Raw genomic sequence first — 72,089 nt, 5'->3', positions numbered from 1 at the left:
GATCCAGCCTGGGGTGGAGCAGAGCTGTCGCTGCCCTAATGCAAGCGAGGAGAGATGCTGCTCAGCAGATCCCCTTGTGCTCAGTAGAGGAGCAGATCTGTGCTCTCCCCTGCTCCCTCTTGCACCGTGCCACCCTTGCTCTGCTGGGTGCAGGGAGGACACAGATCAGCTTTCAGTTGATGGTGCCGCAGAATAACTACGCAAACGTCCTTGCAGGCAGCAGCTGGTCCAATTGGAGTGTGCCTAGAAGGAGGCTTGAGTAACTGCTGTATGAGTGCCTCGGGGGTTGGCTGCTGTTTCAGTTAATCAACTTTATGAAAACCTTTGGGGTCAAAAGAGTAATAAAATAACAGAGGACAAGCCCATGCTGCCTCTTTGCACTTTCCACCTTTTAGTCATCTTATCTTTCCTTCCCACAAAATCAGCTTGCTTCAGCCTGACCTTGTAATGCGACAGCTCTGTTCAGCTTGGCAAAATTAAGATGATTTGTCCCTCTTCATGTTACTTACTGCATTTGCTTTCGCTGTGCTCCTCCAATCTGTTTGCTTCAAGCTCAGGGCTCCCTAATTATATTCCAATGGAGACAAACCTCATGATTAAAACTCGAGCACAAGCCTATCCAGGCTTCAGCAGCTCAGGCGTCAGAGACCCTGAAATTGCAAACTCAATCTTTCTGATGGATTTCATTTGGGGGTCTTTTTGTCACCTTTGTGTTGGGTGCAACAGCAACCCCCGCCCCATCCACCCTCCTCCCCTCACTCCTCCTGGCAATTTCCTCATTGCTTAACAATATTCAGCGAGGCTACATCAAAGCGAATATTGAGACTTGTATTATTGTTGCCAGGGGTGACATTAGATGAGAATTATATGAAACAATAAGGGCGCTGGAGTATAATCCATTTGACATTTGGAACATGTTCCCAGTGCTCTGTGCTCCTTGCAACATTCACACAACAGAGCTGTCTTCATTTTCATCAAAATATTTGTGTGTGTGTGCGTGCGCGCAAGCGCAACTGGATTTAGCTCTATTTCTCTCTCTGGTCAACCTCTTTAACACCAAAAAAAACAAACCAAACCAAAGCAACAGTCATTTCTGAGGCTCTTGCACTAAGTATCACTTCTGCTTTCTTCTGCAGAAGACAGGGAGGGAAGTAAATTGCTATCAGTATCAAGCTGGTCCAGAAAATGCACCAGTGCTCTTTGCTCTTGTGCAAGGCCATCAAGCTCTACTCCTTCCATTGCCAAAGCCGCACTCCCCGGGCCAAGGTTTGAATTTTTGGGACAGCAAACGTCTCTGGGAAGTAGAGTCGAAGAATCCCACATGAGGAAAGTTTAGTGCTGTTGGATCTAGCCTAAAACATCAGGATGGGGATCTTCCATCAGCATGTAGAGGGATTTAGGGCCCATACTCCCTGGGATCCATTGGGAACTTTTGGTTTTGAAAACGCCCAGTCTCTTTTCCTCTCTTCAGAGCAGGAGACAAAGCCAGATACGATTGCACCAGGCTCAACAAGAAGATAGTTAAGAGTGTTAGTAGCAGATCAGTTCCTGCTCTCCTTCCGCTGGCAAAACGCCATTAAGGATCTCTGTTTGGATCCCAGTGCATGAACAGAGCATGCACTTACATAGTTTACTCCCTGCTAACATGGTCTCATACTGCTCAGGCACGGAGCCCACCTGCTGAACGGCTAGTAGAGTCAGCCTGGGCACAGCGTGGCACAAACACAGCGATGTGACTTTTAGTCCGTCTGGAGCACAGCCAGCTCTTGCTTCTGCCACCTAGGTCGTGCTACGTAAACACACAGGAAAACATGGCCCCAAAGTAAAATCCAAATTCCACTGAATTTCCAAAGAGCTCAGAAAGTTTTCAACTTTGTGGCCTGAACACAGGCCACAGATTGTGCTTCTCGCTTGCTTCCCCATTATGGTGAGAATTTGCAAAGAAGCTACAGCAGGTCACACGTCTTGTTCCCAGTAGGTGGTCATGACTCGGACACCTAGTCTAGCCCCCTCCTAAAGTCTGCCTTAATTGCATCATTACTGATTTCAACGAGTCCCAAACTGCAACCAGTGAGCAAGCTCAAATATTCATGTAAACACACAAATAGACACACCAAGACATGCACAAAAGCTCCTGCTCCACAACCTAAATATCCTTGTTCTAAGTAATTATCTCCACAACTGATTTCAAAAGGATCATCTCATTTGCTAGCCAGATTCCCAGTGTACGATATCTTTCGACTCAAAGTGTACTCCATGCCATATGTTCATTCCCTGCCTGATACGCTGTCTCATAGTTGAACTGTTATTCCTTACGATCATGAACAATTTAGCTGTGAAATTACCCTGGGGAGCAGTGGATCACTTTTCATCTGAAGAATGTGCAATATTGCATCTTGAAGAGACACAATACAAAATACACAGCAAGGGCTGGATTTTGCAGAGGTTTTAAGCTCTTGCGGTTACTGCTAATTTCAATTAGGACTGCTGGCTTTCACTGCTTGGGATATTTGAGACAGATAAAATTTGGGGAAAAGCAATACTTTGGGGTCGGAGCAGGGAAATATTCATTCCAAGATTACACCAGAAAATTCTTCAGCATAACCACATTAAAAATGTGTTTATCCCATATCCTACCTGTGCTTTACGTTATTTCCACTTTAGAAGCATCATCATCTTGCCAGCCGAGCTGCATGTTGTGAATTATTTGCTATGAAAACAGCACTTCTGGCCTGGAAATTGAGCCCAAGTTCCTTTAAAGTTTCCCAAAGGTTCATGAACTTGCTTGAGTGTCTGTGCTAATTTACGGGGCTGATGTGAGCACAGGTGAGACTCATTGGCCTCTGCTTGCGATTCTGGGCTCGTTCTCTCTCAAACCTCAAAGCGAAGCGCATGGAATATGAACCTTCCTGAACTCAAAATGAATCAAATGTTGTACAACAAACTCTTGCGAAATGAGACAGCGAGATATTCCCCCCCACGCCATCCCTGTATCAGGCCGATTTCTGCTCCAGAAGAGAGCAATGGAAACAATTTTGCTAGCAGTCAGGTTCCCACCACTGAAGGGCTGAAAACCACAGACTCAGTTATTCAGGCTGAGTTTGACCTTCTTGCAAATGTTGGTTTTGCATGTGGCTTTATTAGCAGGGTGAGGGAAATTAGGCTCCTTGCTTTCCTTCCTGAGGAATGTTGGCTACCGTGATCCCTCTGACCAGGTCTGGCCAGGATCCATAGAGGCACTAACTTCTGGGTTGTTTTTGACCAAAAAGGTAAAGCCATATCTGATCTCACTTATGAATGAGCTCCTATACAGAAAAATGAAAGCTGCTCGGATGGTGGAAGTCCTAGAAATCTGGAGGAAAGTTTTTGTGCCCTGAAAGAATTTTTAAGATTTCAGTTTTTCTCCTGTTCTTCACAGACATGAAATTCTAAAAAAAAAAGCTTTTGTAGAATGATCATGAACAAACCTCTCCCCCCATTCTGCCTACGTCAAAAAGAGTAACCTGTTTTGATTACTTTACAAAGTTTCACTTCAATACTAGCAACTTGAGGCATTTTCAATTTTTTAAAGTGTAATTAGCAATACCATATTTATACAAGGAACACAATAGCAAAATAAAAGTCATTTGGAACTAAAGGATTGACATTTCTGTTTTGGAAACCATGCTTGACAATTTAAAAACATTAAATCTTTTTCCCCAACATGGCAACGTGTTGATACAGCTCCTTTCCCATGAATAGTCCTGAAATGACAAATCAGCACGTCTCCATGGCAGAAAGGAGAATGTCCTCTTCTATCCATGACCACTGACTCCACTGGCTTCCCTGACATCCCTTTGAGACAGCTTGGTCCTTTTTATCGCAAATGATGCTAGGAAGGGTTAAGTTTTCCTCCTGAGTAACAGGAATGGAGCCTAAGGATGCACCATATGGGCAGGAACTAACAGGGATTCATTAGGCTTTTTTCCAATGAAAGGATGCTAAAGTGGACGAGCTCAGGCTTCAACATCTGACCTCGGGCTTCAACATCCGACCTCTTGGTCCTTGGACAAGCGACCTGCCCCTGTGCTGCCCTCTGTCCAGCTGCAGCCCACGGCTAGAGCATACGGAGGCGGGAGAACTCCCATCCTTTCCGCTAGCCCCTTGCCATAGGGAAGTCAGGTGTGAAACCCTGCTCTCCTGGAGTTTCAGAGGAACCAGGTTTTCCCCAACAGTGTCAGATCCGGGGCAAACATGCTCATTTCCTCTTTTTTTTAATGTTGTGCCACCTCTACAGGAGCCTTCATCCTTTTTTTTTAAATTAGGTAGCAAGGGGAGATAAGAGACGGGCCGCTGACAGAAAAGCCATTTGGACTAATTGCCTTTTCCCTGCTATTTATGGCATCACTTTTCCTGTTGAAAAGCCCATGTTGAGCTTTTCATTTTGCATTTATGTAGGTGACTCCAGAAGATGTGGGGCACGGCAAAGGTTAGCTTTCTATGGTGAACCCACTTCAGGATGAATTTAGCCTGGGGTCTAGCAGGAACAGCTCTTCTCCTCCTTGCAAGCCCTCACACAAGGCCCTGGGTCTGAAACCTTGGTACTGTCCTTTTAACTAAGTATGAAGATAATTAAATTTTGCAGTGTGGTTACACCTCAGTAAATATTGTCTATAAAAATCAATTGGCATTTACTGTACTTAATGTATAATAACGATTCTTATAAATCTAAATTATCCTTATAAATCTAAATTAAATGCCTAGGTTTAAATGTATTTAAGACATTTAATTAATAAAGTGTTACCAAATAACCATTACTAATCTGTTTACTTCAAGCCTGATTTCCATTTCCAAAGGATTTATTTCTCAGCAGTGTGTGTGGGAGGGTAAGAGTGAAAGTATGTGAAAGGGTTTTTAAAAGCTTCTGCAGGTATCAGAAATATTTAGAGCTTGTCCAGGAAATTTCCCCCCCTTTTTTTTTCTCACCGTTGAGAAATCTGATTTCTTGGAACCAGAGCATTTCAGAGAAAAAGGTCTATTTTGACCCATCTATAATTTTTTTAAGTGCTCAAAGTTTTGAAGTCTGAAACGTCCTGTTTTGACATTTTCCTAATGAAATGCTCTGGCTTTCTGTTCAAGCTGACTTTACAATTCAAAATTTAACTTAACTGATAAAGACAGAAAACAATTAAGGATGAAAAGGTCAAAATCAGAAATAACTGATCTAAATAAAACCTTTGCATTAGACATAAATGATATATATGGATTACCAGCTTGTGAAAAGCAGTGAGATTTTGACCTTTTTTTCCTGGAACTTCTTTGGAACTGACCCTTCACTGAGGTCTAAAGGGTGAGGTGGCTCGCCCAAGGTCCATCAAGGAGACTGTGATAGGCAAGGACTTGAGGTCACCTCCTCCAAATACAACTGTGATAAACTCTTTTATGCTGAAAAACACAGATTCAGGTCAATCAGAAATATGTTGTGAGCTGCTGCTCAGCTCATTCACTTAAGGCTGCTGATTCCCCTCCTCCACTTCAAATTCCCATACTGAAACATTTTGATGTTTTATTTTGAAATGGGATTTTATTACTAAATTTCTTTCTAGACAATTGAGCAACAAAGACTTCAAAATCTCCCCCAAATGAAGCAAATGTTCTTTTCAAGCTGGAATGATTTCTTTTTCCGTTTCCTTTTGCTAAACAAAAATGCAGAAAACAGATTTCACCTCAAGTCAACCCAAGAATATTTCACAGTAGCCACCAAGCGCGACTGTCCTGCCAGCTCTGCTTCAAAGCCCTCAGCTGGACTTTGACCTGTAGTTTATTCTTTCCTCTCACCATAATTAATGTCTGTAGACTTAGCTCACATAAAGCCAGAGGGCCAAATTCAGAATAAGTACAGCATGGAGAAATTCTGTTGAACCAAATACCTGATTTACTCCAGTGATTAATTTGACTAGAAAAAAATATGATTTTGAGTGATAAAAATTTATTCTTTACACCGCTGGAAACTAGCTGAGCCTTTCTCTCCATATAATAGCAACTCCTGCCATGATTTAGTCCTAGCTCTCCTAGCCCAAGTCAGTATTGACTTAAAATCATTGGTCTTAAACTTATTTAGCGCCCTGTAAGCTACAAATGAATGATCCCAGGCCAGTCGTGTAAGGAGAGGGAGCTTTAGCGGAGCGAACCGCTGTTACCCTTCTTGGAAGGTTGAACAGATAATTCCAAGCAAATTAAATTCACTCCTTTGCACAGGGCGTAAAGCAAGGTTTATGTACTAATTAAGCCAGAGTTGAAGGTTATAGTCAGCCGCTCAATTGCAATTGTTCTAGCGCATTTTAATTAGTTAAACACTTGTAGACGTTCGCGTCCCAATCCCAGCGTAGGCAGGGTGATCCGCTACAAGCCCACTCTTGGTATCCTGCCATGCGAAGCAAGCAGCTGCTGCAGTCGGTCTTGGTGAAAGAGGCTCAGACGATCGCAGGCGATCGTCTCCCATCTCGGCCTTGAACCCAGCTCTCCGCGAGCCTTGGTAGGGTGAGCTTCAGCCTCCCGTTCGACACTGACAGTCTCAAATCAGGCAAGTGCAACGGCCCCGCGTCTTGGGTTTCCCTTTGCTGAGCCACCTTCTGCAGAGGACCTTAGTATGCACAGGTCCTGAAGGTGCATTTTTAGCCACCTTTAAATTCAGTAAGGAAGAGTAATGCAAAGGAAAGCAACTTGTAGGAAGATGGGGTATTTTATAGGCTGGCTATCTTCTTGAGAAAATATTTTGAAGCGGAGCCTGGCATCTCTCCCTTAACAACTGCTCATCTTTTGGAGTGACATTTGACTTCATTTGTCTAACTAGCTTGACGGTCTCTCAGTGTTTTTTTTTCTGATTGAGATAATTTATTTGTTTTCATGCTAAGTTTTATTGCTTATTGATTCTCCAAGTCATTCTGAACCTATGTCAGTTTTTATCTGCCTAAAGTAATAGAAATCATTTTGCGAAAGATGCACTGTGTAAAATCTTATTGCCAGCTAGGCTAAAATCTACAGATACTGTTAATTACCGTGATTACAATCCCCTGGACGACAAATTCAGATGCAGGACTAGTCTCGCGGTTGCACCAGACAACCCCCACTGTAAAGAATTCATATACTCCAGACACCAGATTCAATGACTACATAAATCACACGCAGAGGACAAGGAGTGAGTAGCATCCAAGCTGTCATTTCTAGAAAGCCCACTGCTTAGCTTCCCCAGTAATTCTCTCATGCACTCTTGAGGCACGGCAGAGTCATTCATGCCATGATCCTGCTCCGATTACTCAAATGTACTTCTTTAATGATTTTCAATGATTTCAATTGGATTTGAATCAGGGAAAGGAAATGAAGTAATGACAAATCTAACTGCAGAAAGTAGAATGAATAGGCCCTTAATGGGCTGCTTACACTAGCTATATGTCTTTTCATGTTTTTCTAGCATGAAATGTGACTACTGCCAAGGAAGACATCATTCCTATGAATAATTAATTCCAGTAAGCCTGCTCTAGGAGTCCTGCACTTCTGCGCAAGGCAAGCCACATGGTTTCTTTTGGAGGTGCTGGAGTCCACATGCTATGGCCTGTCCCTCGTTGCAGATGAGACACACGTTCATCACATGAACAAAATGAAACCATCCTGAGCAAGCTGAGCCCGGGCTCAATCTCTGAGCCCGGGCTCAGCTTGCTCCCACCTGCTTCCACCATCTCTTTGAAGAAGTTACTGCCTTCATTATCTGCATGTTGATCTGCTATGGGAGCTCTCCCTAACCTCTCACTCCAGACGAACCAAAATAGCAAAGATCTACTGTTTAATGCTAATCCGGCCCATTTTGGCTTAATGGAGTGAGGGAAGAGCTGTGTCAGCAGAGTGGACAAACAGTACCCTCCTCCAAGGGTGCTGATGGGAACAACATCCCTGTAACGGGGAACAGGCCAGAGATGGAAACAGGCAAAAGAGGATGTACGAGCAGAGTCTTAGCCCTGCAGCCATCGATCCATGAACATCTGTCCTTCTGACCATCCCTGTGCAGATAACCGTGATAACAGGAGAGAGAAGTTGCAAGGAAGTATCGAAGGCTCAATGTTTAGGCACTGCTCCGGCTCCTCCCTCCTTCTCTCCTCTCCCCTCAGCAAAATGCCGGGTATTTTTCTTCTCGCCCAGCCAGAAAGGCAGGTCTTGCGCTGAGCTCAAAAACCTGCCTGGCGCAAGAGTTTCCCGCCTGTGCTGGAAAGTGCTGAAGCTGCACTGGCGTGAATTACATGGTGCGCGTGGGGGAGACGGAGGAAGGAGGAGGGGAGCAAAGGGAGGAGGGGAAGTGTTTCTCAATTTAGAAAGTAATAATGTAGCTTAATTGTACCAGCAGCTGGCAGTGCGAGGCTGAGTGAGGTGAGGCCTAATTATTGCACTTGGCAGCTGTCTACTCTGCTGAGCATGTTGATGGGAGAAGTGAAGAATCCTTCCAGCAGGCAGGTTGGAAGAGGGAAGGGTGAGAGATGCGATCCTCACACCCACTGCGCGTTGGCTGAGAACGGAGAGCGGAGCACATGTTGCTTGAGAGCATCAGGTGGGACTTCACTCTGCCTCCAAGTGGAGGGGTGGGGAAAGAGACAGCTCTCCTAGGTACTTCTCAGGGGAGCTGGGGAGGGAGGAAAGAAAGAACGGAGGAGAAGAAAGCAGTATTTGTGAATGGAGGCCAGTTCAATCTCTGTAAGAAAGGTGAGGAACTGGTGGAGCTTATGAGACCTGCCAGACTCATCCTAATTTGAGGATTGTGGTCTTACTGCAGCCCTTATTTAGGCAGTTGACTTCTCCCAGCAGTAACATGTCACCTTTCCAGATTCAGAGGTGCCCAGGTTACCTTCCGGCTGCTGAGAGCCTCGATGCAATACGAGCTTGGGGACTTGCGCTTCACAAAGACTTGCTTAATGCATCCAGTTTTGCCTCCCTTTTTGCTTTTATCCTCTTCCAACACAAGGGCAGCGGAGGGAGGTGATTGGGATAGTTTGTAGCTCTGTATGAAGAGCTGACCTTGATTTCCATTAGCACTAAAATCCCTTTACACAATTTGTGTTATGCAAAAGGTCCTCAAACCAAGGCAAAAATAATTTACATCTGCTTTAAGACTCCTTCACACTGCCAGAGGGATGTAAAAGAGTTTCCACATAACTGCAAAGAAAGCCCTTCAGTCTCCCATTTCTCATCTCAGCATCATGCAATGATGCTGAAATTGTTGATTAGCTGACATCCAACACTTAAATGTTACAAGCCTTTATTATTTATTTCTTGGGTAGAGAATTACCACTATGTGTTATTTTTATTTTACAGATCCAGCTTCTGAAACCACTTAAAAAGCTTTCGATCAAAGATGTACAGTGGTGCTGACAGAACACAAGAGTTTTCGCTGGGGAAAGCCATCATTAATTATCAGACTGTAAGTAGCACTGATAGCGCAAGCATTTGATTTTGATTTAATGTCTAAATAAGCTTGCTTACAATGGCAAAGTGCTTCTTGTTTAATTGAAAAGCACTAAGTTTTCTATCTCTCCTTCTTGTTTTTCAGCCTGGCCATGATCCAGGTGTAGAAATAGAAAGAAACATGAACAGAATGGAAAAAGTCAGCGTGAAAAAGCATCAGAGCCACAGGAGCCTGCTGAACCTTCTGCCAACACTACTGCTGAGCTGTCTGCAGTTGTCTGGGCCATCTTGTGTCTTCAAGGCTGTTCTTGCCCTTCAGGATTCCTGTCATCCTCGCCCTGTGCAGTCCATCCGTCCGTCCCACCCATCTCTTCTTCCTCTGTTTCTGCACCTCCCCTTACAACTCGCTTTCTGAAATCATGCCACCAGGAATTTCTCCCATCCTCCCCCAAAAGAGGATTTTCACCCCGAAACATATCTTCACTCAAAGACACTGAGTTGCTGTTTAAGAAAACCGAGATACTGCCTTGCCTGGAGGAGAGGAGAGATTTTGGAGAGCCTCATCTCTCTGGCAGGTCCCGTGTCTTCACGGGTGCCCCATGGTTTTGCAGCCTGACTAACAGACAGCAAGAGCCGATATTTTTAGTGCTGCCAGACATACCTGCCATGGTCAGTTTTTGACAAAAGTGATGATGATGAGGCGACGTGGCAGAATGTAACAACCCCATCACTTCCCAGCAACTGGCTTTAACGTGCATGCAGCCAAGGAGAGGCACGGAAAGGGAAGGAACGATAGCGGGCTACGAAGACCATTAGTGCTGCCCTTTGCGCTGCCTGATGTGTTGTCATGGCAGATCCTCGCAGATGCTGCCCCAAAAGTGGCAGAAGCTGCTGAACAGATTGTGCTGATGAGGTCTGGGATTTACGTGGATGTTGGAGCCAAAGCTGCCTTCTCAGTTTGGGAGCAAGCACGATCCTGTCAATCGTTTCACTCTTAGGGAGACAAAACCTGGATAAACACACACTGGTGGGAAAAAACGGAAAGTGTGACTCATTTTGCTTTGAGTTGTGTGTGATGAATGCCACAGAAGCAAAGAGCAGGACTGTTGGAGAAAATTTCTGAGAGAGAAAAGCATCTCCTCCCCTTCTTTCTTCCTCCAGCCCAAGTGGTTAAAACTAGTCCAAAGGAGTCCTTCTGCCTGAGGATGGCAGGCCCCACCATTCGTGTCCAAGCAGTGAGCTCTAGCCACCCGGCTGGACGGTTTTGTAGAGTTAAGCTTGTTCTAGTGGATTATTCGGCTCATTCCCTTCACGGACAAACCTCCCGTCAGGCCAAGCCATGCATTGGCTCTCACTTTGCCTCTTTAGGCAGATGATAGAAATTTGTCTGCCATTTTAGAGCCAGGCCAGATGATGCCGGGCAGCTCCGAGCGGCAGATGCATCCGCGTCCAGGCTCAGACACTGCAAAAGACAAACTCGAAATGAAGGTGACAGCTTCACGGGAAGCAGCAAACTGGCATGACAGCTCTCCACTGCCCAACCTGCACGCTCCTAAGCGATTTTCCACTTCAGGTGCCTTCTGCAACTGTTAATGAACTAACACTTCTGAAAGCTCTCCGAAGCAAGTGCACTGTGCAGAGGGGGAAGGTGAGGCCGAGGCTTGCTTGAACTCATGGAGAAATCTCCATCTGAGCGGGGTTAGCGCTCCCGGGCAGCAGAGCCTTGCACCTCCATCGGCTCGGAGGCGAATGTGCGTGTCGGTGCGCGTTGGCATATGTGTGTGCTTGTAAAAGTCTCCATGAGTCACTGCTCAAAGAGCTGCCAATAGCTAGTGCAGCACTATTTGAAGCAGTGGAGATCAGAAGGAATTTATTTTTTCTCCCTCCTTTAAAACAAATTGGTGGGTAAGAAAGGTAAACTGAGGCACAGCATTCACCACACTGTAGATCTAAGCGCCTGGAGCGAGTGTCAGACCATGAAGGCTGAGCTCGAGTGGCACACACCCGGCAGCTGCATCCAGCTGCAGACTAACGTCGTTGCTAAATGGCTTTAAACCTAATGACAGGTGACACGCAAAGATCGGGCTGCTCAGCATTGCAGAAAGCGTAGCGATAACGGGAGTTTCTGAGAAATAAACCTGAGGAGGAACCAATACCACCCAGCTCAAATCTGACTTTGCATGGGAAGGAATGCAAAAGGAGAGTGAATCTGCAGACTTGCCGGCACGTCAAAGTTGGACTGGATATTTAGGAAGAAATAATAGTACTGGTTGCCTAGGCAGAGGCTGCACCGACTGAAAAAAACCAACAAGATTTGGACAATGACAACTTTATCATTACAAGATTAAATTACAAATTTATCTATCAACTGTAATTTTCCTGTTCGTGTGTGGATGTGAAAATCTGAAATTCAATGAATTTGCAACCTTCTGCAGGCCTGGGAATGCAATTTGCTCAATAAAAGGGGATTAGCTTGCCTTCCTAACAAACCCTGAGTTTTGACAGTGACTCCTCAATCCCTTGCCTCTAAAGCCATCTGGATGGCAAGGTGGAAATATTCAGGCCATGAATTAAAAGTGCAGCGAAAAGCACCTGCAGGGGTAGACACTGAATTGGGGAGAGCGACAAATACTCATCCAGGGTGCCCTGAACAGACACCATCCTGGCAAATTCTTGCACCTAAGAGACAGAGAAAGGAAACAACTGGGTCTTTTAAGACATAGGGGAGATGCTGGAGCAGTCAAGGATGGAAGAACCTTTCTGACAGTTTAGAGGGGATTTCAAAGCAAGAAGTCATACAGAGAATCTCAGGCAAATCTGGAACTTGAAAGGCAGAGTTGTGGGCTCCCGGCTGTGCACCTCCACGGGAAGTGTTTGCTTTGCCAATGAGCTGAGCATCCCGGCAACGTTTAGCAGGCGAACAGCTGCTAACATTGCTCTGCAAAGCAGCTTTGGAAGCCTGAGCTGATGCTGACTCTTGCAGTCCTGATTGCTCATCTCTCTCTCACTGGGTATTTATTTATTTTGGGGGGTTGTAACCATCTGATGTTGACCATCTCCCTTCTCCTGGCGATGGACAACAGGTGTCCATCACCGTGGAGCACCTCGCTCCTGCGAGAACAGGGATGTAACCGAGCTGGACTGCAGTAACTGCTTCCCGGGTCAGATTGACCAGATGGGAAATGGAGCAGAGCAAGTCAAGCGACAGCAGCAAATGCAAACCTAAGGAGAGGGCTCCCACGGGCCGTTCCGACACAGGGGACCCGAAACATTGCTCCACACAAGGAAATCAGTAAGGAGCAGGCAGCACGGAGCAAAGGCAGCCCGGAGACAGACAGCGAATGCTAACCACACCAGGACTGGTGGCCGGCATTAGATTTCCCTCACACCGTTTCGCTTATTCACTGTAAACCTGCTATATTAAAAGAAGTCCTCATGAAGAAGGAGGGTGATTTCAAGCTGGATCAGACCTTCCTGCTCAGATGTTGGGACATGGGAGACTGCATTGGTGCTGGATGCGGATGAGATGGTAATAAGTGTGATGCGGAAAACTGCAGGTTTTTCCCTCATCTTGTGAGGCAAAATGAGGGCTGCAAATCTCCCCTCCCGTTCCCGGAGCCGTTCTCCCACCGCAAGGGCAGGATTTGTCCTTCAGCATAGCAGAAAGCAACGACCTGTTTGAATAACTGGTTTCAAGGCTCTTCGGTAATGCAGCAAGATTTAAAATAAGAAAGAAAAGTTTCCGTTTAACCCAATTTTTGTTTTTAACCTTTTCTTTGGAAAAGTGGAGAAAAAAGTAATTGTAGACCCAAGGGAAAGTTTTACTTCCAATTTGAGCTTTTTTAAAAGTGATCATTAGAAAAGGGGTCGTGTCTAAGCAGAACTGCTTCCGAATGGAAAACCTAAAAGTTTCGGTTTTGAACTTTCCAGCGCAGCCTGCAAATACAAACTGCTTAACAGAAGAGGGATAAGTTTGCTAAATCAGGAATTCAGTGTTTTCTAAAGGAAAAAAAGGTTTTACTCCATCAAATCATCGCAGAGCTACCTGTTGCTTGTGCCCACGGTACAGGGCTCTACCTCCATCACACGTCATGAGATGCGTTTGATCTACTTACGGGTGATGGAGATGAAGCTTGTCTTTTCTAGCTGCACCCTACAAGCTGCCACCAGCCCCCTTTCCCCGTGGGATGGGAGGTGATTTTATGCCGAGCTCTAAAGGGTACAACTTAGGCTGGGAGAGGAAACAAGGCAGCTTTTCTGGGGCATCTGCCTCGTCCTTAATTTAATGTAAAACACAGTGTCATTATTTTCATTTAATAAAGCGGAACAAACTTAAGATGCTTAAACGTTGATTAAAGGCTTTGATCTCTGAAAGTGCGATTAGTGTCCTTCTGTCGAGGAAAGTCACTTTGAGAAATGTATATGCTGATTCCGCATAATCCCCCCATTAATTCTGCGCTGGATATTGTGTTTACTGGAAGCACACGACAAGCCTTTTCTTCTTTTCCTTCCCCCCCCCCCAAACTCTTCCTGATCCAGCGTTTTCCTGCAGCTTGTCCCAGCCCTGCTGTTCCCTGTGCCCTCTTGTACAGAGATGGGGAGGGAAGGAGCAAGGGGAGGTGGTGACGCAATCTAAAGCTGTGGCCGTGCAAGCCAGAGAACCCAAATCGGCATCGTACAAGAGCCCCGGGGCTGGGATAGCTCCTCCGTGGACCCTCGAGTCTTTGAGCTCTCATATGGCTCTGCATGGGAAAGGAAGCCCTAGCAGAAAGCACCTAGGCTGAGGTTTGGGGTTCGTTCCTGGCTGTGATAAAGAGCCAGTTGACTGTGCCTCAGTTTCCTCACCCGTAAAACAAATGTGGTGCTGCTGCTCTGCAGCTTATTCTGAGATCTATGGATCAACTGTGCAATGCAAGGGACAACAGGGTCATCCCAGATGTGTTTAGCAGGGATGTGAACGTGTGCACCACTTTCCTCTGAACATGCAACACGAAGTACACGGTGGAAGGAAAAACAAAACCAGGGAACGGTTACACCAACATATTCTTAGCTCACAGCAGGACTTGCCCTGTCCATAAGTTATCTCCGCGACCTGCTCTTGCTCCAAGACAGCTGTGAGTTTGCTGGAAGCCCCAGTTCGTTCTGGTGCCAGCGTGTCTCTGTGCAGGTGTTTGGTGGGTTTGAGACCTGCCCAGGAGAGCAGTCACCATCCCAGGCGCCGGCCAAGTTCCCGAGCCGCTGCCTCACTGACGGATACACTGAAATGCACTGCGAAATTGCTGGAAGCAAAAAGCACAGCCACAGAAGATGCCAAACAGCCTCAGTAGGGGCAGTTCCCCTCAGATGTCTTTTTGGAGGAGAAGGGTGAAGCTTTGATCGAACTACACATAATCTCCATATTAAGCCAGGCGGCAGATAACTAGAAACCCCAAACAAACCGAGACAGAGCCCAGATGGGAGCAAGGCCTGACCCAGCGCATCCTTTGGATCCTGGGGTTTGCAGGCATCCTCGGTGAGTTAAAGTGTTTGCATCTGGGATCCAAAGAGCTTCATTTGGTTTTCCTAAGTGAAAACTGAGTTGGATAAACACGCACCAAAAACTGTCCTTGCACATCTGACAAAGGATAAAAATTAAATGAATGGAGATTTATATCACTACAGCAAGCTCTCAGTAGCACAGAGAATACCTGGATTTATTGGTTCACACCATATAAATGAAAATATATTCTACTACTAATTGCAGGAGAACGTTTTAAGAGTCCTTTAACAGAAGCTAAAGCCTCCACATAAGCTCTGGTGAGCCTGGAATCACAGGGCTGATACTCTCTTTCTGTTTTTATGACAGTTCTGAAAAAAATGTGGAAAATTTAAGGGTGGATAAATGGAGAGAGGGTTTTCAGAAATTCTTCACAAATAGAAAAATCAAAAGGCTTCTGCCCCGAGTTAAAATGTTTTACTGATGTGTAACAGTAAATAAATAAATACTTAAATAGGTCCTTCTCATCCACGCACAGCTTTGATATGTCGTAAGGTACTAGAAGGGAACTTCAAACCAACAGATTAATTCACATTTCAGAAGTGGCCTCTGCTGTACGGAAGAACCTTGCCTTGAAAGAGCTCATCCAGGAGTGGGGGAAGCTTTCATCTGCACTGCGCAGAATTCAGGCCAAACCCACACCAACAAAAACGCAAGCGTCTCCATGTCACCAAATCTGCACTCACCCCCCCCCCCCAAAAAAGTTTCAGCTGAAAAATACCCCTAAAGCGAGGGGAAATGAGAGAGATGTGGGGAAGCTGCACAGTGACCTCCAGACTCCTTCGCCGGACTAAAGGGTGCAAAGAGGAACGGTATCGAGGTACCTGATCAACGTGGACCGGCGGCTCTACCTTTCCTTGTGCCTTTTGCTGCTCTTAAAAGACTAATGAGAAAATGTTCCCATGATTGCCTCGCTTACACACTTCCCCTCTCTCCATACCGAGCAGCTAATGGCACAAAGATTTAATAGCGTGGTATCGCTTTAATGTGAGGAGCATAAATAAAGCTCTTATAACTCTGTAGTTACGTCTGCCTTGCCCCTATTAACCATTCAACTGCATACAAGGCTCTGCACAGCCACAGGATGATTTCGAAGGCTTTTTCCGTGCTATAAAGCAAAAACTTGGTTCAGAAGGAAAAAAAAAGAGAGAGAAAGAGAGGGAAATAAGGCTAAAAGGTCTCCGAAGTCCTAGGAGAAACGCTGCTGAGACCATGCACATCCCACCAAGCAACAGGGAGGTTTGAAGCAGTCTGGCTCCAGCTCTGCAGATCTCCTGCAGATCATCCCGAAGCAATCCATGATGCTACAGTTAAAACGACCTGGCACCTGGCATTTTCTTCTAGGAAATAAGGAATCAGAGGTCCCAGCTCTTCCCACTGTCCTTGGAAGCACCAGGCACACGGGACCGGTCTCTCAGAAGCAAAGATCCCGCTGGACTGTGAGCTGCAAAGCTGGCAACGGCCAGGCTGCAGGAGTGAATCGAGCTCAATAACAATTTTTGGGTCTTTACCACAGCAAAATAATCTTGGTCACTCAAAGCAAAGCAAAGCGGCGTGTATGCGATCCGTTTAACTCCGGGAGCATTCAAGAGTAAAACTACTCCTGGTCCCCGCTGCCCTGAACATACCATGTAGATCAGATAGCGTGCTCATCCGTTATCAACGCTCTAAGAAGTCTTCCTGAGTTGCTTTGGTGGTAAAACTAAGCAAAGGAATGGTATTTTGTTTGCCCAACGGCCTCAAAATTTTGCCTGCTGGCAGCATTCTGTGTCAGGGAGGGGGGAAAAAACAAAAAACCCACCCTGAAATGCTGGACTTTTTGTTTGCGGTTTGGTTTGTCCAAGCGCTGAGCTTTAAAGTTGACTTTTTGCTGACGCAAGACGTTATTAACTGCCGTGCAAAAATAATCACTTAAAACGAAAAGCGACGGAAAAAGGAGAGAGTGAGACGTTGCACCTAGCAATAGCAGCCTTTCAACTTCATCTGAACTTAGCTCCAGGCCGCCTCAAAGACAAAACACTAGGGAGATCAGCCTAAATTTGGAAAACGTTCTCACGTCAACCAGCGCTCGGGGAACACGATCTGTCCGAGCTGCCCCCGGCCAGCTCTCCGGGTTTATTTTACAGGGGGTTACGGCTTGATGCTGATGCACGCTCCCGAAAGGCAAAGGGCAACACAACCTTCGCTCTTTTGGGATAACTGCACTGCCTAATGCACAGGCGTGATGGAAAGCTCTCCTTCGCGTCTCCCTGCAGCAGGGGAAAGGACCTCCCCTCGGCGCCGGCAGGCTCACGCGGGGTTTCTGCAATGCAACAGCTGTTCACATCCACTGCTGCCTCGGGAAACTGCAGAGCGTAGTTAAGAAAGAAAAGCTGTCGATAATTTGCATGCCGCACGAGCTCGCAGCCCTGGGCATGACTGTAGCGTTCACGATGCACCGTTCCTTCAGCTCTACGAGCCGAAACGCGCAGCCCTTCTGAAACGGCTTTTGAGCTCTGCCACCTCCGCGTGCTGCCCCTGCTCGCCAGGCGGCATCGGCCGCTTGCCCTGCTTCTCCCGCATCCCCATACGCGGCGAGACAAAATTTAAGCACACGCCCTTTGTGCCCTGGGAGACTGCTCTTGGGTGGGACATTGATTGCTCTGCTTGGTCAAAGCATCGGTTTTCCATAAAGCCTAATATGTAGAATTTTAGACCAGTTTTTGAGTCTTACAGTGTGGTTAAACTAGTGCAATTTAACCCCATGGGCTTCTCGAGAGGAAAACGGTGACCGGAATAAGTGATGAAAACAGAGCTGGATTGAGGGAGGATACAGATGGGGATGTTTATGGTTTGAAATCTTAAAACCTTGCATCGGAAAGGGCAAACAAAGCTAATGAGTCTAATACCCGCTCTGAAGCTGCAGCAAATAACGAATTACACCAAAGGTCGTGATGATTAGTAAACAATTAGAGCCAATGTTCCAGCTTAACTAGCTCCACTGTAGCTAGATGTGGCTAATTTCCAGCGTCAGGAAAAGGGGGGATGCGGGGGGAAAAAAAAAAAGGGATTCTAAGCACACAGCCAACGAAATTAAACTAAGAATTAATTTCCTCCATTATAACTGATTGTTGTAAATTAAAACTAGAGGAAAATAATTGGTAGCATGTAGCTTTTAGTGTTTGATACAGATTAGGGGAATTAGATTTTTTTATTAGGAACACTAAACTCATCTGCCATGCTCTTGTGTCTTTAGCAATATGCATTTTCCTGATTACAGCATATAGCCTGTTGTCACAGTGGGCTTTGCAGCCACCGGCATTTGCTTCATTAAGACCTAAATCCTCAGCCACTCTGCAATCTAGGCAGCTGGGCCAGGTTTGGAACGAGTTCTCCGGTGAGCAGGACAAGAGATGTTTTTTTTCTGGTCCCCAGACATCCTTATTTCAGCAGTGCCCTCCCTTCGGGCTGGGAGCAGCAGGATACCTGCTCCAGCGCTGGAGACGTTCAGCATCTCCAAGGATTGCCCAGCATCCAGGAACGCCCTTGCCTCTGTGCAGGGGAGGGAGAGCTCTTCGAACCTTGTTTTCTGCCGTGGGGACTACGGGCAAGTTGGGAAAACTGCGTAGGCCTGCTCCGACCGCCTCGGCTTGGTAACGCGCAGCAGCCACAGAAAGACCTTTGCAGATCTGGGTGTCAACGTATCGTGTTGCTCCAGCTCCCTTTTGCAATACCCGCTTGGGTCTGATTCTTCTTTGCTAGTTTAGTATAACTCAGCGGTGTAAGCGATGCTGGGCTGTAACTCCGCTCAGGCTGCTTCCTCGTGCGCCCTGGTCCTTTACTGTTCTGGATCAGTACAGGCTGTAAATAAATCTGGTCCCGTAAAGCTAGTTGCTACGGCTTGGAAAATCAGTACCGTTAAAACAGTGCTTGGCAGGACAGCACTTCTCCGGAGCTGGCCTGGCGCTGGGGATTCGCACAGCACCTGGCACAGCAGAGTCCCAGCCCGTGGCTCCCCGTGCCAGGCTTTTATCACCAGTCCTTCAGGCTTTACGGGTATTCAAAACTTCAGAGAACCAAGCTGTAACTCCGACACGGAAAGCGGTCAGAGCCTTAAGGGTTAAATTTTCTCCTCCTTCTCCAGTACGTGAAGATATTTTTCTCGCAAGGTAAAAAGCAGCACAAAGACCAGGCTTTGCGTCGTAGCAGATTTTAGAGTGGCAGGAAATTAAGTTATATGCTAGCTGTTATGTTTTTTGGCGAGGTTATTTTTATGCATTTATTTAATTAATTCCTTTCGATTATACAAGGGTAATAAGATTTTGCTTGTCTGCGGAGCTCCCTTCCGCAAGGATCTCAAAACGTTTTACAGGAACGGCGATAGATCGGCTGCTCCCGTGCAAAGGCAGGACGAAGTGGCAGCCACTTAACACCAAACAAGAGCGCGCAATACTTTTCTCGGACTGCAAGCAAAAGCCACTGTCACTAATTAAAACCGCAGGAAAGATTCGGAGAGACAGAACGAGATTAGTCTAGCGGGGAACGGGCCGCGGCATTGAGCTTTACACCTTGATTTTTTTCGCAACGGGTGCCTCCGGGCGCTGAGCGAGCACACGAGTTCAAGGCGTCCGTCTCCCGTGGCCGGCGAGAGGGAGCACTTTGAGCAAGGCAAAAAATTCCTTGTGATCGTGCCAGGACCGCCACCGGCTGAGCGCCGACTTAGAGGGAGGAGTGCCACCTACTGCATCGTCAACACTTGGCTTGCTTTGAACGTTTCTCCGCCAACTAAAATAGAAACTTCTTGTTTTGTAGTTGGAAATATAAAGAAAAGGGGGGGGGAGAAAAAGGGGGGGGGGAGGGAAGGGAGAAGCAACCTAAAAAAAGGAATTTGCTGAATGGCGTTCTGTGCCAGCACCATGTTTATAAATAGCCAAAGTGACACTGCTCTTTGCAAGATGAATTTCTGAATATTTCTGATCAGCAAAGAGTTCTAGCTGCAAAAAAAACCCAACAATAAATGGAGGAAAAATACATATAAATAAAAGACATTAAAAACCCTTTCTGTGTGGGATGGGCATCACATCTTGAAGCCTACATCAAAGGAACTCAATTAGCAGACACATTTTCTAATTACATGTTCTAATTTACAACAAATCTGGGTTTCTAATGAAGCCTTGATTATTGGTCCAGATGGTAAGGATCAGACCTGATACTCTGCAGCACGCAGAAGCACATTGCAAGCGCCTAGAAGACCATTCGATGCTCATGAGCCAGCTTTGGCCGAGCCACCTTCACTTCTTCCAGTTTCTTAGGAATTTCTGAAACCAAACCCTTCGCCCAAATCTACCTGAGCAACCGGTGAAAGCAGGTGCAGACAACTGTCGCTGTGGTATGAAACAGCAACTAAACCATCTCGCTGGCCGGTCAATCCACGGACGAATCGTATTTTCCCTTCGTAAGCTTGATTTGGATGTGCGAAGGGGAGCCTGGCGCTTTTCTGCAACATAACCCAGAGGCGTTCTCGCAGGCATTGTTTTTAATTACAGGAAAAGTTCCCTGTAAACCTCCCCGGGGTATTACTTGCAGTTTTCAGTATTAATCACTCCAAATGAAATGAACACAGCGCTGCGGGGTTGCTTTCCTCGCAGGCTGCCGGGAGGCAGCTGAGAAGGAGGGCAGGGAAGCGACGAGCCATTGCCGGGAGACTGATGACGGCGCAGGGCTTGCAGCAGCTCCTGCGCTGGGGCGCCGGCGTAAAACCCCAGCAGCACCTAGATCTCGCTTGACTCTCCCAAAGCAAGGATGGGGAGCGAGCAGAGATGCAGAGGCTGACCCAAAACTGTGGTTTTTTGTTTTTTAATGCCGATCTCATGGTGGTCACAGATCTGGGTTTAAATGCGGGGCAGCAGCTGCCACATGCTCCTAGGAGATCACGGTTGTACAAACCCCCTCCCTGCTGTGCCCGGCATGAGCAGGCAACTCTCAGTTTTCTGGTTGAGCTGGTAAAAGAAGGGATGAGCAACTCTTGGCTGAAAGCTGTCATTTCTCTCCAACTTAGCAATTGAAACCATCAGATATTTACTTTGCAGTGTCATCTGCACGCCCCCAGCAAGATCGGGATGTCACTGTTCTCTTCTGAGAGATTGTCTCTGTCCAGAAGAACTTCTGGCCCAAACAGACATGACAAAGCATGGGAGAAAGAGGGGACTGAAGCCTGGAGAAAGTACAGCAAATTTAGGCTATACCTGGCTGCATGTGACAGAGGCAAAAAAAGCCATTTCCCTTCCATCCTGGTTCAAAAAAAAATTTTTTTTTCCTTCTAGGGCTTTTTTTTCTTTTTCTTCTTCTTTAAGACATTATTACGGCACTAACTGAGCCTTGCTTCTTTCTTCAGGGTTGGATAGCTGTATGCTATCTTGGATCTAACTCCTGAATCCCATTAGCTTTTAAAGCCGCTAAATCAAAAATTCATCTTTCAGCTCAAACTCCCTGGAGTATCATCCTTGGGTTTGCGGACCCACTGAAGGTCTCTGTCCTAGGAGCTGGCCCCATGCTCCATCTGCCCTTGGACTCAGAGCCAGGGCTGATCCCCTCAGGCTTCCCAAGGGTTTTTGCAGAATACTAATATTTTACTTGTTTTTTTAATGCTCTAAGGACCTAGGGCAAAACCTTGGAACACGTAACATTGACAGAAGAGCTGCACTTTTCTTACAGACACGTCCAGGAGCTCTGTACTGAGACAAGAACGAAAAGCCCCTATTCCAATATCCTAACAGCTCCAAGAGCCTTTTTGGCTTTTGTCATTGTCTCTTAATGACATGGTGCCAAAACGTACATGTACTTGGGACAAACTTGAACAGAATTAAGCTTGAAGTAAGAAAATACCAGAGTATATCTTTTGCTATTGTATCACCTTCTGTCTTATTGCTGCAGTCCCATGTATAAATAGACATGTTCTTTTAGAATAAGTTGTCTCATACCTCTGCCTGACTTGAAAACAACTCCGAGGAAAATTTCTCTCCAGCATGAGACTAAAAATAATACTCGAACTAAAGTAATAACAATAAAACAACGTCAGGGTAGGATTCATTTTAAAGTTAAACATCTGGTCGAACATGGTCAGCAGGTCCCTATCCACTTTCATTCCCCTCTAAGACAGGACACGTTTCTAAGGCAGGTGGATGAGGCTCTGCTTGTTTCTTTTTACAGTCTATAAAAGGCTTAGGCCAGATACTTAACTTTTGGAAGGCTGGAGTTAAGCAGGATGAAGTACCTGTGCATAAAGCTCCAGAAAAATAAAGGTCAGGTAAAAAGAACCTCCAAATGTTGTTAAGCATCATGATTTCGAAGCAAATCCCAGGCCTTCCTAAAACCTGGGCTTAACTTCTGCAGGCTGGATGACATTTTTATGCCTTTGCCAGCAAGGTATTTCCCTGGACATAACAATTGTTCCCTCTTCTCCCATAATCGGAAATCTAACCTCCGTGTGCAGTGAGTCAGGGCCATGGCTTGCACTGCCAGTTGGACTGAGACTTCTGCCTCTTTGGAAAATGAAGGAATTATTCAATGACCACTAACTGAAAACCCTGCAAACCCTCCGTGGATTGAAGAAGATTAATGAAGGAGGAAGAGATCGGGCATTCACTTCATGTTCCCTACCCTGCGCTATGCAGTGCCTGAGGTCTCTAAGTAGCAGCACTGCCCATTCTTTAGTCATCATGTGGCAGTTTTTAGAGGAGATTTTTCATGATGGGCTTTTTTTTTCTCTTTTTTTTTCTTTTTCTCTCTTTTTTTTTTTTACAGATAACGTTTACTAATTGCAGGTAAAAGACTCCCAAGAAAAGTAATATTAGCACAGGGCAGAAGGAGCCAGTTGGGTGGACGCCTAATGTACTCCCGTCACTCCCACAGTGACCGGGGGTCTCTTTGGTACCCCTCTCCTTGCCAGAACGTTTCAGAGAGCAGAAAGCAGGGCTCGGGATTTGCATCAAGGTCTATCATCATTTCTTCTTAATAGCACAAGCTTAATAGCACACAGTGTGATAGTCCATGGAAACTGCATGCAGCAAGGCATGGAGGGACCACGAGAGGGCAGGTAGGCATGGCTGAAATATGACTGGACCCCTCGAGGGAATCCAGTGCTGCAAACGTCATTCTGCTCTTTTCCCAGCTTCTCCAGATGGGATCTGGAGACTGGCCTGAGCCCAAACCGAGTGATTAAGTATCCCTGACAAAAGAAACTCCATGTACAATACCGAACTTTATTTATTATCCTGACTGGTTTTTATGTGAAAATGGAGTCACTGCTGGGAAATACAGCTCAGTGCAGTACCCAGGCTACCTCAAACGGCGAGATTAGCATTCACAAATAGAAGGAAAAACAGCACCTTGCAATAATTTTCCAGCAGTTCTACAGCTGGTGAAAGGTGGAGAGCAAAAGCTGAGGCCAGCAAAATGTAGGACAGGAGAAGTTAAGTATAGAGGACAGGAGGAGAAGGTCAGGTTGGACTTCAACACGCCGGGTCCTGTCTCTGGCTTTTCCACAGGCCTGCTGGGCAGCTGGGGTGGCTAATTTCCCTGCTGCGCATGTGTTTCCTTTTTCACCCTTTTCCAGGCTACCGAAAACACATGGGTTTTGTTCTCCTTTTGCTCTGTGCTTGGACAGCAGCTGCCACGGTTAGGGACTGACCAAGCCAGGGAACTCCAGACAGGGCCTCCAGGATGGGACGCTCTCTGAAGAACAGCATGGCTACGTGGGGGACAGTGCGGCAGGTCCCCACTAGCGTGCCTTAACCCTGCACCATCAGCTTAGTTCACTTCTCCCCGGCCCGTTTTGGCTCTGGTCTTTCAGAGGAGAGGGCCAACACAAGTGCTAATTAATGCCAACTGTTGCGCAGCTTTTCATCTTCCAGGAGTTGGGCCGAGAATATAAACTAATTTTCCTTAGGTCTTTCTCCAGCTGCTGACAGGGCTTGGATTTAAACCTAGGGCATTAGATTTGAAAAGCTCCATATCTCATTAATAATCTGTCGAGCCATTAAGTGCACTCAATAGAGATTTTACCACCATTCTTTCTTACCATCGCAGAAGAGAATTACACGACCTTCCTCCCAGCCTTGGGGGTAATGGTACAAGCAGCCTTCCTTGCACTCAGCTAAGGAAACAGCCACGTATCCCACGCCAAGGTCATCATTTAAAAAACAATTATAGGAGAGCAGATGAGAAACCTTTTTTATCTTTGGCCTTGATTGCATTTCAAAACTGATACCTTTTTCCTCCCATCGTTTCATTTACATATCAAAATAATTGCCTTCTAAATTCAACAGATTGCTCGAGTTCCAGAGGTAATCTGCCTTTCAAAAGCCAGTCAGATGCACTGGAGGAGACCCGAGCCCAGTGAGCTCGATAAAGCACAGAAACACTTTGGTAAAGCCCGCGCTGAAGAAAGTGTCTCTAAAGAAGCTGGTGGTAAAATGTGGATATCATTACTACAGTGACATGAAACCTCACAACATTCCTTTTTTTTTTAATCCCCCAGATCAATATTAAAAAATAGAAACCATCAAACTGACTTTTCCCTTTATTCTGAAACAAACAGTGTATGGCGTTTCGATGCGTTTCATTCTGGTTTGTCAAAGTGAAGTGAAAAGTTTGACTTCAGCTTTGCCTGAGGTTGAGGCTCACCTGCCCAGGCTGCTCCACAACCTCATGGTTCACGCAGTCAGTGCTTTGCATCTGCCTCCGGCAGGTCATCACAGCAATCCCATGATACTGGTGTTTCCAGAGTGTCACGCAGCCTGCAAGCCAGAGGGCTGGGAAGGGTGTTTGAATCCCTCACAAAGAATCATTTGGGAGTTACAATACTTAAAAAGAAAAAGCAGAGAGAAGAGTTTGGATTCATTTTGTGCAAAAAAAAGAAAAGAAAGAAAAGAAAATGCATAATGATAGAGAGGCAGACTATGGAAGATGGATAAAATATGTGAGATACTAGAGATATGGATGTTTTGCTGGATAGGTTACTGAAAGCAATGCTTAAATTTCTGTATTATTTGGTTAGTTTTCCATAAACAAAGTGATTCACGAAAGATGGAGCAACCAACACAACAGCCTGAAACCCCAGAAGGATTAACCTTTTAATTTCCAGTGCAACAGGAGGGAGAGAAACTTCTGTCTGGAGTTTCGGAGTCTTTAATAAATTTTATATTAAAAAAAAAAAAAAAAACAGAAATCATGTGCTACGTCTCATTTGCCCCAATGATAGCCTGTCTCCTTGAGATCTAATGGGAAACTTAATGACCCCAGAATTTTACTCCTGCACAAAGCGCTCCTGAAGGACCTGATAAGTGTTCAGAAATGATGAAGCTCAATCTTGGCCAAACCTCTTGACATGGACTTCATTAAAGTCAGTTAGGAAAGCAGGGATGAGAAGGATTTGCAAACTCCACTGAGTTTTAAGCTCTAAGCACAAGAAGAATTTATTAAGGAGGGAAGGATTTATTAAGCAAGGAAGGGGAGGTGTAGGAGTCCTCAAGTTTTTCCATAACACAGCTCTTTCTTACATATGGTTCCCCTGCTTAGTTTTATCCCAAATCCCTTCATTGACTTGAAGGGGAATCTGGACAACTAGCTCAGACACAAGTGTCTAACTGGAGACATATACATCCAGTCACGGCTCCTGTCTGAGCACAGGCTTCCTTCTGGCCATACCCTGCGGCTGTAAGGTAAGTTTTGAGCTGAGGATAGGCTCAGGCTTGGGCCTAACACAGAACAGCATTACATGTAATCTCTGTGTCTTTGATGCCTAAAAGGAAGAAAATATAATAATTGTTCATGTTTTCTAAGGCTACTGAGGCAATACCTCTTGTCTGCTAGACAAAATATTTAAATTTTACTGAATATCTAAAGAAAAGCTTGTGAGAAATCAGCTGTTCTCCAGCCCTCTGAATGCTGTAGGCTTCTGAAGATCAATAGCTAAGACAAAAATATGTCTTGCTTTTTTAGTACATTGCTCCTGTCCCTGCCCTCTGCAAAATTACAAGAGTCAGTGATCTTCCAAAATGATATCTCCATCAGCATAAATTGAAATGAAATATTTATTTATTTTTCCCTTCCAAAAAACAATCCAGAAAAAGAGAGAGCTATGACCCATATGACAGCTTCTCTGATAGCAGCAGTTCAACTTATAAAACAAATACGCATGCATTTCCTTCTTCCTTTCTCCACTTGTGCCACCAAGGGGCTGGCAAGGAGAGATATGACCCAAATGGCAGATTCCCTTAATAGCACAAGCTCATCTAATCAAGTAAAAAAAAGAGAAATAAATCTATTTACTAATTTCTAAAGTGATTTCCCATCCTTCTCCATGACCTGTGCGAGACAAACTGAGGCTGAGGCATACATTCACTAGATGGGTCTTCACTCCAAAGTTACCATACGTCACAAACCATTAAAACCATTTACAGTCTTGCAGGGTGATGGAGATACGGTCATTTGCATTGTCTCTCCCTAAGCTGGGGCCCATCATACCCTTACATCTCACCCCCAAGATGCAAGTTCTCAGTGGGTAAAAAATGGTCCCTCAGATGAACATCAACGCTCCCTTGATGGAGTTGAGTATTTAGTTACTTCTGCTGTGGACCTGTGGGATTTTTCTCCACTAAATGTAAGGCTGACCTGGAGCTCAGCCTCAACCAGCTACAGACACGTGCAGTCTCCTACCCGTCTTTGTGTCATAGTTCTCACTAAAATCATCCGCTACATGACACTCCTGCAAAGTGATGAAAATGATGCTGTTCAAGAAAGTGGGGCACAGACTACTTTTCTCAAAGCCTGCAAACCCAGTGACAACCCATGCAATCTACAGATGGATTGGGGGATGAAAGTCAAGCAGAGTCTGGATCAGATTCACAGGCAGGAGCTCAACAGGGGTGGGTTGAGTACCTGCCAGATTAGCTGAGGTGTTAGAAGTTGGGTGTTTTGTGGTTCTTGGATGGGGGCAATACAAGGTGGATCCTTAGTTTTACAGCAGAACTGTCCTAAATGATACATAGACTACTTTTATGCTTGTAGTGCAGGAATCATCTGAGATGGACAAATATCTTGTGCAATTGATATGTGGGGATGATTTTTTCTTCTTCTGATCATGGGCCATTAACAGCCTCATCTTCAGTGTTCTCAGAGGGGTTCCTTCCTTACAAATGTTCACCGACCAGGCAGCCAGTAGACACCTGGAATTCAAAATTCAGATTCCCAAATGTGAACAGAATCACTCACCCAAAGCATGCAGCATTGTCTTGCTTACAGTTTGTGGTGGATAACTCTTGCAATAGTTCTTCAGCTGAGAGTGTTTTCAGAAAGGGCTTTGTATTTAAGCTTGGAGACAGGCAGAAATCAGACTGGGGAAGTTACAAAGTGGAAATTTCTGTAATGAAGCACAGATTGCCAGAGGCCAGGCAAATGATCACTGTCTTCCTGTTTCTAATAAAGCTGCCTGCCTGGTTTTAGAAGCAAACTCTAAACAGTAAAACCATTATATTTGTTTCTGTCATTTCTCATTGGTTTCAAGCAGAAAGCACATGAAGACAATTCCCATGTATGCCAATTCTTGCAAATACAAAACAAGTTCTTTGCTCTGTTATTGAATTGCAACGGGTCCCTGTTCATTTTGACTGCTGTACCTGAATTGAAGACAGGATTAAAAGCAAGAATTCCCCTTCTTTGTGCTAGAGCTTCAGAACCCAAACACTCATGCAAGTCAGTAAGATCTGGCCATCCTGAACTGTAACAGCCTTCCAAAGAAGAAGGGAAGTAGAATAAGACATTCAAAGCAATAAGCCCATCAGTGGACTAGGCAGAAACAGTCACAGAAGAATGCTAAGAACAAACATATGATGTAGAAGTTAGAGATCTGTCTTTGCTCTTTACCAGCCAAAGTTGAAGACTGACAAATCCCGATTTCAGTGAGAGATGGGCTTCCACATAGGTCAAGCATTATGCCAGGCTAATAGGTCCTGCTGAGAGGCAAAGCACTAGAGGCCTTAAACTAAGAAACACCTCTTATTAATACAGCTCACGGCACTGAGCTAGCCCAGCTCTGCTGCTTTCACAATTAAGATGAGCAGGGCCATTTGCACATAGCAGTTCAAGTTAGGCATTTTTGTACTCTTGCTTGATGTGGGAATATCCTAAAAGCTCCTTGCTGTAGTTCCCAAAATCCAGCTGGAGTGAAATCAGAGATTTCCCACCTTAATACCTTCCTATGAACCTATAAACCAGTCCCAAGCTATATCTTCAACATGCAACCTACCCCCCAAAAAGATGATAGTGTAAGATGTCACACATTAACTGAGTGATAAAAAGAAAAATTTGCCTTATGCCGTTCTCGCAGGTGGTTCTGAATGCTGTTCATGGGACCAAAATAAAATGTTCCATAATCTACATCACGATTAGGTTTGCAGGGAAATGTGTCAACTGCACAGCTGCAATGGGTTGCAGCTATGACCTGCTTTTTTTCCCTTTTCCTTAATTACTCACTTTTAAGAAGTGTCAATAAAAGCTGAATGCAGTTTATTGCATAAATCTTCTATCTTGCGTTAAATCAAAAGCTAACTATCTCCTATTAGAAAAAAAAGTCTTCTGATGAAACTTTTGGAATATATAAGATCTTGCTTGCTTTGATTCCAAGTGACTAATAATACATATATTCCAACATTGGACATTTTTTCATGAAGCCGCAGATGTTGGAGTCCCATGTTGAAAAATAGGAAAACAATACCCCCATGCAAAAGAGGACTGCTTTTTTTTCTTGGTAAGCAGAGAATCATCAATAAAAGAAAGAGTGTTAAGTTGCAGAGCTGAATATAAATAGCTCCAGATAAGATTGAGGCAATAGCTTTCCTTCCAGCTGTCACGCAGCCAAGCCAATTGCATTTGAAGAACCTGTGACTACATATGTTATAATTTGATGGAAAATAATACTGTGACCTATTACAGACAGGAAAGCTGAAGGTCTCATAGGTCACCAAATAAATGTGAGGCAGAGCTATGGATATAATCATTTAAGACCCGAAAGTGAAAGTAATGGATGAACACTGGATTTCAATTATCCTTAGATAATTCAAATTACTTTAAATAGATAGCTGACCTACTAAAAACTGCTTGGTCTCTGGTCTTGCATTTGCTGGCCAATTCGGATAATGACTATTTGATCCTGTTCTTTTTCTTTTTTCATGGAACAGTAAAGTTGTTAATAGCAGTGAAGGGTTTCTTTCTGAGCTGAACTTGCAGTAACCTGCTGTTCGACATCTCCCCATGTTAAATTCAGTTGTTACAGCACTGACATTTGCAACTTGATAAGTTAAGGTTGTATCGGTGGCATTTTCTCTAGGAACAAGAAAGCTCATTTACAGCATGGGCTGAAGGAAACAGCTGGACATTTTGCTTCAGGACTAACTTGTATACTCATTTTCGATCATCTTGTTGGCTATTTTAAAATTAACCTTGTGCGATTTCAAAGAAGGAGGAGGAAAAAAAGGTTTAATTGCATGACTAATGAACACTAGGGATACAGGCAAGATCTGCACACCTGCTGGGTTACATACCATTTCTGGAGTTTTGTATAATTATTACGTTATTGCTATTGTTTGTATTATGTTAAGAAACACGACTTCTACTCACATACAAAAATCCTGCTGTGCCAGGCAAGATACTAATATACAACAGAAAGATCATCTGCAATCCAAAAGGCAGAGTGGCTTTACTGTACCTGCATTTGCCTGCTTGAAAACTGAGCATCTAATCTCCTCGAGGAAACCTGTCTCTCTTTATTGCCAGTGGAGACAAAGGAGATCTTCCAGAGCGTGACTGATCCTGCCTAAACTGGACACGTATCTTAGAATCAGGGAGGTTCACACTACCATCAAATAGGGAAGCAGGTTAGATTAGGTGACTAACATTTAAACAGCCAAAGTTAGGGAATATAAGTTCCTCTCTCCATTTACAGTCGAAGGAATGATATTGGCACTGTTGGAGCACCTAATACGTATCCTTAATATGCTTACGTGCCATATTCAAGCAACAAGATGGACAAAACAATGAAGAAAGAAAGTATTTCTAGCTAGATATGGAGCCAAAGTACAGGCATCTGGATTTATTCTGTGTATTTTACTTGAGATACTAAGTTTGGAGCTTAGTTGTACCAGGTTCCCTTTGTAGTCAATGGAGCTAGAGAGACATTTCCAGAGATTTAGATCAGGTGATTGTCAGGCTGACTCAGTCTCTGGAGGTGTCCGTCAATTAAATGCCTAAAGCTTCATTTGATGAATGTCCATCTGATGAACTCAATCCTGGAGTTAGGTGGAATTCATAAGACTTAAAGTAGATATATCTGATTGTAGTCTCTCTCTGTGTACGTATACCTCAGTGTAGATTCAGGCAGTGGAATCGAGGATGAGGTTCATCTTGTTCTAAAGTCTATGTCTGAAAGAGGTCAGATGAATCTCTTCCTGTAAGTGCTCATTTCTTTCCACTGTCTGTAAAGGGACCCCAAGGTAGCTAGCTCAACAGTAGGTATTTACATTGCTGATATCTGATGTCAGGTGAGGTGACTCCTTGTCACTCAAGGTGCTAAATGCAAAATTAGATTCTTAAAACTCTTCCCCAGCTCTTGCCTGAATTCCCACAGCACCCAAACCTCCACTACTAAGGTTCTCCAGAAGCCCACATTTATGGTGTTGGTGTGTACCCAACTGCAAAACCCGAAGAGCATCAAACCTCCTGAGGTCTTCCCCAAGGCCACAAAAGTGGGCATTCCTTCTGCCTGGGAGGTTTACCAAGTATCTGATTTTTCCCTACAGATTGTATAATAAGGTTAGGTGTAAGGTACAAACAGTAGACGAGCATGTAACCCTAGGGCCACATATGCAGTCTGTGGCAGTGAAATGACTCTTCAGGAGTTCAAGTGCAAAGGGTTAGTCATGCTGGAATCTGTAATCAGAAATATTCCAGCCATTTTGCAATATATCCCAAGGGCACTCGGAGAGCACACACCTGTGCTGGAGTTAAAGCATCCTAGCACATTATAAAAGTTGAACATTTAGGAATGAGAAGATGGGATGCACCTGCTGTTGACTTTTCCAGCTATGTCCCAGCTACATCTGCTACCCTGGTAAATGTCCCAACAATTTGCTAACAGCCAATTGACTCAAGCAGTTTACAGAGTCAAGGGAGATGCATGGAGGCAAGATGCAACTTTGCTGACTTTATTCATCACTTATAATTGCTAAGTAAACAACGAGTGGAAAAACATCCTCAACTATTCGTTCTCTCCTGTGAGCAATGGCTTACTAAAGTTACAGATTTGGGGGGGGCAGGAAGGAGCAATGACCCAAATTTAGGGAACCATTAAGGCTGGAACATTTTTATAGCCTGCTGTCGATGCTGAAAAGGTATCACTAAGGCTCACGTAGTCCAGCCAGAGCTAGTTTTGGACTCGTTATGTCGGCTTTCAGTAACAGCATAGCAAGTATTGCTCAGAGTGAACCCAATTCTTTCCTAAATACCAAAAAGTCCCCACATTTTGCAGTTTGTACTAAGATCTGGAATAGTATAATTAAATTGTTATTAATTTTCCAGTGCTTGCATGCTCAGATATCTGATAGATTTTTCGACTAGAGACATTGCACCAAGTTGCTAGAGTTTCAGAGTTTTATCCTACACCCTGGTTATCCCACTTGAGCGTAATTTGAGGCAAAACCTGCTATATCGTTCTTCGGTGTGTCTTTACCATGTGATTCAAATTAGCCGTGAGGGCTTGGACTTGATCTTTAACCAGACCAGACTAAGAACAAGACAGACACCTATTGTTGCGTTAAGTAAACAAGCACAGAAAAGAAAGCCTTACTCACATTAAAAGCACATAAAAAGAAGCATTGCAGCAGATCCTTCTTGAATTACTAGCAAAGCTCTGAACCTTTGAGCATCAGGGTTATCGCGGGAACAAAAGAAGTGCTTTCATTAGCAAAAAGGCACAGAAAGCTTTTCTATGTGTATGCACCTGCTGCGTGAAGAGGAGGAAGACCCACGGTACCTGAGCACGCGTTTTCCCCAGAAATTAAGTGGAATATTTAGAAGCCATCAAAATACGTACGGCCAGCTCTTTCCACCACACAGAAGGTTTGAACTGGGGGCTTTCTGGCGCACTTGCTTTCAGCCTGGTGCCTGAGGAAGCTGACCATGCCTGCAAGCCAGCTATCAGGTACAAGCCCACCAAGACAGCACCCAGGCTCCAAACCCAAAGCGCAAGCGCAGTTTGATGTTGAAGCAAGTCATGCTTTAATTAACCAGTTCTAATTATATTACAAATTGTTCTAAAATTGCAAGTCATAATTCAAAAAACAAAACAACTATATGCTTTCAGTTGCTGAATTTTCGAGCATCTGGTACCCTTTGAAAGATGATTAACGGTACCATTTTCTCCTGATCACCTCCTTATTACATACAGGCCTTTCAAGGCTGTACTTGTTAATATTAATAGTGGAGTTTTGTGTTAATTGACTAAGAGAAAGATGAATGAAATTAGTCTGGTAAGATAGAAAATGATTCTCAGTGCTTCTACTGAGGATATCTTCTACATGGTTGCATCCACTAAGTGATATATAACCTTATTTAGCAATCCATCCTAGGAAACAGTAAGCTCACTGACTTTGCAAACACCTCCTGAATTCACCTGAAAACCTGCCTGGATTTTTTATATCTATTCTGCAATATTCATCCTGGTACAACTGCAGGTAATTCAATGGTAATTTCCTTTCCTTTCCATGCCTCTCAGAAGTAACAGCTCATGGATTTTCCCTGCATTCCTGTTGCAAGATTAAGTACATATGAACAACAGAGGAGGCTTCAGTACCTGACTTCATGGCATAATGCTGCATTGAAATAACAGATGCAAAGGGAGCTGGAAGAAGGATACAGCCGAGATTTGACTAAGCAAGACTTTCAGTACCTGATCTCTACTCCTTGGCTTCTCATCATCCTGTTACACAATCTGGGGCAAATCGGCATGTATCTCTCCCCTTAAACTCCTCATTTACTAGTGCATGATCGCTCGGGGACAAGGTCTCTCTCTTGTTGTGGGTAGAGCAGATGATCAACTTCCCATTAAAAAAAAAATAAAAATGCTTGTTTCCATATATTGGTCAGGGTGGGAATTTACAACCCAACAGAGGTTCTCGAGGATTTACCTTGCAGGAAACCTAAGATAAGCAGCAGGTTATGAGAGGTCGGATAGTAGGACAGTTGTGTGCAGAGAGGCATGGCCAAGATGGCAAAACGGACAGCAATCTGGACAGAAGATCCATTCACAGAGCCTCAACGAGGGCTTAATCCCAAATAACTGCTACTTCTGGGGGAGGGTTCAGCCAACACCACGCAGGGAAGCAGCTCATCTGGTCACCATCGCTCAGTTACTCATTCCCAGTTGAGTTCAGTCGTGAGGTGGCTTTCGAAAGACGTCCGGATCATGACTTAACTGCCCACCTCCAGTTACCACAAAACCCCACAGCCACTGCCTCCCCTCATCCCCCTATCAGTGCACACGTGTGAGCATGTATGTCTGCATGCGTGTACACACAAACCATCCCCGATAGCGAGACAAACTCTCTTTGCAGCACCCAGCAGCCAGTCACAGAGGGTCCTCCTCCAAGGTTGCCCAGTGGCAGTGTCCAGATGCTGCATTTCCCAACTTCCCTGACCTTGTGTCTCAGCCTCTTGGTGATTTCTGCAGATGTGCCACTCCTCTGCAGAGCCAGCTGCCCTGCGGGCAGCACTAGAGCCTTTCTCTGGGTCACACCAAGAGCCTCAAATCATATAGATCAGCAGGGCAAACGGGGTGAAGAGCAACGGGTCAGCTACTCCAACCTGGGGAAGGAGGAAGGACTCTGCCCTTGATACGTCCGTCTACTTCTTCACTGAGAAGGAGTGGGGGTGGGGGTGGGGGAAATACCAGCTTGAAAGATTTTGTTGATTTTACTGTTTTTTGGGTGACCTTTGGAAAGTGCGCTATTCGCTTCATATTTTTACAGAGCAATTAAATGGGAGGAAACATGAGTCTTTCACAGCTCACTGACCTCAGGAACCATTCCCTATCTGAGCTGTCAGGAGACACATCGTTCTCACTGGTGTATTTCGCTGTGTTTAAGAAAGGATATTTAATAGCTTTTTTCCAGTTCATATGGAGCAGTCTCTTAGAGATGGTTGCTTTTTTGCTGCCAGATTGCATTGGCCACATCCCCTCTGTAAATGCATCCACCTCTGAGATTATTGAGATTATTTAAACCTGAGACAGGTAGTAAACTGTACAACGCTCAGACGGAGTGGATTATTTTAGGATCCTGAGAAAAATACCTTGTCCTATAGCACTAGAGTCCTGTCCTTCTGCTGCTGTGTTGGAGTGGAAATACCCTCGCTCTCTGAGTAATCAGGTTTCAGTGTTGTCATTAGGATAAATGGGGATGTTCACACCTCTCAGAACTATTTTTCAAGCTGTCCACCCAGCCAGGCACAACTCTGCCTATGACATAGGGATCACGTTGCAAACATCCCCTTTGCAACTAGGAAAGCTAGAAAAATCTATAATTTTATAGTGAAAAATGACTTGTGTTTTTATAGAAGCAGTTTTAGGCATATACCTAATTTGCCAGGGAATACTTTCAGTCCTTTCACACAATTTTTTTTTTTTTTTTTTGAGGTACACTAGTTAAAATAAATGTTAACTGATTCAACTGCTCCAGGTCTCATCTGATCTTGAGCTGAATGAAGGATGAAGTCTCATCATCCCAACTGTATAATATTGCAAAGTTAAGGATACCCCTCCTTTTCCCTAAAATCTCCACTGTACATTAAATTCAGAGAAAAAATACACCCATTCTCTGAAAATAGAAAGTCATTGGCCTATTCTCAAATGGCCAAAGCCAAACTAAAGACAAATCACTGCTCATTTGACCCTCATATTCATAAACAGCGGTAAAGAAAGAAGGTGCTTTCAACCTTAGAAATTAGATTGAAGAGACGACTTTTACCCTCTCACAGTTCTGCAAAATATTCACCACAAGATCAGCAGACCTTGCAAGAAGAGGCTTTTGCATCCCTTAATGGATTTTGTATAGAAAGTACTGTGAGGTTTCTCAGACTTTCTTTGGCTAAAGGAGGATTCTTTTCAAGCCAGCTCTCTCAAGTCTAGCTAACATATCCTACTCATTTGAGTCCACTGAAGTGAGTCCTTTATCTCCCATGTGGTTTCCGCCATTCTGGAATCTAACTGTACATTCAGAGAAAACAACCCATATCACAGTACTTCAACTATTTCCAGGACTTAGACCCACTAAGTTCCCACTGGAACTGAAAGCTCTGTAAAGCGGCCTAAGCTTTTCGTAAAGTCCATCTGCTCTTCCCCCATCAAATCGCTTCTTCTGAGGTGGACATCTCAACATAAAGGGTAGGAGGAACAGCTCCTTGCTGCTAGCAATGACATGTAAGACACTGAGTTCTTCAAGAGAAAGCTACTCCTCTCTTGATCTTTCTTGGTTGCCTCAGTTTTAGTTGTCACCAGCAAATTATGTCAGATCCCCTGACAACAATCTAATCTTATTCCTGGAAGCATCAATTCAAGCAGTCTCTCTGCTGCAGAAGAATGTTTCTTCCCCGAAAAAAATAATTTTATTTCTGCTGCTGTATCAAGCTGCTGTCTCTGATATTAGCACCAAACTTCTCAGGAACTTTTTCAGCTAGAACATTTCTGTTTCGGTAGATCATATCAGAGAAGTGGGAAAATGTGATACCTATGTCTTGGTTATTATGAACAAAGACAGAGATACAGAGAGAAAGAAATGGAGAGCACAAGATAGAGGTACAAACAAATAGAACATATAGCAATGTGCTATGGTTTCTGGGAAAGGGACAGATAAAGAAGAGATGTCTCCCTACTCCATAGGGGCCAGGGCACAGTCTCAAGGTCCACTGTTCCCCTTTCTCTTCTTTTTCCCTTAAGTAAGTGATACATTTTCCAGTCAGCCAGGGATGTGTCTGCTTTATGGTGAATAAGACAATTCGGGAGAGTAAATGTGGCATTAATGGTAATGAGACACGGGGAAGAGACTGAGCAAAATGCAGAAAGGAGTTGAAAACCTAAGGGGAGGGAAGTCAGTGACAGAAATTCTTGCCTGTTAAACACAATCAATGACCTGTTGGTATCAATCACTGCTTGAGCTCTGCGTGCTGACTGATGATTCCTTCCTGTCTATAGCAAAGATAAATGGGAACAAGCAGAGAAAGACTTGGCTACCACACAGGAGCCAAAGCAGACTCCTCAAGGCTGGGAGAAATCAAAGCACAACTGCTCTGAGATGTCTCAGGAGGTTGAGACATCTTTTATTAGGCACTTTCTTAATTGATTTTTTGAAAATAAAATAGATTATTGCTGGAAAAAGCTGATTTGTCAAAATCAGCCCCCTTTTGCGGGAACATACCTATTTCAGGGAAAGCTCCAAGCTGAACACTTCCTTAGATTTGGGAAGGACTTGGATTGAACCAGCACCTGATGCCAGGTTTCCTAATAGCCCTGTGACAGCATTTTCCCCAGGAGTAACAGTGTCCCAGATTGAAAACTTTCTGTTATTTCTCATGAGGACTCCCTAAGCAAGGACATGGGGTGTATTCTGGAACCAGTTATCTAAATGCTACGTTTTGGAAGTGTATCATTTTGTATTGAAAAATATTTTTTCATCAGGATATGTTTGAACCCAAAGCTATAGAGCAAGTAAACACTTTTGCTTGGTCACTTAAACAAAACAAAACAAGAACAATCCTCTCCCACCCAAAAATGCCAAAAAAAAACAACTTTGGTTTTTGATTTTTTGTTCTCTTTGATTTATCTGAGTTTATGGTGACAGATGGTTTCCTACGCATCAAATGAATCAGAACCTGATGTAAAGGACAGTTTTCTTGCTCTAAATTTGTTGTGGGATCCTGGTTCAAGTCCTGTTTCTTCCAGTCCAGATAAATTCCTAATGACTAGAGCCACAGGGACTCAAATCCCTATGTTGTCTGTTGTGAAAGTAAGGATCTCAGATTCACAGAGACACCCAGCCCTGGGTGGTTCTCAGCAAATCCTGCCTCTAGGATTTAGGGTCTCACTTAGCACAGGCAGGAGCTAATTTCTCCCCCTCAGATTCAAAGTCCTCAACGTTTTCTTGAAGGTGAATTTCTAACCTTCTCTGCCTAAGACATTCTTTCTGGAAGACAAACAGCCATGATAGGATGGGGGCACCTGTTAAATAGGGTTTGGTATGAGCAGAACTGGGTTTTGAAGGACAAAAAATTTACACTTTGGTGTCCATGCCCCTTTGTCAGTGCAATATCTCTTTGTGGCTCTAACTCGGTCTCTTGGAGCCCTACTTCCACCACAGGACTGACATCTCCCTGAAATACTTGAAGGATAAATTCCTAGTAAGAGAAAATGAGAAGGATGTCTATGAGGTGATTAAACATAAGAATGATAGAGGCTGGATAAAAATTTATATTTCACCATGATGTAATGTCCAGAGCTCAAATAAATGTCTGGGAAGAAAAGAGAAATACAGAGGTCTACGATGAATAAAACAAACAAATCTAGTATAATTTGGCCTAATCACTTCAGAGTGAGCAGGTCTGATTGCAAGTGCTTCTCCACTGAAATGAGAAGGCTCGCTGGCCCTGGCTGCTGACAGCCCATTGATGCAGCTGCTTCTGAACTGGTGGGACTGGCCAGCTGGTTTGGGAAGGCTGGGGGAATGGATGGATGGAAGAGGCAACCAGAGAGGAAGCACTGTGCCACAGCTCCCTTCTGCAGCACAGAATAGCAGAGAAAGCAGCACTGAGTTAATTGAAACCACATTTTTTTCCCCCCCACAAAATCCACCATTCGCTAAATAAATTTTGCCTTGCTTCTAAGTGAAGTCAAAGAAGAGATAACAGCATCCATACGGATGGAAGGAAGCATCAGGCTGGAAAAGACTCAAGAGAAATCCTGTTCCTTCAGCTCAGCCATACAGCAGCTTGCTGAAGAGACGTCCTTGCTGACTACCTCACCTCTGAGCCTTGTATCCCGTACGCCCAGCAAGTGAAACTCCCTTTGATTTCCTCTTTGTCCTGCTGCTTCTACAACACCGTCTAGCCACCACCTCTCCCATGGGGGTCACACTGCTTTATGAATTAACCACTACAATTGCAGTCCATTACCCTGCTGAAATATATTCCCAGACCTTCGGAAACCGTGTCACTTCTGTAGACTCCACCTGAGGATGACTGACATTTAACAATTTTCTCTCAGAGGAAAATTGCCTGTTCTTCCCCAGAATGAACCCGCAATTTTTTCAAAGCCGAGGCCACATAGTTCAGATGTTTCGATTCAGAAGTGAGGACAAAATTGTTTACTCCGCACTGAAGAAGTAGAGCATGGCAGAAGATGCTCTGATGACAGGCTGTCCCTTTTGCAACAGAGGTTATAACTTGTTTTTAATCAGCGTTTGCCCTCTTTTCTTTTTCTTTTCTTGTTCCATTTCTAGCTGCTCAGGGCAAAAGCTAAAGTCAATTTAGTGTACATATAGATAACCTGCTGTTTTAGTGCTGCACAAGATAACCCAATGGGAAAGATCTCAGGTGGTGATGAAAGGAGATGGCAAGGGGGATCACCAATAAGAGCGACTTGCACCAGGTCACAGGGTAGATATGGGCGCTTCCCTCTAAGAGCTGGAGTGCACGGTATCAGAAAGTCTGTCATTTGAAAGGCACATGGTAAATGTTGCACAAGGTTTTTCATTTGTGAAGACAAATTCTGGGACTCAACCAAGACTCTTCACATGTGTGACGGGACACTGTGGTGAGCACCTGGGCAGGGATTTGCCTGACTCTCTCAATCAAGACCTCTGCCAAATTGTTGGAAATGTTCCGATGTGTTTTCAGTGACAAAAGCTTCTGAATCCCCCATGGCTCTTAGGTCAACAGAAGGCAGGATCTTGTTTTGTGGAGTCAGTCTGGATAAACCCCCAAATTTCTCTGCTTGTTCAGCATTCTTCCAGGGAATTCCTCTGTCCTTCACTGGACACTTGGACGTTTTACTGGAGCAGATCAGTGCTGTGACCCCAATTACAAATGTTCAACCAAAATCCAACGGATTATGCTTATACTACAGGAAAGCATCTGTACCAATGATCCTCACCAACACGCACAAATAGCAGAGCAACAAGATCCTGATTAATCCGATTCTGTACCCAATTTGTGGTTGGCACTTGGCCAGAAGGATTGCATTTAGCAGCAGACTGATCTTTTCTGTGTCCTTTAAAGCAAATGGACATCTTATTCTCCTGCGTCCCCCTCTCCACATGGGCTGCGATGGGGCAGGCCCTTTCCCTTAGCTGCAGGGCAGAAGTGCAGCCCCTTCAGAGGAGGCCCATGAGAGCTGTTGAGATGCCTGCATGCTATGATATTGCACACTACAGCACTGCTGTTGGGTTTGCTGTAGGCAGCCCACTGTACCCAGCAAAGTCTGACCCGCCAGAGAAAGGCTTCTACAGGTCTGGAGAAACAAAGGGGCTCTGAAGTCCCTGTGAGCTGCTTTTGTTCAAAAGCTTTCAGAACAAAAAAGAACAAACATGAACTCAATGTCCCCTTTGTTGAACGCACCCACCTCTGCAATGGTTTTCAGCCTTTCTCAGATTGCAGCTCACTGAATGCCTTCCAGCAGAAGTGCTGGGTACTCGATTTTAGTCTCCAAGCCTGTCTTTTCCATGCTTAGAAATGGTCCCGGGAACCCTAAGGACCCGCTGATTCCTTCTCCCGTGGCACTCCTGTACGATGCACGAGCTCTCTGCAAAGCTGCACTAGGTACGCAGGGTCTGAAGCCATGGGCTGCTCCCCACGGCACTGCAGTGCGGATGAGCTCTCCTAGACTGAGACACTCCAGGTGATAAACAGGGATGCACGGAGGGATGGTGGGGGCAGAAGGTCCTTAGAATAAACTGCGGCAAGTCCACCCAGGCTGATTTTTAACAGAAATTAATAGGGAGCCAGAGGAACAGCGCGAGAGGGAGAGCAACGTGCCCGTGTTTCTTTAGCAGTGCAAGAAGCCAGCGAGCAGGCTCCTGTCTGCCTTGCTGCCTGGAGAACGGGCCCCGAGGGAGACTACGGAGCAGCTATTTGAGACAGACCAGGTGGGAGGAGAGGAAGGTTTTTCAGAGCAGTGTGTGCAAACAACAGCAACAGCTTCCCTCTTCCTTTCCCATTTCTCCTCAGATTGACCCAGGATCCTGCGAGACCCTCCTGTCCCCTTGCTAACCCGGCCCTGCATACCTGCAAAGGAGCTAAACAGCACAAACCCCACATGCCAGGGCCCAGACAAGAACCTTAGCCAACCGCTCTGCCCACCCATTTGCTCATTTCCCTTTCCTTTTTGAATATTTGTTAACATTTTTTTCTCCTTTCCGACTGTTTTCCCACAACTTTCCCTCTGCCTGCACATGGTAGAACCCATAAAACTAACCCGCAGCTCTTGCAAGCCACAGAAGTGCCGGCGATGGGGGGGCTCTGTTTTAGTTTTATCACTTAAAACACCTCAGCCGAGGGGATTTTCCTTTTTCTCTCTCTCACCACCACCCACCTTGTCATTTAAGTAAACTCTTTGCTGGAGCTGCAGCTGGCATCAAATCAAATCAGAGAAGTCAGCAGAACGGAGCCAGTTTGCACCCGTGATGAATTTGGCCTGGTGCGTGAACGCAGGTGCTTCAGCACCTCATCTGCAGCAAAGCATTAAGGGGACGAGCGAAGGAGCAACTAGTCCATAAGCTGAATTTGCAAACACCCTACTTTCCCCCTCCTCAATGAAGCATATTTGGCAAATTTTGCATATCTCCGGTCCAAGCACCCCACCCCGACTCCCTGATTGCTCCCTAGCTTTTGCATTTGTCCGTTCAGCTGTCATTCCCCGGAGTCATTAGGGCTGGAAGGAGCTGGTGCGAGATGCTAATACTGGTGCTTCAGCTTGCAAGATGTTGCAGTGCCATCTTCAGACAGGAGGGCAGCAACCGCAATCTCCGAATATTTTTTAAGTACAAAGAGGAAGGCAAAAACAAACAACAGTCAAAACCCACCCAAATCTACATCTTTACAGGGAGAACACGCATCCTGGGGCTAGGAAAACATCTGAAGTTGGAATCATGGAAATCAAACAGCAGAGCTTGTCATGTGCTCCTGCCATCTACAGATCTCAAAGCACGAGGCAAAGCACAACTGATTAACCTTTATGCATCCCTAGGAAGACCGAAACTCTTTACTCGGCACTAAAGCTTGGAGATTATGGGATTCAACTGTATTAAACAGCTAAGAGGTTTTATAAAAAGGGAAAACAGATTCTGTCTCTCCTTTATGAATCCGCAGGCTGGGGCGGAATACTGGCACGTACATTTTAATACCTTCTTCCCCTCCCTCTCTTCCAGCAAACTGAATAACATGTTTTATCCTAATGGCTTATTCTGGAGTAGCAAATAAAGCAGGCCAGAGCCCTCTCTCTGCCCAGAGATCATGCAGCGCTGTCTAGCTTTTGCCCAGATGGTCAGACAGTCTTCCCCCATCCCAGAAGAGCTTGGCCTGATCCATACTGCCCTCGGGAACGGGCCCTGCTGTCTCCTGGACTGGCCTTTGGCATTGCCTGGGGGGGGATAAATGATGTGAGGAGCCTGCTAGCAATGAAGGTGTTCAGAGAACTGGGGGTACTTGGACAACTGCTCGGGTCTGCACCCCAGGTCTGCTTAATTCAATAGCATAGTAGTAACAGTCAAAGGCGGTTGATGCTGCAGGGAAAAAAAACAACAACCAACCCTGTAAGTGGCTTTTCAAAGCATCAATCAATCAGATGGGTTTTTGTTGTTAAGACAGTTCCAGACATCGACTTTCCAAAAAAATCAGGGCCTTTGAGACGCCTTTTTCAAATACCATGGGCCTTTTCAGATGGTTTTTAGTAATTTTAGTAATTTTGGCTGCTGCTGATATAAGCTTCTTCTGAGCCTATGAGAGAGCAGCCCAGCCCACACCGCAAAGCTTTAGAGAAATAAAAGCAAACCGACCCCAGGATTTCACTAGGATGCTAAAATTTATCCCACATGGCTTCCACCGAGGAATCTTTCCATCAGAGCCTCTGAGCAAAACTGCACACTACAAAATGCAGCTGAAGACGGAGGATTTAGTGAGCTAAGGAAGGGATTTCTGTGGCAGCTGTGAAAAGTGGAGTGTTTTTTCAACAGCAAAGCCACAAATGCTAGATCCTCCTGGAAAGGCATTCACCTTGCCCGAATTTGGGTGTTTTAAAGTTTAATTTTTAAGACTGAATTAGGCACCCTTGCCTCTCTGTGTACTTAGTGGAGAGAAATACGAACGGCTGGAGGGCAATTCTTCTGACCTGTCATTAACACTTGTCTTAGCACGAGAGAAACAGCCGCTGAAGAAGCCTTTCTCCATTGACTATAAAGAGAGCCTAGGATGACTAGTTTAAGCTCTGAAGTCTGGCTTTCCGACAAATCTCACGCTGCATCGACGGGAGGCTGACGGGAGCACGTCGCCCTGCCGTATCCGCCGTGCACAGCCCAGGTGGCGGCTCCCCGCAGCCCACCCCAGCCCGGCTTGGAGCCCTTTCAGCTCACTAAGGCAGCAAAAACCATCCATCCGTTTGCCAGGCTATTTTCCTGATAATTCGGGGTGCCGAAATTGCTCGGGACAAAAATTTGGTGTCAAGCATGTCAGCAGGGGCAGGGTGGGACGATAGCACGCAGGAGGTAGATTAGCTTGGACTCGCGTGGAGACACAGCCGTGGGAATTACAGATACAGGCTGGGAAACTTGCTCAGTATCAGCCAGACAATCAACTGCAAGGTTAAGACTTGACCCTATTTTGCCCTGTTACCCTGACTGCAAAGCCAGACTGTCTCGTAACACAGAGAAAGACCTGGGAAGAGCTTGCAGTCGGTATTGAAGCCAATTTGCTGAATTCCTGGTTTGGTGGGGAAGGTATTATACAGCAAGAAACCGTATCTTTGAGTTACGTATAATCAAATGTCCAGAATTAGCCAGGACCGTCTCAAGTATCAGGTTAACCCTCACCCTCCACCCCCCTGAGCAAGGTTAAAGACCTAGAACTATTCCCTCAAAAGATCCTCCGTGATTAATTTATTTTTCTCTTTTTTTCTTGCCTTGAAGACCGTTTGGAAAGAGGCAGGAAATAAAAGAAAACAAAAATAAATAGATAGAGAGAGAGAGAAGCCAGGTTGCAGCTCAATACTTATCTATGCTGCTTCGGGGCGAGTCTACAAGGAGCAGCGCAAGTACATCCATCTCGTGGGCCCGTCTCTCACCAGCGGCCACAGCCTCAAGAAGCACTGTAAAGCCGCGCGTATACGTATGAGCGGCTCACCGTTTTGTTGCGGTGGATATAAAACTGTCCTACCTCTGGAAAACGAGAACAGCGAAGAAGCAACGCCACGTATCAGACTGAAAAAACAACTCGCTCTCCCAAACTATCTTTATTCTGCCACTATGGCAATTTTTAAACAGCCTTAATTACTTCCTATTTTAACACCTGAGAAAGAAAACCTTTGTGATCTCCACAGCTTCTCTTTGTTATTATTAATGCTCATTAAGACAAAAATAAAACACCGATGAGCACAATTTTATATGCATGCAGATTTCCAGCTTGCATTTGATTTGTATTGCCTGTATATAGATCTTTGTTACTCCTTCAGCAGCTGTCAGAAGGCTGCAAGAAATACGTGCGCATTTGCTTGCTCCCGGCTCTACCCTTTCCAGGAGCTCTCATTATAGGTCAAGCTGGAATAAACAGCGCTCTCTAGATCACACGCAAGGCAGCAAGGAACAGCCAACACCGTCCTCTGAAGCTTCTCTCTCCTGGCACAGAAATTAGCATGCTAGATTAGAAACCGGACTGTAGAGCATTGCTCTAAGATCCACACGCACGCGTGTGTTAATGCACCCTGGGTACCACAGCACACAATTTATCCCTGATGCAATCATGCCCATCCTGGTGCTGTGGCCAACAGGTTGCAGCAAAATCCTTCCCATTTACAACTGCAGTTGTGATCGAGAGGACCCAACCGGTGTGGTTTCCACAAGTGGCCATGCCCAGCGAGAAAGGCTGGTCGCATCCTGCCTCATCTGCCACACAACCCGGTGACGTTGTGCTTCAGGGCGATGGTCTGGGCAGCCGAGGGGTGCAAGCTGCATCAAGGCTGCTGAAATACTCGGTGGGGTGGGGTTGAGGTCATCAGCATCAGGACAGCTCAGCTGGGAAATCAGTGGAGCTGCAAACAGGCCCAAGGTGTCCTGGAGGTCAAGTTAATCCCCATGGCACCTCCCCCTGCCACAAAGCAATGAATCTCAGGCTGGAGCAGACCTGCCTCCTTTCCTCCTTTTCCTTGACAGCAGCTCATTTCTGAATCTTGGCAACCGACTTTTCTCTTCCCTGGGAACCTAGAGCAATAAAAACAGTGACCTCTTTGCTGCAAAACTCTCATCTGCACGAATAACAATAAAAATACACCATTTTTTTTTTACAGTCTGCTCCCTATTCATTAGGACTTGCTGAATCTAATAAAGCTGCCACCGGACCAGCAACTCTTGTAGCTCTCAACTCATGCTGAAAAATATAATTATATTGCAACAACATTTGTAAACAGCCCCAGCCTTGTTTATTATAAGCCTCTCTCTTTAAAATCCGATCAGATTAATTTTACATGCGACCTAAGCTGCTGCTGCTGCTAATTTTAGGTAATGTGCTCAAAACATATTTTTGCTGTGCCTGCATGAAATAAATGTAGAAAGGCAATATTTGGGATAGGGCTGGTCCGAGCCCCTGAACACACTGGCCCCCGGTTTGAAGGCTTGGAGGGAAGGGGTGAAATGCAGATGATCAAGGCTTCTGGCTGTGAACCAGAGCCGGTCACCTAAGGAAGCAGCCTGTTCCTTAGCAAGGCTCATATAAGTGCAGTGCTCCTCACGAGTTGCATCTTCAGCTGCTGCGCAGAGACCCGGGGTGCCCCCCTCCGAGCCCAGCTTACGTCTGGGAGGTCACTGCCTGGCTGAGCCTGGCGATAGACAGCGAAGCAGCAAGGGAGCACGAGGATGGGTCACAAGTGCGAAGCTCCCACCAAAGGCACGAAGACAGAGCTGCAAAATCAATTTGCCTACAGTCATATCAGAAGAAATCACGTGTTTCTCAAATCCTGGGGCTTCACCTTAACCGCAAGACGTTGCTTCATTGCCCCCCAGAGTCTCAAGTCCTCCGCTGCTCTCTCTAGTTTCCAGAAAGGATGGCTTTGCACACAGATAAGATTCCCTTCAATTGGAAACACTGTTCAATTTTCACCTTGCCATAAGTTTGCCGCTGATTTTGCTGCAGCAAGTGGGAGTCTTCAGCCTGATTCAAGCCTGTTATTTTTGCACCTGTAGTAGCTATCTGACCCTGCCCCTTCCTCTTAGTTCAGACCCAATTCAGGATCACAGGATGTAAAAGTGATTGCAATAAGCAAAGAGAAGGTGGATGCTGAATACGTAAGTGAATTTGTATTTCTCCTAAAACATAAGACTTTTATTTTTTTAAAAAAGCAAGGGGGGAAAAAAGGAAGATTAAGTGAATTTAGCAAGAAGTTGGTCAATCCTTTAATACCAGGAGGTCAGAGCCATCCCACATGGATAATCAGTTTGCTTTCAATTTCTCCTTGGTGGGTTGCTGGTTTGAAAATCTCATTTCAAGACACAAAGAGTCAGGTCAGGGAAGTCACAGCTCCTAATTATGTGAAATGAAGTGGGACATAGTGGATTCGAAGCAATCTTGGCTGCAAGCATCTGTGGGAAAGTTTTCCAAAGCTGCCTCTAAAGTGAGGATTGGACTGTATCTAATCTAAGGGGGCTCAAGGCTGGCTGTAAGATGAAACAGCTCCCAAAGAGAAACCCTCTTTCACCCCAAGGTAAAACCTGTTCCAGTCTTTATATGTCTGTCTTGGGGAAGTAGTAATTGAAGGACCCCATTCTGTAGCATGATGTAGCTCTCAGCTGTATGCCAGATTCCCATGGGCTAGCATTTCCCAGATTTTTGGAAAGAACGATTTCTTTCCGGGCTCATCTGCCTTCATATAATTCCCTAACTTTGCAGCAATTTGACTCCCCCTGGGGAGGAAGGTGAGAACAGGCAAGCTGTAACCACTGGCTAGAGTGTGAAATTGCATTTCTCCACCACCACCAAACACACCATCTCTCCCAGGATCCAGGAGAAGCTGCACTTACTGCTATTGCTTTTTCTAACAGTTGCAACCATGATGTGAGTAATACTTGTAGGTGCCAGAGCCAGGCTTGTGGTGACTGCAGATCTGCTTTTTCATGGCTCTTTTGACCTTTGCTGGGTGAAGAACTTGGATCAGGTGTGGGGGGACAGACAAACCTTAGCAGTGATGCACATGGCATTTCCAGAGCTCCCTGACCCTGAAGGGCTGCCCTGATGGTGCCCCCATGCCCTGAGATTCAGGCACAGCCTTGATGTAGTGGTGCTCACCCAAAACTTTTGACCGGGTGGTCCACTTCCAGGGAGTAGGATACAAGGACCTCATAGCACCTCAGCAGCAAGACCTATGGCTTCAGCTGTACCTTCAGCTCCCTGATGTGTGAGGATCTGGATGTCCCAGCTCAGACTGTGGCCAAACTCTAGCAGTAGTGAATCTGGTGGGCAGAGATGGCAGAGTTTCCACGGAGAACCTGGCAGTGGGTGTATTTCTTCCCCCATCTTCCTGAATCACCCTTGTAAATCAGATACTGACCCACCCCAGGTAACATCTTTGGTCACAACTGATAGCTCAGACACTGCCCTTCCCATTAAACTCCTTTAACAAAGTGGTGCCAGGCATGTAACACTCAGAAATTGTGATCTACCTCAGATGCTCCTTCCCACCTCCAAATGTCAAGATCTTTTGGTATTTCCCCCTGTTACTGGAGAGTGGCATGAAAGTAGCCTCCTCAACAGCTTCATGTCATGTCAGATGTGCAGTCATGGATAGGACAAGAAGGCCTTGTACTTGCACTCTGCTCTAAGATAAACCGTGCATCACTCCAGCTTCTGTGGTGCAATACATCAGTCACATGCTAGCAGAGACTGTTACTCATCAAACCCTCTGTCTGAAGGAAGCTACAGATCACACAAAAGAAGTCATTAACTTCTTAATGACTCTGCCCTAGCAGAACAATGCTGATGCAAGGAAGGTGCTTAGGCAGGAAGAATCCCACTGTCAGAAGGATTTGAAGCAGCTGAATATCCCCAGAATTGAAGGAAGGAACCAAGTGTGAGAATCAGTTTTAAAACACACTCAAATGGAGAGGGGAGAGAAAGGGAGCAGCTGGAAAACCTTTCCTATGGGTGCAACTATCAGAAACTGTAGGCACTGCACAGATTGCAGGGACAGGGAAGAGAAGACTGTCCTGGAGCAGCATGATCCCACAAAAGCACAGGATCCAAATCACTGAAGAATCCTGAGGAAACCAGGACAGATGTTGTGATGCAGAAGCTTTTCACTTTTGCCAGAACTGGTATTGTTCTTCAATTCCCTAAAGTCAAGAACAATTGTGCTTGAAACCCCATGCAAACTCTGCTCCTAGGGTCAAGGCAGACAGGCTGGGAAGTCCCTTATCCTGGAGGAGAGTGCCATAACCCTAAAGTGAATCTACAGCTCTGAAGCTTACAGAGCTGGCCAAAGAAAAGCAGAACTGAGTCCAGACTCAGCAGGGTAGTAAGGACCTACTAGAGAGGGTGTAGGTGAGAAGAGCTGGAAAAAAAAAAAGTATTTCTCAGTCTTCAGAAGGATTCTGCTCAGCTTTGCAGCATGCTAGTGGTGTCCAGGACCAGAGAAAAGGAGAATGATTTTCTAGAGATGCTCCTTTGCTTAATTCTCTGGGTCATTGCCTGAAATGAAGATTATGTCCCTGCTCAAGAGATTCCCTAGAGAAGGAGCACCACATGCTGGGGGAGGAGGCAGCTAGTCAACTGGCTAAAAGGAAATAGAGGGCTTTAAGGAGAGATAAAGGAAGGGCTTTCTCACTAGACAAATTTTGGTCTTCCTTCCCCTCACACATGGCATTTGGCCCTTGTTTCTACAGTAAATAAGAATACAGCATTTTTAAATAGAACAGCCCCTCCAGAAAAAGAATAGTGGAAAAGAGAAATCAGCTGGTCCCAACAGACAGATCCACCAGAAAGAACGGAAAGAAAAGGGGAGGCTTTCAGCTCTGGAGGAGAGGCTGGCTTTGGATCTGACCAGTTTGCCAGGGCAAAGGAAATAGAAAAGAAAGACTTTCCTGCCTGGAGAGCTTGAGCAAAACAGCAGAAAAGAGCTTCTGTGCTTGGGCCCTGCGATTTATAGTTTTTTCAAAAGCACCCAGGTGCAGCTCCTTTGAGGGGCTCAGCCCAGCATATTGCTGCCTTGTGTGGCTTCTCCAGGGTTTGCTTGCTAATAGGATGTTTTTCTCCATCAGCAACAAGACGCAATAGTTCGAGGGGGAAGAATACGTAGGAGAACTCAGTTACTGCAGGAAAGGTGTCCATGCCTGCTGTTTATCTTATTACCTAAGAAACTGCAGCCCAGCAGCTTGCTAATGGGCTATATAAGTAGCTTTTCCTTATCCAAACATGCAGGCTGAGATTCTACACGCTGGTAAATGGTTGTCTTTTAAATGAAATGAACTTTTTTGGATGTTTCATAGCCTGAACTTAGGTGCAGATGCCAGTAGAATAGTGTTAAGAAATGGGAAATTCCAGCCTTGGTGTTTCTTTGGGAGTGGAAGCTGTAACATGTCACATCACCAGAAGTTCCCCTGGGTCATCTCCAAAGAGATATCGCCCAGTCTGGGATGATCCTTACTTTTTCGGTGGATGTTGCGGGCTGAGCAGAACCTGGCCATATCATTGATCAGATGGGAAGTTTCTGTGGACAAGAGAAGCCTGTGAAACATTTATGAAGAGTTAAAAATGGAGATTTTCCTAGCCCTTTAGGTGCATGGAAATATCAGAAGCTTCATCTTTATGTGCTAGGAAAAAAAGCACAATATAGTGACCTCTGTGTGTTCAGAAAACATGGTTATGTCCTTTGCACTCAAGGAATTAACTCAGAATCCAACACTTAACCAAAAAAAGGGGGCATCTTTTTCATGTGCCCTCTGCTTTTAGAACCTTTACAGCACATTCAGATGCGTGTGTGTATGTGTACATATATAATGCATATATAAAAATTTTCCTTTACAACTGCTTAGACTAGAAACATCAATACCTATATTTTGGGTGTTTCTCATCTAAGTGAAAATAAAGAGACTTAAAATAAAACTGACCAGACTACAAAGAGATTTAAAGCAACCAACATTTATCTAACCCTTCCTATCCAACCTGTATCCTACCTTTTGTCCATCAGATAAGGCATCCCAGATGAGGAAAACATTCACAAGTGATGTGCAGACAGGCTTTTAAGCACCTTAAAAATTAATATGAATTTAAGGTGTGAATTTAAAGTGGTTACTCAAACTGCATTAAGCCCCTGCATAGGCACTTTCCTGTTCAGAATTAGAACAGCACTAATTTGATTTAGTTTAACTCATGTGGGATGCAAAGTAAGATGCATCGAATTAGACCACTCTGAAGAGGACGGTGCCTATGCTGGGATTTAAACGCAATCTAACCTGATCCCAAAGCAGGTAATTCAGGCTGCACCTAATGGGTTCGCCTTGAGCCATGGGCCTTGGATGCCAAAACCTGAAGGCAGCTTCATCTGAAGTGTGTCATGCAAACAAACTCTCCTGTGCACCTAAATTCCTCAGGTAAACGCAGCTGAAAACGTTACCTTTGGCCAGCCTTGCTGTTTGAGTAGGCTCAAGGCTGCATCCAGCCCGCAAACAGATTTAATCTGATGCTCTCCAGGATTTCGCACGTCTCTGGCATTTCTGTGTTTCTTACTCTTCTGCCAGGGTTTTGGTGGCAATTCTCTTCTGCGCTTCCCAGCTGCCAAAGCCGCCCTCTTTCTGAGGGAGCCTCAGTTAAAATGAGCAGTTTGCAATAAAACCACTCAGCAGTCCCCAGTAAGGAACGGGTGGATTAGCTGTGCCCACGGCCACACTCTGCAACAACAAATCTTGCACGAGACAACAGCATTTTATACCCAGGTTCATCCTGCACCTGATTACAGCATTTGTCTTTCCTTCTTGAGGGCAGGGAAAAGGTCTCTGGGTAATGTGGAGGGTATTCAGAGGAGGGGAGGGCTGCAGAGCAGCACCAGCTATTTTTAATCTTAATAAGGAACATCATAAAAACTCCAAAGGTTTCTCCTGACGAGGTTTACAGGAGATGTTTTGAGGTCAGGAGGGTTGCACTTGCTTTCAAAGCTAGGCCAAACCAGAGGATGAAAATGTAATATATTCTTTCTCTTTTAAAGACAACAACACAACATTGGGTCAAAGACACCAGTATAAGTTAGGTGTAAGATCCTTAATTGGCTTAACAGTGATGTTAAGAGATCAAAGGTAATTACCAAGTTCCAGCAGCAAGAAAAAAGCCAAGTAAAGTTTCTTTTAATGCTACTTTGGAGAAACCCCCTGTTTGCACCAGCCCTTGGTTTAAGTCCTGGTGGACAGGAGCTGGTTGCGACTCAAGTGAACTACAGAAGAGCACAAAAGTCATCACTGGATAAGGACATTCCCATCCCTAAGGCTGCAGGGCCTTTACCACCACACTGTCCCAACAAATTTAATCAACCAAAAGCAGCAGTTTGGGGAGTATTTCCCTTTGCATCAGGCAAAGCCATGGAAGAGGGGAAATCCAAGCCCTTCGACAAGAGCTGGCTGGGAGCTGCATTTAGGCAGTATAACAAATTATAGTTCAGGCACAAGAAGAGCAATTACCAGCTAGTATGAAAAACAACCAAGTTAACTAAAAGCTTCATTTTTTTTCCTCCTTCCTTTTTATTTTTTTTAAGCTCTGCTTGCTACAGCAGCAAAGCATCATAAAGTTGCATTTAAATTAAAACAACTCTCCAGCCCGGGGAACAAAAGCACAACAGAGCCATCCATTTCCAAGAGAAAGGGGGCAGGAAATCCAGCTAAGATTTATACACTTATTCCTTTGTAATTATCCAGAAGAGAGAGAAAGCCCCCGGGTCAGCACTATCTCATTCATTATCGCACACGGCTAGCTTTCCAGTTTTTAATTTTGTTTTATATTTTTGCAGTCCCTTGCCTACATCCCGATTAACAGCGATGGGCTGGGGAAAATTAAAGCCTGTTGCTGATAATCGGGTGAAGCACAGCTCGCCCCGTCCAACCCTGCCACACAGACAGCTTTCGCCCGCGTGGCAGCAGCGAGGACGGGTGCTGAAGCGTGACTGTCACTCGCTGACAGATGCCCGCGCCGTAATCTGATGCAAGGAAATTAGGAATGAAATGAAAAGTAATTCAAGGAGACAAAGGGAAAAAAAAAGTAAGGAACCCTTGGAGCTCTAACACATTTCACTTGCCTTTTTTTTTTAATATATATACAATTGCTTTAGTCCTTCTCTTTTTTTGATCCTCTAAAAAGCTTCCCGGCCCATCGGTGCTACTTTTATCCATGGTAGAAAAAAAAAAGATGGATGAGACGTAGCTCACTTGAGGCCCTGCTGTTGGTAGCTGGTAGCTACCAGGTGTCTAGTTAAAGGGAAAAGGGCAGCAGCAGCCCTTATGTCAGCAGAACGAGGCTGATTTAATCGCCCGATCGCGGCATCCCGTACCCAGCGAGGATATGCCCTGTTTAGCTGCCGGGGAGACTCATCCTCCCGCCTGGGAACGAAGAGCAAAGGATGCCGGTGGGGGTGGAGAAACAGGACAAGAGGCACATGAGACCCGCCGAGTCTCGGCCCCAAGTCCCCGATGGGCTTGGATGATAAAAGCTTTGAGGTATTCGCTTCAGGCTGAATTTGCTGAAGGGCTGAAGGAGAATCAAAGTCTACGGAGAAAAGATGCTGCTTTGAGGCAGAGGAGAACAAGATATTTGATTAATTACCACCAAAGTGCTCCCAAAAGGAGCAAAGGAGGCAGCTGCAAAGAGTCACGCCTGCAAGAGACCATTGCCTATAACCACCCCCCAAGCACCAGCAGCAGTTTGGCCTTGAACCTGGTGTTAATTTTCACATCAGGGGCCTGAGCTGGGCCTTGGAGAGAAGCTGCTGCCGCTCTCTTCATCTCAAGTAATGCTGGGAGGTTTCCCAACGCTATCAAAGTGCTGCGAGACTTGGATGTCACATTACGAACAAGGTAATAACGGATTTCCCATGCCCAGGGTAGAAATAATAAGAATAATGTGCTGACACTGCAGGAAAAAAAAATCAGCTTAGACATTGGAAATAACTTTCTAAAGGCTAGGGACAGCTGGATGCTGAAAGCCCTTTCCTGGAGCCGGTAGCAGGTTTTCTGGACTGGGGGTACAGAGGTTGTTGGGGTGGGAGGACCAGGTGACCTCCCCAGACCCCCATTTACTGTCTCTAAGAACATAAGATGATGATTAGCAAAGAATTTTTTTCAATTGCATTTAAAGCCAGTTAAAAGATCTAATGGCACAGGCTTTTAAAATTTATTTTAGTGACTCAGATTTTCTAGGACACCCTCATTTGTGCAGATGAACCTCGGGTAAAAGAGGTACATATAGGAATAGAGTTTTACAGTCGTGATTTTCTGCTTAAAGATCCTCCTCTTGAATTACTGCAACTTAATCTGGGTGCACAGGACTTCAGCTTGCACCAGCTGAGGACACAGCCATGAGCAGATCTGAAAAGGGACAGTGATTCAGGCCCTAGATAGTCCCCCCCCCCCTTTTTCTTCCAAGAAAAGGAAGGTGGTTTTTTTGGAGAAGTCAGAGCTGACATCCTTGTGCCTGCAGCTGGGTTTCCACAGACATCCTGTGACTGACAGTTCCCATATGCGTGAACAGGATTTTCATTACATTGTTTTTAAAACCCCCAAACATTGCAAGAAACTGCTATTTCTTCCTGAAGTGCTATAAGGAAACAAATCACAGCAGAGGTGCCAAGCCTCACGGACAGAGGGACCATGCCGACAGCAAAACTGGCTCAAGTAGCTCAGCAGTCCACTTTGAGCAAAGTTCACACAAGAATCCACAATAAATCACTATTTTTAATATTCTTCTATCCAGACATTAAGCTTAAAAACTTGTTCCTAGAGCCATTAATCACACTAAAAAAAAAGCTATATGTTCTCCTGAATTTTGAAGAGGTAATTCCAGGTCCTTTAAGGGAAGCCAGTGAAATATCTTTGGAGTCATATCGCAGTGATCTACAGTTCCCAGTTCATAAGGGCCCTTGAACGGTTCAGGAGGGTTTTTGTTGCAACTCAGATGTGACCGTACCGCACCACACTGCATATTCACTCGTGGGAAACACCAAAGCCAAGGACTCTGGATGTTAAAGCTATGATTGTGTTGTGCGAACTGTATTCTAATTTAAAGTTGATCCATACAGTTTTACTAGAAATCAAAGCATCTAATTTTTATTGGATTTTGGTGCTACAGTTCACTTCCAAAGGACAAGGCTTGGAAAGCTGCAAAATTTAGATTTTCCCTGTTTTTAATGATAGGGATTAAGATCAAATTGAGATTAGAGATTACAGATTTAATATGGCTCATAGAGGTAAGGAAAGAGACACCATAGGAGCATAGGGAGAGGTGGATGGAATTTCAGCCAGACCTTTTATGTTCATTAGAAGCATTAACTAGATCTGGATTTCAATTATTTTAGTTAGCTACCCAATATTTAGCCCCCCCCAAAAGCATTTCAGAACATTTTAAACATTTCTGCAATAACAGTGCAAATTCTCACTGCAAGCATTCAAGCCCATGACATTTTTATAAAACCGAGTGACAAAACTTAATTGTCCTTCTAACGCTAGAGTTGAAAAAGCAGCAGCAGCAGGGAAGAGGGGAGCAGTATCCTCTTTAGAGGATCTAGCAACTCCCAGGCATTCTCTGTAGGTCAGGTAGGTGAATGTATGGGGACCAGAACTAAAAGGCTCATTCATTACAGATATCATCTTAGGGTTGATTGAATTTTGGCATCTAGGAAGGTGTGAACTCCAATTCAGATTTTTCCCTGTACCTGGGGATATGGATGGAATTCATGCAGAGCTTCAGGTGTGGGAGTGATCTTACAACAAATCCTTTTCTCAGCTAGAAAACAAGTAGGGTCCCTCTTCTCAGCTGCCTACTGCCACAAAGCTTACAGGAATCTCATTACCATAGGAGATAAAATGTACAGTTCACAAGTTATTAGGCGGGACAGAGACATAATATGATTGCTAAAGCTGAGAAGCCAGAATACACATGGCAAAAAAAAAATTCCTAATCCCAGTATATGTTTTGCAGGCCCCCATAGACAGAATGTGATCCCTAGATACGAGGGCAGATTTTGAGAAACACTGACCATTCAGATCCACGCAGTTGTAGGTACCTGGACCTTTCACAGAAAGGAACATCAGCAGCATTAGTAATAAATTGGTTCCTCTGCACATCAGCCAAAGCCCCTGACCCTGCAACCTCTGCCTCTGTTGTTACCTTTGCACTTGACCTTGCTGTATAACTATTATTTCTGCAAAGCAATCTTCGGCATCAGAATCCATTTCTAGGACTTCTAAAAGACTTAAATGTCAGGTCCTCCAACTTAGCAAGGGATAGGGGGGTTTCAGTTTCCTGGAAAAACATTCATTTTCCTCCACGGTAATTGTTTCAGTAGGGTCATAAGGCAAAGGTGCTTCCCCCAGTGTGAATCATATCCAAGAAGATTTAACCCATTACTCAGAAGGCTGTGACGAGTGGTTTGTTATTCTTGTGTTGGTAGAAACCATTCTGGAAATAAAACCACTATGCATTAGAGATAATATTCCTTCCTGTTCAGGGGCAGTGTCATCACTTTAATGTCCAAAACTGATCCTGAGTTAGAGGCATGGACTAGCTCTGTCCCCTGTGGAGAGGAATGACAAATATTAGATCTTGCTAAGTGGTGGGACCTGGTAATTGCTGGAGATCTGGACTGGTAGCTGCAGCTCTCACTGCCCAGTGCAGCAGGAAACAGTGACTGCATCATTCCCAGAGCTCCTCACCACTCCAAAATTAAACAACTGAGAGGACATTATTTGGGCACAGTTTTCATCTTATCCATTTTGTCAAGAGAAGTTCCCAAGAGGAAGGAGACTGAATGCAAATTAGTCTTTCATAATGCAGACATACAGCCATCAGAAAGAGGGCTCAAACATGATATGAAGAGAAGACATCACAGGACCATTTTATTCACCATTAACCTGAACGTGATTCCTGCTTGGCAAGGAGATTGGCGTTTAGGAGCTTATTTATCATCCATGAAGCTATTTAGTTCCACTCTTGACTTCATCCTTAACAAGGAAGACTAAAGGCAGACATTAATCCCTTTGCAGAGAAGATCATCAGAAAGCCCAGACATCATTATCCACCTTGCCAAGGAGAAGAAATTTCTTCAGTGGAGAGACAAAAAACAACTTAAACTGTTTGTGTCCTTTTCTCACGTTCAGTCTTCCTCATGGAAGACAACATAAAATGCACAACTTAGTGGAAAAGTTACAAGCAGAAAAAGGAGAATTGTTACTGTTGAACTTAGTTCTCTATTGATTCCTGGAATGTCTCCTCTCACCAAGAGTGTGCAGCAAATGTCCCGATTAAATAATAATAAACCTTGCTGCATTTAATCATGGGGTTTTATAGTTAATAATAAGGTTCAAAACTCCAGGCTATCACTTATAAAAAGAGAACAGAAGATGTAAAACAGTAATATGCTTCATCTGAGGAATACGATTCCTTTCTCCTGAGGACCAAACAAGTGCAAAGTGATCAAGGACTGTCAAGGACAACACAAGTTGAGGAGAAAAGTAAAGCTCATTTTATTTCTATGTGAAATAAGACTGGCAAGTCCAGGAATACAGCTATGGCCTCCCAAGGCACAGAGGGCTGAATCCTCCAAAGGCACTGGGTACCCAAGTGGGAATTCAGGCTTCCTCAACCTGCTCAGACACCTTGGGAACCCTAGGTACCTAAAGAAATAGAAAGAATCCTTCCTACTAAGGTGTCCAGAAGAGTAAACATTTTAAGCTCAAGAACTGTGGCCTTTTTCACACATTAGGAATGTTCTCAGGGCTTTTTCCTAAGTCTATCAGGGCTTATTACATAATTTTTTTCCTCTTTGTTTTGTTGTTCAATGTTTTTTTCCACTTTCTCCCTTTTTTCTGGCTTATTTCTATTACAATTGTGCTCTTTTTATCTCAGTCTGAAACCCATTTCCAGCACTCAGAATAAAACTTTACACCTCTAAGAATAAAAAAATTTAAAAAATGGAGAGGGCAAAAATCATTTTTATGAATTGCCAAATAAAATAAAGAGGTGCCCAATTTGCTTGCCTTGCAACTTGGAAGTATAGGGGGGTTAAAAGGCCCGTCTGTGCTACAGAATGGTCAAAAATTAAGCTTGACATTCAACTTTTCAATTCAGGTGGGTATTTCAGAGCCTCCAGCAGATATGGTCCTGCTGTGACACATAGCAAATGGATCCCTAAGTGTCCCAAATGCCGATTTACCATTTGTCCCAGTTTGAAAAGACAAATGTTTCAAATTGCACCACATTAAAGAGGTGACCTATATTTTGCCGTCTGTTGAGAGAAAAGGTCATAGTGTACAAAATATTTCTCAGAAAAATACAAACTCTGTTATTGATTCATGCAAAGCTACATCTGCTATCAGGCTTCCCTACAGGAATTTGCAGAAGTTTAGTAACTGAAGTAAAGCCTGAAGTTTTTTTTTTTTCCTCTTGAAAAACTTGGTAAATCCACTGCAAAAAGCATTGCTTTGGATGCCATTTGGCTGAACTGGCTTTAATTTAAAGTTGACTGCGAGTTAACTTACAACACACCTTTTCTGTGTCCAAGATGGGGCAAAAAACATGCTGCAAGGAGGCAATTAAGCCATGGTCATAGCTTCAGAGGGAACAGAGACCAGTAGTTCCTGGAGAATGGAAACCAAAGGGCAGATACTCAGACAGCCCCATGGGACCAGAGACCTCCCCACTGTCCCTCCATGAGGATAAGGAAAGCTGTTAAGGCAGCCTCAGAGCACAAAGTTCATTTCCCCTGATTCTCAGGGCAGAAGCAAGTGATTCTCCATATTCAGTGGTTTAGAGTACAAACAGCTTTGAAACCCAGGCCCTGGATGGCAGCTCTGCTCTTTAGGCATGGTGACACTTCCTCCGCAGTGGAGGAAAAGGCCTTTCCTAGGAGCCAGTCCAAGAATGCAGCACCAGCTTCTGCACCTCAGGACCATCCAGAACCTAACAGTGCAAGAGCATATTAACTTCTCCAACTCATGTTCTCAAAACATAGCTTGGACATACTGAAAAAGCAGTTCCTACTACCATGCATCCCATTCATTACATGCAGTTCTCTCCCCCAAGTAGAAAATTAAAGCATGCACTGAATGCTGACATTACTTGTACCTGAGCAGAAGATTACTTGGGCACTAGCAAGGAGTTCAAGACAAGTTTGCAAAAAACCTGTGGGAAAGCAGTTGTAACAGGGATAACAGCTGTAGTTTCAGCTACAGCTTCCTGAAGGAAGTTCAAACACCCGCTCTGTTGCACAAGACAACAAACTGAACCCCCTCAGCTCTCAAATCCAATCTCAATTCCTCTGAACCTGGGCAAAGGTAGAGTCCAGAGCCAGCTGCAAGGTTTTAGTTTCTGCCTATTTCAGCTTCTCCAAAATGGCTTAAAAAAGGCTGGATTTTAGATATCAGGTGAGCCCAAAGGAAGAACTCCAGAACCCGAACACTGACATTTTATTTCCAATTATCTGCACACAAATGAAGCTACATCCTGAAGGGCAGCAGGGAACAGATACAGTCACGCCTCAGCAAGCAGCAGCTTTGACACATCTTAAGTAACTTCACCAGAGAGGCTGATGACCATATGCTCAGAAAACATTGTCTTGAGTACAATAGATAAAAAAAATCAATTAGACCAAACTTCTTTCAAGTATTGTTAAAAAAACACAACCAACAAAAAAGCCCTTATCAGCCCACTTCTCACCAGGTTTTTACTCTTCCCAGGTTAAAAAACTTGAAGAGCAGTGATGCCTGTATGGTTGGATGTGTACAATGGCTATTTTCAGATAAACATGGTTTTTAGCTTCATTTAGTTGTTTCTCCCTTTTAAAAGACAGAAATATAAATACATCCAAGCTTGTTTAGTCCAAATGGTATCCTAATTCTGAGCGCAGCAGCAATAGATATCTCAAGAAGGAGCAGGAGAAGGTGATACAGCTGCACCTCTCCTTGGCTATCTCCCTTCTGTTAGGCTGCAATTTAGGCATTCTTGAGCTGAAGGGTGCAGCTGGATCAACTCAAGAAATAATCCACAAAAATTTCTGGAGGAAAATTCCTCATATCATATTTGTTGTATCTGTATTTATTTCACTGGGCTTCTAAATGCATTTAAACATTTGGCCTCCAAGTCCTATGGCAATGAGAGCCAAAGTTTAATTCCGAACTCTATGGAAAAAATATCTTTTTGTTTTAAACCTGGAGCCTCCTAGTTACATCTGTTGTTTAACTGTTATGTTATGAGAAACAGTAACTATTCCCTGTTCACCTTCTCCAGGAGAGTTGCTTTTCATATAGTTATCATCTGTCCCCCACTAAAATCATTTTTTCCATAGTGTTGAGTACTAATCTGCTTAATACATCCTCACACAAAACAGAAGTAACATAATGGGGGAGGAAGAAAGCAGCTCTAAACACTGACATTCATTTGATATTTTCTCTCCAATCATTCAGCATTGGGAAATCTTCCATAATTCCTCTCACTTTGAATTTTGACTACCTTATGAATAACTTTTGAGCATTCCTTCTGACTATTTTCTATCTTGTAACTTTTTTTTGAGGGCACAGTTTTATCTCCACTTCTAAAAGCATCCTTTATTCTGCTATTTAACCACACTGCTGTTTTCTTTGTAAACTATTTTAGCTATGGCTTTGATAAGCAGTAAAGCATTTTCTCCGAAACACTCAATGTCTTTAAACAGTCTCCAAGCCTCCTGCAAGCCTTTTACCCTTTAGCGCCTCCTTCTCATTGCCTTTTAACAAGCCTTCTTAACTTCAAAAAGGAAAACTGCATAGATACAGTGTTACCTTAATGGATTTTTTGCCTATTTCACTACTGCAAAATACTGAATTTGAGTACATTTGGTCTCTATAACTGAATGGCTGTGTGATGGTTACCTTTTGAGCTGGCCTTGCACACTGCTTGCAACTAGCAGAGTTACATGTCCCTCGCGGGTTTTCTGCCTGGCTGCTCGAAGGAGTTGTCAATCCTGGAGCCAAAACACATTTAACAAACTCTGTCATGACATTTAATCCGTCTATGTGGGGTGAACTGAAATCTTCTGTTATCGCTGAGAGCAATTTCAAAGTAAAAGCTTGATGAAACCATAGTCATGACCTTCTCTTCCCAGCTAAGGAGCTTCCCTCCTATTAAAGCTGGACTCGTACTTCCCACTTGCTTCCCTTGCTGTGTTACTGTAACAGCAAGCAAAACACCTGGAGAGGAAAGCCCCAATTCTTCTTCTTCCTCCTTTCTACCTCCACAAGAAAGGAACGCTTTCGAATTACAGCAGGCCTACCGCGCTGCTCTTAAAGCCAAGCAAGAGAAGACATGATTGTTAACAGGCCCCTGCAAACCTTCTGCTCACATCTTCCTAGCTGTTTTCCTGATCTAATTAGTGGTGCAGAGAATTAAACCCCAGCCTTCAAGACCAACAACTCCCCAGGAGAGCAATCCAGCTACAATACTATTTAAATATGAAACGGCTCCTGTCCTCAGCTAGAGTTGAGGAGGCATAAACCAGAGAAAGTTGTAATAACTAGGAGTGATTAACAATTGCAAGTTACTGTCAGCAGTACAGAGCCGCTTTCTGTAATCCTCACGAGACAGAAAGAACATCTCCACTGTCAAAGGGTGGCAGGGGGGAGCTGGTTCTGGAAGATGTCATTTAACAGCCTGCTAACAAAGCTGTGCACCAAGGGTCCCCACGGCAGCAACACGAACAACCCAATAGTCCACAGGGCACCTGTGTTAGACAGGGCAGCCCCCCCAGCCTTGTCAAAACCAGATGCACACACAATCCATATTGCAGCCCTTAGGGAAAGGCTGAGGTATGAACTCTGGACTACAGCTCCAGACCTCTCTAGGTTAAGCAGACCCTAAATGGATCTCCCTCCGAATATCTGCCCAGTTGCCCTTCAGCCTGTGTACAGTTTTTGCATGTCCAATACCTTTTGACAAGGAGCTACGCAGGTCTCGCCTGAGCAAAGAACCCTCTGATCTTGTCTGTTTTGAGTTTGGCTCACTTCATTTGATGGCCCCTAGTTCTTGTGATGGAAGAGAACAGCTGATTTCCATCCAACATCTCCAGACCTCTCTTGGCTCTGTGGACCTTTATCACAGACCTCTGCAGGACTGACCCCCTCCATCCTCCCCATCTCTTTTCCAAGATGAATCCGAGCCCAGTCAGTCGTTCCTTGTAAAAGGAAACCACTGAAAACCTTAATCATCCTTATTGGATCTCTTCTGATATCCCCATTTAGAGATGAGAAAAGAGCAACTTCACACAGTGTTCAAAGTGTGAGCAAACCCCAGACTTGTACAGTGACAAAGATGCTTTATTCTTTATTCATTTCTTAATACTTAACATTTGATTGCTTTTTTTATTTTCCTGAACACTGAGCTGATATTACACATATCACTATCCCAGAATCTCACTACAGGGTGGTAACAGTCAGTTCAGAACCCATCATTTTATATGTGAACTTGGAATCATTTTTCTCCAAGCACATCACTCTACATTCGCTATGCTGAATTTCAGCTGTCATTTTACTGTCCTGTCATTCATTCTCATAAAGTCTCTCTGCAATTCTTTAGACTGCCCTCAGCCTTATGAGTGTAAAGAACATTGTATAATCGGCAAATTTTGTCACCTGTGTGCTCCCCTACCCTCTCAGATCTTTTCCAAATATGCTCAGCAGCACAGGTCACAAAATAGATCCCACCAAACCTTCAGTATCCTTACGCCATGCTAGGAAATAATGGGCTGATGGCTCCTTTCTCAAATGATTACACAGCAGCTCCTGCACGAGGGAGTCTATACTGAATTGATTTCATGGGAGGAGGCCCTCATTGCCTCCCCGAAATCCCCCACTGTAAGGTGAGATGCTATAGCTTTCTCACTTAGGAGTGTGGTACACAATGTCACCAGAGCAGAGTCCAGCATGTTCCTTTCTGAAGTTCTTATTGATCCACTGCTTCTCTGAAGCCCTCTCCCTTTCTCTTTTCTAGTGTTTGAACTCAACCTCTTTCTAATATCCCTTTCCTTTCTGCCCTCAGACATGCATGTTGGGTCTCTGTCTCCAATAGTCCCATTCCTATCCCTCCCTCTCCTAACTACATAGACTTTTTCCCCTTAGTGTCAGATCTTTTCCTGACCTCCCTTGAACTTTCTCTAACACAAAGGGAATCAAAATACACTTTCAGGTACCTGTGCTGCAAAGCAGACAACTCCAAATCTAAAATGGGTTGGAAGTCTGGCTTGTTCGTGACTCTTCAGAATTATTCCTTGCCCTCAGGGAAGCTAGGTTACAGGCATGAGAAACATGGCAACCATGTAATCAAACATCAGTCCAAACTCCTTAAAGCATAAGGCTCAGGTCTTCATGGATGAGAAGATAATCATCCGATGAAGGCAATGCAACTTAACTTTGTACCTCCAGTTCCCAACTTTGCTTCTGCCTCTGGATTTATGACTACCTCAACACTCATGCAGACATAGCCCAGGTAGCCTGGGGACTGCTGGATGGTACAAGTCACAGCTGCAGATGAACTAGCTATTCAAGCTATTTCGCAGCCCATGCTGAGTTCCACCCTGGTGTAGCTCCATTGCTAGCAATGCAGAACCACACGAGCAAGTATTAAACTAACAATCCTGATGCTGCAGAACAACCCCAGGCAAGCTGCTGCTTGCTTTGTTGCCGATTTCCACCTGCAAATCAAGGCTAATCCTCCCAGATTTAGTTCTATTACAGCCTCCTGAGGCTGAAGAGTTGCTTACAGAGACTAGTACCACAGGTTTCCCCCTCAGGTATGGGATAAAGCAAAAGGCAATCCCCAGCAAAGACAGGAGCCTGGACTGAATTTCTAGTCTGGGTCTGAACTGGATCTAAATCCCAGGAACTGCTGTGGATTTGTTCACATTCAAGGGACTGTAAAAAGAACAGTGAATTTTGGACACTTTTTCATAACTTAAGCTAGAAGAGATTTGTAAGAGCTGGGAAAGAAAGAACATGTTTATATGGCGCTCCCCTCTCCTACTCCTCCCACTGACAGCCAGCACAATACACCCAGATTCTGAAGGATTTGCATCTTTTAGGTGACTCAGCCAGTAAATGCAGTTTAATGCAGATGAGTGTAAAATGCTAAGTCCAGATGGACAAATGCTCGACTAGAAAGCACAGCTTAAATGGAGCAGTCATGCAGCATGATGGTGGCCAGTGAAGGGATTCATGGTTCAGCACAGAAAAATGCCTGCAGTCATGACACCCTCTCCTCATTACAGTTAAAATGGCAATGGAGAAGTAAAGCATGAACTGAGCAAGGCAGCCACCCCTCCACTCCTGCAGAGCTACACGGAGCTGGGTTGTTACAGCTCCTCCAGAAAGGGATGTTTTTTCATTGAAACTTCTCAATGAAGTTTAGCACTCCACTAGATGGACTATAAACCAGGTGAAGAAACTGGATTTGTTTGTAAGCTGGGAAGTGAGCTGCCTACAGTCACCCACAATCCTTAAAATATAGCCATACAGGAAGGAGGTGATAAGTGCTCAAGTGAAGAATCCTCAGAGCCAGTCAGCAAGATTACTTTTAGCCCCGTTGTCTGAACACAGGACGCTGAAACCCAACACACCAAAATCCTTTCCACAGAAAATTATAATTCATCTCTCTGCCTCTACATAGTTCAAGGTTTTGGGCCATATTTACTCTCTGGTCATTTGAAGATCCAACCCAGGTGTCAGTATAGTTCATCAGTCTTGCACTTTGAAGGAGGAAATATTTCTCCAGGCACCCAGTGCAAATGAGCACACCAATGGGACAAGTGGGTTGCTCTATGGACACAGAGACCCAGCATCTCCTGCTGCTGTCAGTACTCCCCGCTACATAGTTAGGGGTTAACACCTATCTGGAGAGGAAAAAAGTAAGTTTTATCGCCAGCTATTTATCAATTTTCAGTTGACGACTGAGGAGCAGCGTGTGGCAGGGAGGAAGGAACACCCATGTCCACATTTCAGATTTTGCCTTGCAGCATTTGATATCCTCAGCGATTGCCAAAGATGGACTTTAAGCTGTGGCTGGGTCACAGGCCTTAACACAAAGTGTCATATTAGCTTCCACACAGCTGAAACACTGGAGGTAGATTCCCTGGGAATTTATCTCCATAGCTCCTGTGAACATGAATAAGGCTCCTCACATGTTCAGAGAAGAGCCACATCAACCGCTTACCCGTCACTTCACCATTTGAAGTGGCACTTGAAGCTCAAGCTTTGATGCATTCCCCTCAAAGGCTTTCTGAGACTTGACTTCTTAAGAAACCTTCAATTAATAAACAACCCAACAACAAAAAGCTACTCGAGGCTGCTAATTTTATTACCTTTGCCTTAACGAAAAAGGCTCAGGTTGCTCTAAAAGTTTATTTTCCCCACCTAAGCAGGCTTTCACAGCTTTGACACTGCAATGAAAACACCTTGGCACTTCCCAGTCTGTCACTTGAACTATCTACCTTGCACAGGGTCAGGATGTCCTGAATCCAGGATGTACCACTTCTCTGTACATGACTCATCTCTCCTTTTTGCTGCCAGGCTGGGAGAGCCCGCCTGAAGCTCAAACATACAGATCCTCCAAAGCAGGGACTTAGTGGTAGCTAGGGCAAATTACACCCTGCTCTGCATCACAAGGATGTAAAATAAGGGAAGATGAGGGCAAGTCCTTGCACATGGTGGCAGTAGGGTCCTGGTGGGATCAGTATCCCTCCCTCTGCTTTCCCAGGAGAGGTTCAGCAGCAGCTTGAGTCCTCCAGCCTTGTGGTGTATTCCCACTTATTCGGTGCAAGGGAAAAGCTAGCCGACACTGTGCAGTCTGCCCTGAGACACCTCACAGCTCCACATGGAAATATTCAACTTTAGGCCTTCTTTGCCACACAGGTTTGCCTGTAAACATTATATTTAAAGCCAGGCCCTTTTGGGTGCTGATATATTAGGGCAAGTGTGGGTAATGTGGTGCTGAAGAGCCCCTTGAACAGAGCCGCACAGCTGATCCTGCCTGTCTACACAGCAGGGGCACAACAGACACCACCAAATTCTCAGTGTGAAATAGAGCAAGAAGAAATTTCTCTTTGTTCTTTGAAAATGTATTGCTGGTTGGTTTTGTCGTTTGCACTGACCACATTAAAAGCAACCTGGATAATATCGGCCTCGAAAACATGTTATTATTCGATATTAGAGAGAGGACAGGTATGAGTGAGAGCCAAACAGCCTTGTGCTCCTGAACAACACAGGCTATTTGAAGAGCTTGCCTTGAGCACATTGATACTACAGTAAAAACAGTAGAAAATACAGCAGCATACAGGCAACAGGGATTAAAAGCAGTATTACCTATTCAAAGCTTTTATATGGGATCAGTCCTGGGCTAGCAAGAAAACCAGTTGCTTTCTAGTGACCTTTCCAGTTTGCTCAAAGACAATACCACCGGTTTTCAGACGCTGTTCTCTAGCTTTATGAGCCAAAGTCATTAACCTCAATGGCAGCTTTATTCATGCTGCTTTGCACCACTAGCACATTAAGAAGTATCACATGGAGTTGACTGGGAGATGCATCCTCTTGGCCTGCACAGTGCAGACTGAAAGTCTGAATGGTGTTTTCCTGGGAGATTAAGTGCAAACCTGGAAGTTAACAAGAGGAACTAAAACCTATCACAGACGCTATGCCCGAAATTATTGCTACACCTGCTACTCTGCTTTCTAGTTAGGAAGCCAACAGGTAGAGATAAACTTACCTCTACCTTACCCAGACAGAAGTGTGAAGGCAAGTGGAGTTAGCATCCCTGCATTGTACAGATCCAGCAATTTTTTTCCTCCTTCTGCATAGAGGACAGCGATAGATGACGGCATGCCGTTCTCAAGGAAAATTCCATAGGATAAAAAGGCTCCAAATCCTACGAAAGCATGCAAGTGTTTCTCCTTAGAGGAGGCCTCTTTCATCAAATTGCCAGTTACCTTCACACAATAATGTTACCCATTGACTTGCTGTTTTCTGTAGTAGCTGCAGGGAATACTACAAGTATTGTGGTAAGCGAGACTGTTTCAGTAGGGCTAAATTGGCATGGTTATCGCAGCACTGCAAGCTGAAGCCAAAGGACTGCTTGATGTTCGAGCGCCTTTGTTACAAGAATAGGGTTAGAGCTGCTAATTCCCATCTCCACACTTGCAAAGTGTGCGCTGCACCACATGAATGCTATTATCACTTTCCCATGGCCTATCTGTAGGTCTCAGGAAACATTCAAGCAATACAAAGATTCAGATATTATATGGAGTTGCTGTAGCTTAACAAGTTACTATGCATCAGCTGAGCTGTTAAAAAAAAGCCTTTCTGTGTGCTAATAGCCCAGAATAAAAATAAGGTAAATGTATTCAGCAAAAAGAGCTTTACGTTAATGCATTTTTCCTAGGTCTGCTGCAGGCTAAGTGCATTCATTGGCAGTTGGACGACTCTGGTGCAAGGTTCCCTGAGAACTGCAAGATGTTTTTTATGGGGGGAGGTGGCAGCTTTACATTTCACACCGTCAGAAAAACAGAAGCCTACATCACTACAGTACCCACTGAACCCAGAAGAGAGCTGTACAGCAACTGTGAGAATGCCAGGGGTGCCCCAGGGGAAGACACCCCAGATCTCAAAAGCCCATGAGATCCAGGTTGAAGCCTTCCTGTACCTTGTCTCCCCACTTGTATACCACCTCCTTTTCCCCCAGAGAGGTTAAGGGGAAAAACCACATTGTGAGAGGGCACAGCAGCCCACGCTACTGCACCAAACGCCCCTGCACAGGCAGAGGGCTTCCTTTTGCTATTGCACTAAGGGCTGGTGCTTCCTGGAAGATTCTTCCTCCCTTGAGACCATTTCTAGCTGAGACCAGAAGAAGCTTCAGCCACAATACCATGTGCCAATCTCAGTATTTATATCTGCCCCCTCACCATCTGCTGCAGCTATTCACAACTCTTAAGCAATTGTAACTTGAAGTGGCAAGCAACTACCCCCTCCCAACACCTCTAATCAAGGATCTTCTGACACAGCTCCTTTATGAAACTGTGTCAGAGCTACTCGCCTTCCTAACAGAACCCAGGACCAATATCAGGATTTGTCCCAGCTACACACATCATCAAGAAGTTTCCTTAAAGCCTGAAGCCAAAGGATTGATCTTCTAAGCCCAGGGCTCAGAGCATAGTGACAGGCCTGCAGCTCTGTCCTTACCTTAGACCTCTGCAGCAGGTTTTGACTCCTGGCTTTGCAGCAGGGTTGCAATAAGAGCAAGACCCACAGTCAGACTAAAACTCCTGGGTTCCTTGAACAGAGGTGCTGCAACATGCAGGTTTCAGGAGGCCATTTCCAGAGCAGAGCCCTGAAAAACAACCCTCTCCCCCAACTCAGAACATCAAAACAACCTGGGTGGAGGTACTTATATCCTCTGCTCTGAGAAACAGCACTCACTTGATTATTGGTAACAGCTGAAGCTGCCCCATTGTAATTCTCTGGTTATATCAGAGGCAAGAGAGAAAATTTCATTCACTAGAGTTTCCAGAAAAAGCTTTGGCTGCTTATTTCTTATTGTTCACCTGTCCTTATCCTCTATTTATTATTATGTACAGCTCAGCTTTTCAAGGCAAATTTAATTTACCTGCAGATCATATTACCTAGCACACACTTTTAGATTTATAGCTCAAACGGTTTCTTCTTGCATTGTATGATTATCTGAATGGAGCATGCCATTGTGATGGATGGACCTCAAACGGTTTGGTGGTTCAACTGAATAAGAGAATCACCAAAAAAAGCACGTTTTGTGACTTCTATGCAATTGCCCAAACCCACAAAAGTCTACAGACCTTGGCTAGAAACATCAGGTGCAAGAATGATTAACTCAAATACTCTAAGTCAGCTCCTGGAAGAAAGTATTTTTCTCTTTGACTACAGATAGAGAAAGCCCAGCCTTCTACTCTAGGTGGTGTGAACAACTCTCACAGCAGGGAGCAGAGCCATGATATTAAACTTTTTATCTTGGCCTATTTTCTTCATTTTTGCAAGATTCAGAAGTGTGTGTCAGTTCAGTCCGAGCATTTTTTTAAGAGAGTGGAAGGTGGAAATGCAAACTAATTCCTTATTTTATGGGTAGAGGAGGTTATTTAAGTTCTCCTACTCTCATTCTCGCAGCATGTCTCTGCACAACATTTATCCCATAGCTTGCACAAGACTCAGCCATTGAAATCCCACTTATATTGCAACTGAATTCTGATGTTCTTTGCTCAAAAATGAACTCTGTGCCTCTATCATGAACTGACAGACTTCTTATGATGTTAGTGAGCTTCAGGACATGCCTGCCAAGGGCCGAGAGTTTATTTTACAGATTTTAGGCACTGGTGGGAAAGGAAGGCCAAAGCCAGCCCTGCCGTCGCCCTGCTGCGTGATCCAGAGACCATCACGTTACCTCCACTTTACCTTTGCTCTGTCTTGCTATTCAAAGTCCAAACTCCTGAAGGCAGTAGCTCCAGCCTACAGTATACTCACTCTATGCCCAGCACTCTAGGACCACTAATGTTAAGATAATACTGGTAAAATAATGCATTACATTTGGACAAATCCTACCCCACTGCAACGGCGGGTGGAAGTCGATGCTGCCAGGCTGGATCGCCGGTTTTGCATTTAAGAGGACTCCTCCAGCCTATTGCATTTGCTTCAAAAGCAGCTTCCAGTATTGCCCTGCAAAGCACCCGTTTCCCCCTCTGCCTGCCTGGAGCCTGGAAAGTTGGACCCACAGACAGCCCCATCCGTGCCATGCCCGAAGGGGAGCCTTTAAACGGGTATCCGGACGTGTGACCGCCCTGTCCATAAGGTTTCCTTTGGCCCTCTGCAAATTAGTGAATCTGTGATCTGCAAAGTATGATTCATCCATAGCTACAGCTGATTACAGTGTTTATATATCAGTGCAGGTCTTCAGAGTGTTTTCTCTTTAATTCAGTTGCTCTAAATACGACTGTCATGGTGAGATATATATATGCACACTTATAAAAGTACATTTTTATGCACAGTTGCTGATAAACAGACATAATTAAAAGAACAAAGCCCACGTTTTAAAATTTTCTGTTAAGAAAGCCAGCCAGTGCAGGTCTTGCGGGTATTACTTGATAGGAGAGCTATCTAGCTGTTCTTCTGCAGTTAAGGCTAAATGGTTTCTATGATTTTTTGTTATCTGAAGGAGGAAGATGAAATCAAATAAGAGATTACAGTCAGTATTACAAAACACTGAAATGCACCCTGAAAATCAGAGCGACGGAGGCGCCATCGTTACAAAATGCCTCTTTATCGTCTCCAAAGAGCCATTACCTCACTCTCTTTATATACAAATCACGCCAGTGACAGAAATGATACTGGGAAGAGGTTTAGGGAGATGAAGACAGAGTTCGAAGAATTTCCGTACAGTACTAATGTTGAGCTAAGTGTGTGTACAAGGGAAAATCAACTCAAAAATGGGGTTGGTGTTTTGTATTAGCCATACCACCCAGACGAAGAAGAGATTTCAAAGCATTTTTGAAAAAGGGTGACCAGGCACTAACAGAAACTTTTTATGCAGGTTATGGATGGGGAAGAAGATGAGGGAATTTAGCAGGAGGGACAAAGGGCCATTAGAGATTTCCCTAAGCAGGAGTTCGTTTCATCTACACTTCATAATTGGAAGCCCTTCTGGAAAGTCAGGGTTTTCACCTATTCTGTGATATTTCCAGAACTAGCTAGATGGCTGGTTAGCTGGTATCTAGTTATCTGTGCTAGACAGCTAGTTCCATGAAGCGTCTGTGCTTCAACATCACTGCGGCATCTTGACAGCAGCACTCTCAAACTACATCTTAAATTAATGATTTGTAGCAGGGTTTTTTTTTTTTAATCTATGATCCATATGGCAGAAATTGAAGTTTTTATGTGTTTTAATTTTCATTCTTCTTTATAGAAGGGTCAAAATAGTAATGAAAAATGGAAAACTAATTGAAAAATATAGAAAGCGTTCTTAATAATTAAAAGAGGTTGTAAGGGTTAATAGAAAGAGTTTCTATTGTACTTAATACATGGAAGAGTAGAGTCTAGAATGAAGACTGCCTGATTTTCACATTGCTTCTATAATCTGGCTCAGCATGACTCAAAGAAGAGTAAAAATAAGGCTCTAAATAATATTTCTAAAAGTCTCCTTCTAGCCAAGCTGGTTAGGGGAGAGAGGGAGACAGGCCAGTTCTGATGCCTTCCCATGAGGTTGAGCCTTCTGAAGTGTGTCCCCTCTGGGATCTACAGCCTTCACAAGATCTAGCATTAATGGGCCCATGAGTTGTTGCCTCCAAAACAGACCATTTTAAGAAGTCACCTAGGAAGAGATGGCAGGACTAAAAAAAGCAGATGGCCTTTAAAGCACCAGAGTGCTGTGATTATATGCAAGTTTTAGCTCACCTAAGAAATCAAATTTCTAGTTCCTGTGGCTATAAAAGACATTGGAGGAAATCTGAATGCATCCTAAAGACTCCAAAAAAAGTTAATAATTATTTTGGAAGTCTTTCTTTTTTTTTTTCCAGCCAGTCTTCTAATACTGCAGGGTCTCACCCAAGATTTCAGGGCATCTGGACTTGCAACATTGCTGACATGGTCAGGCCCAAGATAATGAATACCACTCTGTGAGAGCAGGGCAAGTGAAGAAGGGATGAGAAGAAATGCAAAAGCAATGACAAGCATTTAAATAAAAAGCAGTGGGTGTATCACAGATGAGAAATAAGAGTGTATTTTGGAAAGTGTGACAGGGAAAGCTTCTGCTGTACCACCCGGAAATAAGTGAGAGCCTGCAATAGTGTGTTTAGGAAAGGAATTTTCTACTGAGAAAGCACTCTTGTAGGGACAGAGTATTTGCTTTAATAAGATACTTTCCTCGTGGCATCTTCTGGGATACCATCCCTCTGTCTGATGAAGCACATAAATGCTAAAACTTTGGTTAAGGTTACAGCTTCTCAAGAAAATTCTAATTTGAGAAAGGGAAGAAAAAAGGACATAAAAGAAATCACACTGCAGCTCTGGAGTCACTGGTCCATGGCTTGATGCAATACACTCCAAAGAGGGATGTGCCTTATCTCCTGAGCTTACACAGAGAAAAAGGTGGCTGATGATCCTTCTGCCCAATCCTTCCCATTTCCCTTGGTAACCTCCACAGTCCAGGTCTCTGTGCTGATCATGGTAGCCCGAGGTGCTGCTCGGAGCACAGAGATGGCCACACCCACGTTCCCCTGCTGCCACCTCGTAGTCAGTCTCTGACACATCAGATGAGGGTGAACATGTTTCTTGTCATTTATGCAGGTAAGTCTGTTTGTCTTCTGGCTTTGCACGGCCAGCCAGGACTCTAGGCAGCTTATTTCCAGTTCACAGAGCAATCACAGTGCAGACAACGCTGGTGGGCATTGCTAATCCTGTTGATGGGTCATGAAGAGAATATAGGTTCTCTTTGCAGAAGCGGCTCTGTCTGGGTAAGGAGAACAAATGACAGCAAAGAGCTGAATCAGTAAAGCCAGCAAGAAGGGCTTAGAATATGCTGCATTCTTCCTTGGTCACAGAGGCAGAAAAGGACTTCAGTGTTCATCAATTCCTTCAACCTCCTAGGAACTGTTGCAGGTTTAAAGAAGTTCTTTCAGCTCTGCCGGCCCTCAGGAAATGGAGAATTGTTAAAAACAATCTTTATGAACAGTATCTCAGGTTCCCTACCCTCCTCGGTGCTGTTACACAATGGGGTCACCTCCACTTTGGCCTGAAGAAAGCATAGCCTGCAAGAAATCCACGCTGCAGTCCTCATTCTGACTAAAGCTAACATGGACATACTCATCCAAGCTTTGGACTTGCTTGCAAGGTGGATAGCAAGGCTGTGATATCATAGAATTCAGCAAATATTGCTGAATCACCCCAATAGTCTGAAGCAATATGGGCTGATTAGACCATGTGAGTTTCATGTTGCTTTGCCCACTCAGATTAAAATAAAAATTAAAAGTACTCAGATTAATTTATGTTAGTTGTAGTCATGGTCATGGATTAACAGCACACAGAAGTAGATAATATGAAGTTGCCCATCATGCTTGGTAGTTATCTAGCTATGGAGGCAGGACCCGGGCAGAAGTACATCCCAAAGTCAGGAATGACAGCTAGAACAAGGACCAGGTGGGAAGAGGAACATTTTAAGTCTGGCTGAAGCCCCAAGGGACATAAAATCAGTATGGATTTCAAGGGAACATGGCTAGCAGGCTGTTTTTTCTTGAATCTGTCCTTGATTCAGCTTGATTGCACTGATGTACCCTTCATTCAGTACCTCGTAGGCAGCAATGTGTTTGGAAAGGTTGCCTCCTTCTCTGCAATTGCTTATGGCTTTACGTCTCCCTGGAGACGTTTCAGATCTGGGAGAGGAAGGGCTTCTTTGAGCAAAGCTCTCGTGACTCCATAACTGTAGGTGTCATTTTATAGATTCTTCTCAGAATGAGATCATGCCATCAGGAATACAAGCCTGCTCACCTTGGTTATGCTTCACTGCTTGCAGAGTTGTGCTGCTTCTG

Source organism: Apteryx mantelli, chromosome 27 (assembly GCF_036417845.1).
Source record: "Apteryx mantelli isolate bAptMan1 chromosome 27, bAptMan1.hap1, whole genome shotgun sequence".
In the NCBI taxonomy this organism is placed as follows: domain Eukaryota; kingdom Metazoa; phylum Chordata; class Aves; order Apterygiformes; family Apterygidae; genus Apteryx; species Apteryx mantelli.
This window is presented reverse-complemented; position numbering follows the sequence as displayed.